Source organism: Hyaena hyaena, unplaced genomic scaffold, assembly GCF_003009895.1.
Source record: "Hyaena hyaena isolate Hyena2069 unplaced genomic scaffold, ASM300989v1 scaffold_560, whole genome shotgun sequence".
Taxonomy (NCBI): domain Eukaryota; kingdom Metazoa; phylum Chordata; class Mammalia; order Carnivora; family Hyaenidae; genus Hyaena; species Hyaena hyaena.
In genome coordinates, this window is record NW_024081192.1 from 207,588 (window position 1) to 274,834 (window position 67,247).

Consider the following 67,247-nt stretch of genomic DNA (forward strand, 5'->3'; position numbering starts at 1 on the left):
TTTTTTTTTTTTTTTTTACTTTTTATTTTTTTTTTAATGTTTTTTATTTATTTCTAGGAGAGAGAGAGAGAGACAGCGTGAGCAGGGGAGGGTCAGAGAGAGAGGGAGTCACAGACTGAAACAGGCTCCAGGCTCTGAGCTGGCAGTCAGCACAGAGCCCGACGCGGGGCTCGAACCCACGAACCGCGAGATCATGACCTAAGCGAAAGCCGGACGCTTAACCGACTAAGCCACCCAGGCGCCCCTGGGATTCATTCTTAAAGTCTCCCTTTTCCTCAAGTCCCACATCCACTCAGAATTTTTCAAATTGACATCAAACTATACCTTTAAAAAATCTATATTTATTTTGAGAGAAGGGGGGGCGGGGCAGAGAGAGCAGGAGAGAGAATCCCAAGCAGGCTCCATGCTCTCAGTGCTCTGAGCACCAAGACTGAAGTGGGGCTCAATCCCCCCAAACTGAGATCATGAGCCAAGCAGAAATCAAGAGTCCCGTGCTCAACTGACTGAGCCACCCAGGTGGCCCTCACACTATACCATACGTTTATTTATTTTTAAGTTTATTTATTTTGAGAGAGAAAACATGAGTGGGGCAGGGGCAGAGAGAAAGGGAGGGAGAGAATCCCAAGCAGGCTCCTCACTGTCGGTGCAGAGCCCAATGTGGGGCACGAACCCACGAACGTAGTTGTGAGATCGTGACCTGAGACAAACACGCTTAACCAACTGAATCACGGCGCCCCTCAAACTATACCTTTAGATGCCATTCCCTCCTTTCCATCCCAACAGCCACCGTTTTAGTTCGCCATCTCCTCTCTCGACTTTTGGAATATTGCAGTCACCCTCCAGAATGATGCTTGAGTGGTCCTTGTAAAAGCACATTTAATCCATCGAAACCACTTAATGAATCTCTTATTTCGTAAAAAGAAGTGCTTTTGAGAGCGAGGTTACTACTCCTAGAAATTGGGCAAAATCGGCAGGCGGCGACTTTGCAGCAACCGAGTCCCACCCACTCCTTCCCTGGGAGTGAAGCGGGCCAGCCCAGGTCGTTTCCCTATCGCCTCGGTGGCTGGTCCGGACCTGGCAGACTGCCCGCGGCCCGCACACAACGCGGCTTCCGAGCGCCCGCCCCCTGCGCCAGGTGAGCCCACCCACCGCGCGGACGTTGGGGCCGGGCTGGCGCCAGGGGGCGGAGCCATCCCCGCCCCGCCCTGCTGCGCGCCTGCGGGCCAGCCTCCGGTCACGTGACGGCGGCCCAGGTGAGCGCCGCTTCCGGGGTCGGGAGCCTGCTTCGCCGCCGGCTCGGGTTTTCCACTCTGTCGGGTGCACCGGAGAGGCCGACCATGGCGTCCTCCTCTGTCCCGCCGGCTACCGTACCGGCGGCGACAGCGGCCCCGGGCCCGGGTTTCGGCTTCGCCTCCAAAACCAAGAAGAAGCATTTCGTGCAGCAGAAGGTGAAGGTGTTCCGGGCGGCCGACCCGCTGGTGGGCGTGTTCCTGTGGGGCGTAGCCCACTCGGTGAGACCTGGCACTAGCCCCCCAGAAGCCCAGTCCAAACCTAGCTGCTCGTGCGCCTCCGGGCGTCCCTGTTTCGAGGCTCCCGCCTTCGGAGCCCCTCGCGCTGCCGCTCTTCCCCGCGTCTGTCCTGGTGCCTGCCCACCAAACCGCAGGTGTTCCCCGGCGTATCTTCTCGTTTTAGACGTTGTTGTTTGGTTGGTTGGTTGGTTTTTGAAATGTGGACTTTTGGTTCCCCCTCCGCATATATTCCACCACCCTTGTTCCGCCTTCTCCACCTGAAATCCAACTCGCTCCTTCCTTCCTGCCAGGTCCAGCCTCAGCCCCAGGCCACAGAGACTGACCCCGACCCGGCTTCAGCTGGAAGGACATTAGGGGGAGTGGCTCTTCAGGGTTGGTGGTAGAGAGGTCTCCGGGGAGAGTGTGTGTGTGTGGAAAGGGAGCAGGGAAGGTAGCTGGATGAGGAGGATCGTTCGTTTTCCTTTCCCGCTGCTGTCCTTGATTTTGGAACCTTGGCTCGCGGGGAAGTTCCAGGCTTTCCTGGACTTGCTAATCCTCCTTGTCCTTTCCTTTCCCTTCCAGTGGTACAGCATTTCAGAGAAGCTACCCACCCTCAGCCTCATTAGGACTGGCATGTATGGTATATGCTTTTGGTCTTAATTTCATCCCCATTCCTGGCTGGAGTGACGGCGTTTGGTGTAATTGGGGGGGGGGGGGGAATCTTTGACCAAAGCGATGGCTGAGGGGCTCTGGTGCTGGGGACACCATGATGGCGAACTTTAGAAACAGGTAGAGGGTATGACCTGGGAATGAGGAGGAGGCCAAACAGGCCAGTGAATCTCTTTTTCTTCACTCAGAAGGAAGCACAACTATTGCCCTTCTCCCTCAGATTTGGGGTGGGAGGGATGCCGTGACTTTGAATGTAACAGGCAGTATTTTATGAATCCATTTCCTTGAATTGTTACAGTTATGACAGGGTGTAGGGATGGAAGAGGGTGAAAAGAATACAATTTTTGTCCCCTCCTTAATTTGAAGTTTAAAATGTCATTGGGGGTCTGCCAGCCTCTTTTGCATTTGTGGTTCTGTGGACTGCTCCCAGCTCCTGGGTGGTAATGTCTCTAATTAGAGCGTATCCAGGCTGAGGCACTTGGGATGGGCAAAGCTGATGGAGGTAGGGCTGCCTCTCATATGTACCTTCCAGGTGACCCATCTATCCCTTGGGGAAGCTTAATAAGGAGGATTTTCCCTCAGTAAGGATAGAGGGAGTTACACATGAGACCTGCCTCAGCTTCCCTAGGTAAATGTTCTTTAGCTCCAACACCCCACCCTCCAGCCAACACACATTTACTTCCAAGTGTTTAGAATGGAGAATTCCTTGAACATATGTCTTAGTGATGATTCAGCCTGCTAAACAGCAGGTGGCGAGGAGGGGGCATGAAGCACTGTAGCTGAATTTTAGGCTGGGAATCTCAAGTGGATTTTTTTTTTCCCCTGGAGGAATATGTTCTGCCCTCCTTTTCTACTGAGAATGAGAGGAGCACAGTCTCACTGCAATCTGGGGGATTTAGGTTAGACTCCACTTCATAACCTGTGTTGAATGATCCAGTAAAGTTACACAAGGCATCCATTTATTCACTTACTAAACACTCCAGGACCCTTTGTGCCACCTATTATGCTAGCAAGGCACCCGAGAGATACAGACAATTACAGCTGGTCCTCCCCCTTGAAGAGCTCACGATCTAGGTGGGGAATTTACATAAACTAGCCAGTAAAGTGCACTATTAAAGGTGGGTGAGTGCTATTGTGGCAACACTGGGGAGAAAACACATCTCCTTGGGATTTCTTAGTACAGGAACTCCCTTTCCACCCAAAATTAGCAGATGGCTGATTCTGGGGGCCAGGGAGAGCATGTGTTGCTTGCATCTTTGGGTCATGGGTTGGCTTGACTTTAGGAACAGATACCTCATGAACTCATATCCTCTGCCTGCCTGCATTCCCTCTAGAATTAGCTGGTTTACCTTACACCCGGGCAGGTGGGGACCTACTAGAGAGACCTGGGTCAGGGTGGTCTGGAAGGACTGGTCCTGTTTGTAAGGAGATGCCTCCTGCAGGATGTGGACATTTCATTCTTGTTGCTGTTGACTTCCCGGAGTCCCAATGACACTCTTGCGTACTTTGAAAAATGCCTTTTTGTTTTGTTTTTAATGGAGCATGGAACTGTTTGTCTTGAGTCTGCTGAGGGTTTTTTTTTTTCTGTAGAACTTCTCACAGCTTTAAAAATAGTCCTGAGCTGCTTACAGGGTTTGCCTAATATAAGATGACTGCTGTGATCATGAAGTTCCACGGGGGTGGAGTGTGAGGGGCTGGGGGCGGCGGGGGGGGTTGCTTACTGCAGTCCTGCTGGGCAGCAGAAGAGGTCAGACGCATTCTCTCACCTCTGGCAAGTAGTTGCGTAACCAGTGTTCTTAAAGGAATGAGGTTTGAGTTGCCCTTTTCTGACTCTTGCCCAGATGCAGTGTAGAAGTAGCTCTCCACACCCCTACTCACTGGCTCCCTATTCTTGTTTTGGCTTATCAGATCAATGAGCTCAGCCAGGTGCCTCCCCCAGTGATGCTGCTGCCAGATGACTTTAAGGCCAGCTCCAAGATCAAGGTCAACAATCACCTTTTCCACAGGTACGTGGAGATCCCTTCTCTTCTCACGTCAACCTTCTTAGAAGAGAGTATTACATAATTTTAAGAGCTAAGATGCAAGGAGTTGAAGGTTGTAGATGTGGAAGGCAACTAACAGATTCTGTGTTCTAACCTCCTTCCCAATGCAGAAATTCAGTATAGTGCAAAGAAACCATTACAATAACTTCTAGTGTTCCCTACACCATTACATATTTGTATTAGTCTGTTTTTCATCTAGCCTGGTAGTACCATAGAGTAAATATACTTAGATGCCCTTACCATTAGCCTTCTGATAGAGACACCTTGAAAGAAATATGTGTGGGGTGCCTGGGTGGCTCAGTCAGTTAAGCGTCCGACTTTGGCTCAGGTCATTATCTCACGGTTCGTGGGTTCGAGCCCTGCGTCGGGCTCTGTGCTGACAGCTAGCTCAGAGCCTGGAGCCTGTTTCAGATTCTGTATCTCCTCCTCTCTCTGACCCTCCCCTACTCATGCTGCCTGTCTCTCTCTCTCTCTCAGAAATAAATAAAACATTAAAAAAAAGAAAGAAATATGTGAGTCTCCTAAGTGCACCTAGTATTAAAAGATGCCATTCAAAACCATGGCCCCTATTGCCGATTTTAGGATGTCTTGAACTTGCATGAGATTTGGGAAATGGTACTGTTTGGATGGGCGTTAGATCCTGATTCTGTTTAAGGTGCTTACCAGCCATGTATTTGAAGTAGGCCACTCAACCATCCTGAGCCACAGTCTCCTCTTCTATAAAATGGGAATCCTATACCTTTAAAGGACTTCCCAAGAGTTTTATGAGAATCAAAGAATATAATATGTGTGAAGGTGCTCTCATGTAGGTGTCAAGACCTACATGAATGTAATAATGTTAACTTTGTTTTCTTGCCTTGAAAACCATCATTTCAGGGAAAATCTGCCTAGTCATTTCAAGTTCAAGGAGTATTGCCCCCAGGTCTTCAGGAACCTCCGTGATCGATTTGGCATTGATGACCAAGACTACTTGGTGAGATTACTCGGGTTTTCGGGTGAGGGGAGTCATTTCTCCCTTACAAATGGGGAACTCCTTGGGCCAGTCATGTTTGGAGATATGAGAGCCTTGCAAAGTCTGGTTCTTTACCTGTTTGTGATCACAGTCATCTCAAAAATCTGGTGAAAGCCATCAACCCTGTCCCTGGGGGAAAACCCCACATTAAACATTTTGCCTTCACTTTCATTCAGTCCATAGTATGGTCATCAGATTAAGATTCTCCAGCTCAACCGTTTATGCAACGGTTTTATCCACTTTCAGGCACATTCATTTGACCATTATCCTATGACTTGCATCTCCATCCAAAGAGGAAAGCAGCTTCCGGCCTATTTGTGTCCTCAGGTATCCCTTACCCGAAGTCCTCCAAGTGAGAGTGAAGGCAGTGATGGTCGCTTCCTTATCTCCTATGATCGAACTCTGGTCATCAAAGAAGTATCCAGTGAGGACATTGCTGACATGCATAGCAACCTCTCCAACTACCACCAGGTCAGGCCTCTCTTCCTCCCCTCTCTATTCACAGCTCAACCACTAGAGCACATTGAGGAATGTCCTATCCCTTCTCCTCCCTGCAACCTATTTTGCTCCCCAAGAGGCACTTGACATCATGTGTTTCAGAAAAACCCACCTCCTTGTGTTCTTTTCTAAACAGGAGAAGTTAGACGTGTTCCTTCTCATTTGGTATTTACAAACTAAAAGCACTGTGGATTGATAGGTAAAGGGCACATGTATAGCAAAGTATAAACTATAGACTAAGCCAGAATTAGGTGAAGTGTTAACATCAAATATACTGTCAGGAATAAATGCGTTTTTGAGGAGAAAATCGGGATAAGCACACAATTGGGGATAAACTGGAGGAGAGAAGCCATGATCACAGCCAGTCCTAAGTGGGATTAGGGAGGCTCTTCTGTCTGATCAGATTAACTTGGAATGTGGAGTTTCTGGAATATTTTGGTGATAAAAACACTGAATATCTTTCTACTGAAGAAGTATCTTTCCAAAGTCAATGAGCAAGGAATAAATGAAAGACTCGAAAAATGTTTGGTTTATTCAACAAACGTTGAATGTCTGTTCTTACTAGGCCCTACATTAGGCAGTAGAGAAAGACATGAATGAGGAAGAGACCCTGGAGGATCTCCTGGTCTAGTGGCAGAAAGCAGGAAATGAGCATTAGCACACAGCAAGATGTGTGCAGGAGCAGAGGTTTGTAGAAAATGCTGTGGGAGTGCAGAGGAAGAGCATCCCAACTCAACCTGGGGAAAGAAGTGCATTGGGAGGTTCAAGGAGAGATTTTTAGAGGGTGTATCATAAGAGTTGAGTCTTTGAAGACTAGTATGGACCCACGGGACAAGGTAGAAGAAAGCATTTGAGGCAAAGGAAAACTCGTAAAGGCACAAAGCTATGAGACAGGTATGTTATTTAGAAATAGCCCTATGAGTGCATTTTCAAGAATGGGTTAGAGAAGGGACTACTTCGAGTGAAGACGCCAAATAGGAGGTAACGATACTAGTCTAGGTGAGGAATGACAAAGGCTGGAGGAGTCATGGCAGTGGACACACAGAGGAAGACCAGTGGGAGGCTCGTGGGAATTCAGGCAGAGGTGTCTCCAGATCTCTGGTTAGGGGTGATGGGGTGTCCATTCATTAACAGTTGGGTAGCAGAAAAAGAAACCAGTTTGGGGGAGAGAACAGCTCTGATGTAGACGTGTTAAATGTAGGGTTTCTATAGTTTATCCAGATATAGATCTCACGTAAGTAGTTGGGGAGTAGAGTTCAGGAAAGTAGAAATGTAGATTTGAGGGTTACAGGTGAGTAGATGGTAATTAAAGCCATAAATATGGACTAGGTTATTGACGGGAAATGTGTGGAGAAGAAATGAAAAGAAGACTGAGGATAGAACCTTGAGGAGCAAGTAGAGAGAAGAGCCCATAAAGGAGACTCTGAGTCACCGGATGCCCTGCTTTGTTCTGAATGTGATTTGAGGTGAGACAGGAGGAGACTTGGAAGAGTGGCGGAGTGGGACCTCAGGGTGAAGAGAGTTCTGGCAAGAGACTGGATCCAGTGTTGCCTAGTTGAAATACAACAATGTCTAGAATACCCATTGGATTTGGCAACTGAGGGATTTGAGGAAGGGAGGAATAGAGAGATTTCAGAGGAAAAATGAGGGTATGAATCTGATTCCACTGGCTTGAGGTGTGAACGAGAGGAAGTGGATTGATCATGGACTCCTTTTCTGAGAAGGTTGGCTCTGGAGAGAAGTAGGCAGCAATACTGAGAAATGGTTAGCCCTGAAAGAAGCCACCATGCAAACATTTTTACTACAGGAATCCAGCCCACCAGGAAACATTAATCTAGGCAAAATTACTTCATTGGTAAGCAGATGTAATTCCTAATCCTGGTTCCGTGACCACTTGTACTTAAAGAGGGTCTAAAAGAAGGATAATTCTTGCCTTCCGCATCTCAAAGAATGATGATGAAATGAGAGAAAGCACCGTCAGATTAAGAGACATTATACAGATGGAACACATCAGAGGAGAGGAAGAGCCAGAAATGGCGTGGATAACCGCAGGCCTCTGTAACAAGTCCCCACCACTTTTGACCTCGTAACCTCTCTACTTGAAGCTGTCTGCCCTACCCTGGAATGGTGGTATTTGAATTCCCATCCCCGGGCTTTTCATGCATTTACTACTAACCTTTCCCCATCCCTTCCTCCCTTCCACCCCAGTACATTGTGAAGTGCCACGGCAACACTCTGCTGCCCCAGTTCCTGGGGATGTACCGAGTCAGCGTGGACAACGAGGACAGCTACATGCTTGTGATGCGCAACATGTTCAGCCACCGTCTTCCTGTGCACAGGAAGTATGACCTCAAGGTAAGAAGAGGAGAGCTAGTGCCGAGGGAGAGGCCCCTGCTGGCCTGAGAATGGGGAAGGGCCCGGGAGGGCGCTTAGATGGTTCGTTTCAAAGGAAAGAAGATTGTGGGTTTGCGTACTCGTCTTAAGAGCTGGATCCTAACTATTCTTTTAGCCACTTCTGCTGACTTGATCTTTGGGTCTCTCCACAGGGCTCCCTAGTGTCCCGAGAAGCCAGCGATAAGGAAAAGGTGATATCAATATTAGGTGACAGGGTGAGGGATGAGGGAGGGCAGATAAAGGGATCTCTTTAGGATAGAGGTAGGGATCATCAGCTATTTATTCTTATCTCAAACCACCAAAAAGAGGAGGGATGTAAACCTGTGCTGATCCAGGGATTAAACGTTTGGCATGCGCAGTGGAAAAAACTGCTTTCTCACTGGCATGGGTTATTCCTGTGGAAGGTTTGGGGATGGATGAAGATGACAGACTTTCAGAGTAAAATGCTTACCCTCTACCCCCCAACTCCGGGTTCTTTGTATCAAGCAGCTATTTTTGCTTAAGAAGAAGAAAGCATGAGGGGGTCTTGACTGAAAGCCATGAGCAGAAGGTAATGGGATGTGATTTCGGGTACTGCTGCAGTGACTGAGAATGGAGAAGACTCTAGAGCTGAGAACAGCCTCCGGGGCAGCATTGCAGCGTGGAGTCAGAGAGGGGCTGTAAGATGTCCCTACCCTCGAAGCCATGGAGTTAGACCCAGAGCCCCAGGTAGAGCATGGTTCTCTGAGACCTTGCCGGGAGGAATATATTCCCAAGATGTCCCTTTACTTACTTTCAGGTTAAAGAATTGCCCACCCTTAAGGATATGGATTTTCTCAACAAGAACCAGAAAGTTTATATTGGCGAAGAGGAGAAGAAAGTATTTCTAGAGAAGCTAAAGAGAGACGTGGAGGTGATGACCGGGGTGCTTTGGGAAATAACTTCTTCCTTTAGCTCCCCATAGGGCGGCTGTCTCTCCCATTCACAGTCTGTCTTGAAGTCCAATGTGCTATCCATTGTGCCACAGAGCCAGGCTCTCCTATTCACAGTCTGAGGGAACTGCTCCCCTTCCTTTTATTCTTTGGGTTCTCTGCATGTAGGGGGTTGGGTTTGAGACATGGAAAAACTCCTAGAGGTGACCCCTGGATGGGGTGGCTAGAATCAGCTAAAAGGATGACCTCAGATACCAGGACATTCATGCACTAAAGGACAGTGGTATACCCCCTCAATTTTCATCCTTCCTTCCACCAAGAGGGCCTCAGAAACTCAGGAGTGGCGCTATAAGGGTGGTACCTGGGAGTGGGGAAGGAGATCTGAGGTATCTGATTTGTCAGTGGGGTATCAGTTCCTAGTGCAGCTGAAGATCATGGACTACAGCCTTCTGCTGGGCATCCACGACATCATTCGGGGCTCGGACCCAGAGGAGGAGGGGCCTGTGCGGGAGGAGGAGTCAGAGGGGGATGGGGACTGTGGCCTGACGGGCCCACCTGCTCTGGTGGGCTCCTATGGCACCTCCCCTGAGGGCATCGGAGGCTACATCCATTCTCATCGGCCCCTGGGCCCTGGAGAGTTTGAGTCCTTCATTGATGTCTACGCCATCCGGAGTGCAGAGGGTGAGAGAGGTCCTGGGAATACTAAGGGTGTGGGGAGGCCGGGGGGAGGGTTGGCCTTGGGGAACAGACACCAGGGTGGTGGGTGGAAAGGCTGCTTAGCTTTTCAGAACGGATCTGACTGGTTCTGGGGAGAGGGAATTGGGACAACACGTGCTCTTCATTGCCGGTTTCTTTCCCCAGGGGCCCCCCAGAAGGAGGTGTATTTCATGGGTCTCATTGACATCCTGACACAGTATGATGCCAAGAAGAAAGCAGCTCATGCAGCCAAAACCGTCAAGCATGGGGTGAGGGTTCCCCAAAGCCTTTCCTGTCTTGACTGTTTGGGAACAGGGAGCCTTTTGTGCCAGAGCAGCAGGGTGGCAAAAGGACGAAGGGCTGGGGATGGAAGTAGCGTGGCGTGGACCGGAGGGTGAGTGGTGGGGAAAGGTGGCGGGGTGGCCTGACACCGTGTTCCATATCTCCTGTCACAGGCTGGGGCAGAGATCTCCACTGTCCATCCTGAGCAGTATGCCAAGCGGTTCCTGGATTTTATTACCAACATCTTTGCCTAAGAGACTGCCGGACTCCATGCTGACTGCTGCTTTACGTTCAAGGTGGCAGGGTTCTGAGAGGCTTGGGGACTGCGGAATGCTGACCACTGTTTCTTCTCATCCTCCTCTGTTAAATTCCAGCTACAGGCTCCTTCGGTTCAGATAACTCTATCTTGTTGAGTGGGCTCTTCCTGGCCCTCAGAAATACATTGTCCTCTCTCCCCCTGTCTAGTTTTCTTCCTTCTCTCTCTCCCCTCCACCAAGTCTGCTTGCTTCATTAGAGTGTTACTGTTGACTCACTCCCAAGTGCCTTGATCTTTGTACCTGTCCTGCTGTTTCTATAACATAGGAAGAGATGGGGGAAGGGAGGGTTGCCATCTTCAGGACCTGACTGGACAGATGGGCCTGGCTCAAGCACTACTCTGGATGCACTTTGCTGCGTGGGATGAACTATGAGTGTCTGAATTTTGCTGATAACTTTATAGAACTCACTGTGGCATGCCTTCTTCCCAGGAGGCCCTGGGATGGAGGACTTTCAGGATACTACAGTTGTGGGTGCTGGCATGCACATACGCGATGGGATGTGGCCCATCTCTCTCTCTGTCTCTCTCTCTCTCTCTCTCACACACACACACACACACACACGCACACACACACTCGGGGTGGAGAGTGGCGAGCCGGCTGGCACCTCCCAGAGATGGGATCCAGGAGGGTTGGCAATTATGTGGGGAATTGGAGGTCTCCATCAAGAATTGACTGTTCTCCAATCTCTTCACTCACCCCACTTCCCACCCCCACCCCTGTACTTCTGGGCACAAGAGCCCAGAGATGATCAAAGTGTTCAAGTCTGAGTGAAGATGTTTGTTGCTGCTCTTCACCAGGACCTCCCAACCCTCCTGGGACTGGAACCCTTCAGTGGGGGTGTGGGCCATTCTGGAGGCTGGGATGATGGGCCAGGGTATAAGGTTCATTCCCAGTGCTAGATTTCCTTTCTTCATGCCTAGCCATCTCTGAGGTTTTATTCCTAGCAGAGGGGAATATCTGTACCTGGGTCAACCCTGGTCATTTCAAGAGGATGACGGTCTCAAGTGTGGGAACCTCCACTCTCACCAGCGCCTGGGGCCTGGAGAGTTTGAATCCCTGGAGGTGTGCGCCTAGCATACCTTCCTTCCCAACCCCTTCCCAAACCCTGTTTCCAGTTGTATTTGTTATTCTGTTCTTTTCTGTCTCGTCCCATACTGCTACTGTGTCTCCCAGAGGACAGATGGCCTTCTTTGTCATCTTCACTCTCCACCCCCAGAGAGGAGTCAGAGCCATAACTCAATCACCCAGCCTCCTCCAAAGAGTTGAAATGACATGTGATAGTCTCAGAATGGAGAGGACCCTGATGAGCCAGATCGTGTCCTCCCCTCCCCCTAATGCCTCTGGGGCTAAGGCAGTCGTTCTTGCTACCCTCCATCCCCCTTATGGCTTCTACACTTTTTTTTTTTTTTAATATAAAGATGGGCACCAGGGACTGGCCTGTGGGGATGCAAAGATATTTGCTCTGTATCAAGCTGGACTGATCTCACAAGAAGTCATGCAGTCATAAGAGAATTCCTCTCTCCTCCATCTTCTGCTCCAAAGGACAAGATGAGTCCACAAGGATTAGAGCCCTTGTAATATCTTCCCATCAGGGGCATGATGATCTTTCTCATTCCAACCGTCTACCTTTCCCCTGTCGAATGCAATAAAACTCCATGACACCAGCAGCCGTTGCTCTTTAGAAATTGGTTTTCTGACCATGTGGATGATGTATCATGAGCAGTATGGTCTTCATTTGTTGCTTCTGTTTTTCATCTTTTTTTGTTTTATTAATTAATAAAAAAGATATTGTGTATTTATTCCCATTGCTGTCATTATACAGGAAGTAAATTATTGAAGCCATATTCCTTCACAGACATGCCTCCCCTCCCCCGCTTTCCTGTAGAAACCTGTACTTAGGGTTGTGGAAACCAGATGAAGAATTCTGATCTTTAAGGTGTTGGACCCCTAACTAAGAATGTGGGTTTCTAGATAGATAGCTGTGAACTTAAAAGGTTGTGAGGGGTGTGCATGGGAATGGAAAACTTAACTCTCCAGCTTTGTGGGAGTTCAGCTATGGGGGGGACCAGGGAGAACAGATGATGTGACCGCCCCCACTTCCCGCAGGGTTCTGGGCTTGATCACACCCCCATTCCTGTAAAGGTGAGTGAACCTCTAAGAGCACACATGCAGGAGCTAAAAGAAGGAACTGGGTGTTCCCCCTGGCTTCCTGGGAAAGATGTCCTCTGTGTGGAGAGCAGGAAGAGGACAGCAGGGTCCTGGGAAAGAAGAAAGTGACCAACCCTCCAGCCCAGAGGGGGAGTGAAGAAAGGGGCGGATAAACAGAGGCTGTTGCCAGTCTGGGAGATCCAGTACTGTTTGGCTGAGGAGGTCTTTTGGCTGGTGGAAAAACCTGGCTTGATGTGGCCCCAGGGAAGTGAGTTGGACTGGGGGCGGAGATTGCTCTGATGTGGGAAGCAGAACAGAGCAGAACTGTTTTTTCTTTGAGAGTTTTTAACTCTATTTGAACCATAGACTTGACATCCCCCCTCCCCACCCACAAGGCATTTAAAAAAAATGTATTCACTTCCCATTCGGCACTGGCCTCAGTATCCCTGTCTGTGGAAACAAAAATCAGAGGCTCTTACCAACACCCATCCGGGAACAGGTTGTGGGGGGAGTCACGGAAGGTAACAATCTAGGAAAAGGCAAGCGATCAGGGAAGGAATTGCAATAGTTTAGTCCTGGGGTTTGTTTATTTTTTAGAACCAGTGCTTCTCTTTTTACTATGACTCTTCTTCCCATCCCAAAGTATTCCTCAAAGGCCCTTCTGGCAGAAGGATCACAGAAAATTTGCCCCCTTCCCCACCTACCTAACCGACACTCCTCGCCCACCCATCCACCACCAGCTTGCCGGAGCTGCCACGCAGCTGGCTGCAATAGCAAAGGGAGAGGGCCCCTCCCGGGAGGGGGAAGCGAGAAGGGTGGCGTCTCTAAGAGATTTAACCTCCTACCCTCGGTTCCACACGCCACCCCCTCCCTCCAAAGACTGGGACGGCGCCTCCATTTTTGTTTTGGGGCGGAAGGGCAGGGGCTCTTGCATGGAAGGGGGTCAAAGGAAACGGTGATTATCACCTGTACGGGGGAAGCGGGTGCTGTCCTCCCTCCTACCCTTTCTCTCGGTCTGCACCCCCTCTGCAAACTGCCCCCCCACCTTCTCGGGGTCTCCCCCCCCTTGTTGCTAGGGCCCAGACCGTCATCCCAGCAACAGCCTCAGTCATGTGACCGGCAATGGCGGCGCTGACGAGAGGTAGGTGAGCCCGGCGCCCCCCACACCCACCGCGCGCCCCCCGGACCCCGCTTGCACCCCCCGCGCGCCCTCCCTACCCCCCCGCGCCCCCTCCTCCGCCTCCTTACCCGCGCGCTGCGCCAGGGGCCCCCTCCACGCCTGGCCGATCCTCTTCCTATCACCCTCCAGCCTTGGCCTCCATTTGGGGGTTCTGGGGACCGCGATCGGGCCGACATGCACCCCCACCCACGGCTGGGGCTCTAGGGGCTCCGGGGAGAGGGGGACGTGGGGGTTGGTTCTGGGTCTTGCAGGAAGTCATGGGGGGAGGGGTGGAGCTGCCTCAGTTGATGCCCCCAGGGACCCTCGCCCCTCCCGGCTGCCCCTGTCTGGCTTCCTTCTGGAGGGAGGGACTGGCCCTGTGTCCGGCCTGGGTTGCCCCAGAGGAATCGGAGACCCAGCATAAGCTGTGGCCCCGCCTCCCTTTTCTGTGCCAGCAGGACTTGGAGCTAAGGACATCTAGGTCCTGGGTTCCTTCTGATGGAGAGGGGGCTGTTCCACCTTGGACAGATCGAAGGAGCTGAGATTCTAGGATTTTACTTTCACTTTCTGAATCTGGAGGTGCAAATGGCTTTTGAGGGGACTATGATGGAGGCACAAACAGAGCCGCTCCCCTTTGGATCAGTCAAGGAATTGAGGTCACACTAATGGCCCCTCTTTCTGTTTGAGCTACATTTGGAGGTGTTGTAGGTACACCTCTGTAGCCAAACGTGGTTAGGACTCCGGGGAAACACCAGGCTCCTCCCGCTGAGCCCCTGCTGCTCCCCACCCCTCCCTAAATGCAGCCTGGGTTGCTGACAGGCTTATGCTCTAGTGCTGGGTTTAAAAGGTGACAGTAAGAACTTTGTTATTCCAGGGGCTTTGCCACTTTGTTTGCATTCCAAACAGACTTCTCCTCAAAGAAGTCTCCCTAGCGATAGGGGCTGAAATCTTTGGGAATACGGGGCAGGGAAAGGAGTTGGGAAGCATAGGAAATCTTCTTATCCATGTGATCTGAAGGAGGTGGCAAGAAAGTCCCCCATCTGTGTGGGCTTTACCCTTCCTGACTTCTCTTATCTGTGCCCTAGGCTCTCTAGAGAGCCTCAGAGCTGGAGGAGAAAAGGGGAAAGTTAGCATTGCTGAAGTTCCATCTTTAACAACTTGGGGAGAGACTGGGGATGGAATTCTGCAGGGAAGAAGGAGAAGAAACGGAGGAGGAGTTTTTGTTTTGTTTCTGGGCCACTGGTGGAGTGACATTGTCATCGTAACCCTTTACTCTCCCCCTTCCCTCTAGACCTGGTCAGCTGAGTGTGGGAAAAGTTGGGATTTCTGCTGCTTTCATCGTCCATGGGCTTTCCAGGTATCTGCCTCCCTAGGGAACCTCGGCTTTCACCTGTAAATTGGTTTCCTCCATTCCATGTGCCAAGTAATCCCATTCCCAGTAACTTACACCCAAGTTCCCAGTCTTCTGTTACATGGCCTGCTGGGTTGGGGCATGTGGGAAGGGGGCAGGGGGTTTCTCACTCTCCCTCCTTCTCCTTTCCACCTACCAGGTCACACAACCTACAAGTAGGGAGCAGGGACAGAGAGAGAGAGCCTGCATGCCAATTCTAAGCTCTTCAGGATCAAAGTGAGCAAAAAGGAGGGTAAAAAAAGTCTCCCTCCCCCCTTTAAAGAACCCAGTTTTCACCCAGAGGGAGGAGGGCTAGATGGTTTCTGTGATCTTGGGAGGAGTGTAAAGAGAACCAAGACTGATGCTTGGCTCAGATGATGATAATAATAAAGTTACTGAAACTTTTTTGCTCTTCAGTGGGTGCTGGGGTTTGAAAGATAGGAGGAGACAGAAATGAACTTGGGGGAGGAATTGGGGGTGGCCTTTGAGACTGTAGAGGTAATATAGGGTTGGGAAGGAGCCTGAAGTAGGAGGCACTGACTTTGTCAAATGGGGACCCCCCACCCTGAGTCCCTCTCACCCTGGGGGCAGTGTCGTTCGTCCTGTCCAGAATGGCAGCCTGTGGAGGCACCTGCAAGAACAAGGTGACTGTCTCTAAACCTGTGTGGGACTTCCTGAGCAAGGAGACCCCAGCCCGGCTGGCCCGGCTTCGGGAGGAGCACCGTGTGTCCATCCTCATAGACGGCGAGACTTCCGACATCTATGTCCTCCAGCTTTCCCCGCAGGGCCCTCCCCCTGCGCCCCCCAATGGCCTCTACCTGGCCCGGAAGGCTCTCAAGGGGCTGCTGAAAGAGGCCGAGAAAGAGCTGAAGAAAGCTCAGAGGCAGGGCGAGCTCATGGGCTGCCTGGCTTTGGGGGGTGGCGGGGAACACCCTGAGCTGCACCGCCCAGGGCCTCCCCCTCCCCCTCTGCGAGCAGCCCCGCTCCTGCCCCCAGGGGCTCGGGGGCTTCCCCCCCCTCCTCCTCCCCTGCCCCCTCCTCTTCCTCCCCGCCTTCGGGAGGAGACAGAAGAGCAGGAGAGCACCTGCCCCATCTGTCTGGGGGAGATCCAGAACGCCAAGACATTGGAGAAGTGCCGGCACTCATTCTGTGAGGGCTGCATCACCCGAGCCCTGCAGGTGAAAAAGGCCTGTCCCATGTGTGGCCGCTTCTACGGGCAGCTGGTGGGCAACCAGCCCCAGAATGGGCGGATGCTGGTCTCTAAGGACGCCACACTGCTGCTGCCAAGCTATGAGAAGTACGGCACCATCGTCATCCAGTACGTCTTCCCGCCCGGTGTCCAGGGGGTAAGAAGACCTATGACCTGCCTTTGCCCTTTGGCTTTCCCCGAGCTCCTTTGGTGTTCCCCCAAATGCGTTCTCTGGCCTAGGAAAACTGGGTGAGGGGGAGTGTGTTCATTCAATGCGATGCAGCCTAGCTGTTCCCCAGTATGCCTTCCCGCTCGGTGCCCTGGAGCTAGGAGGTCCCTTTGAGGCCCAGCTTTTCCATTCCATGGCTCCAAGGCACACAGAAAATCAGGTATGGGAGAAATTAATTGAATACCATTTCCGTGATGAACTTGGATGTCAACAACTATTCTTGGCTGAGGTGAATTCTGTGGAGATGGTGGCTCCTGTGTGGGCAGGCACAGCAGGAAGGGATCTGACCCTCCTCACAGAGCAAGAGCGTTGCTTTGGCCCAGACTGACAAGACAGGAAAACCTTGATGACAGTGGAAGGTTAAAACCGGAGTGGTCAAGAGCCTTTAGTGTTTTCCTGCTTGACCAAGAGTGATTGCCAGTCCTGGTTTGAGGAGGGATGAGGAGGCTCTGAAGAAGAGTAATGGGAAGAGGGAACAGGGTAGGCAGGCAAAGAAGCACTGGGAGTGTCTTCAGATGGAGAAAGGAAGGCTGAAAGATAGATTGTTCTCAGTCTTCACATTTCTGCTGAGCTATCTGGTGAGTGAGGACCAGCTACTTTCCATCACTTTTTTTTTTTTTTAAATATTTTTATTTATTTCTAGGAGAGAGAGAGAGAGAGAGAGACAGCGTGAACAGGGGAGGGTCAGAGAGAGAGGGAGTCACAGACTGAAACAGGCTCCAGGCTCTGAGCTGGCAGTCAGCACAGAGCCCGACGCGGGGCTCGAACCCACGAACCGCGAGATCACGACCTAAGCGAAAGTCGGACGCTTAACCGACTAAGCCACTCAGGCGCCCCATACTTTCCATCACTTTTGAGAATCCATTCATTGCCGAATTGAGATTTGAGGGATTGAGGCGGCAGAAAGAACCTCTTTAACAGTAGGGATTTTGTCCAAAGACAGGCTCCTGCTGCCCAAACCTGTCAAGGAAGTTTCCTGCGCCTTGAAAGGCTGTCGGCCTGTGGCTGCCCCATCAGCATTCGCTGGGGCTGGCCCCAGACAGACAGCTGGCCAGGATGACCCTCTGTTGGCATCATGGGCCTTCAGCTGCCCAGCTGCTCACTGTCCACCCTGCTTCCCCTTCCTCCCAGGCTGAACACCCAAACCCAGGAGTTCGGTATCCTGGCACCACACGGGTGGCCTACCTCCCGGACTGCCCTGAGGGCAACAAGGTGCTGACCCTGTTCCGCAAGGCATTTGACCAGCGTCTCACCTTCACTATTGGCACGTCCATGACCACAGGGAGACCGAATGTCATCACCTGGAACGACATCCACCACAAGACCAGCTGCACAGGGGGACCCCAGCTGTGCGACCCTTCTTCGTTTTCCGTCTCTTGGCTCCTCCCTCCCCCCTCCATTTCCAGCGAGGGAACCACATAGACCCCCTCTCCCCTGGAGCCTCCTAACTGGAGAGGACCACCCCCAAACTATTCAACCATCTCTTCTGTCCCAGTTTCTCTGCATTAAACCTGATCTCCATTATGCCCAGCTTAACCTACGGAAATTAGCAGAATTGGGCTAAATTATCTCAGATTTGGATATCCTTAGGGGAGATGGGGAGGGGCTGGAATGGGGCACCCAGAATGCAGGTGAGCATGAGGCTAATATGAGTAGGCTGGAACAGCAAATCCTGACCTTCATTTCTCTTTGCTCCCAGGTTTGGGTACCCAGACCCCACGTACCTGACCCGGGTGCAAGAAGAGCTGAGAGCCAAGGGTATCACAGATGACTGAAGGACATCCCCTTTGCCAGGCCCTTGCCTTTCTCCATAGGACCCAGCGGAAGCCTCTCCTCTCTCCCTCTGCCCCCCTTGCCACACAAATAGGGGACCAGTCTGACTGGGGAAGAAGTTCAGAGAGGGAGGGGCAGTCCTTTCCCCTGTCCCCCACAGGCCAAGTGCTTCAGTGCAGTGCGAGCCACTCCCTTCTGGCAGAAGGCTCTGCTCCCCTCCTCCCTGTGTACATACTCCCAGTCTCCCTACCCCCTCCATTGCCCTTGGCTTTTTCTGGTATGTGCTGTGCTCCAGTGACTAAGCTGAGAAAGGACCTGGGGGGGGGGGGGGGGAGGGTCTCTTGAGCCCCCTGCCCCCCACAGACTTCCCCACTGCTGAACTTAGGTGTGGGGGAGGGGGAATGGGGCCGGTGTGAGCCCCCAAGGAGCCGGCCTTGTGTGTTCCTCAGAATCAGTCCCCTTTCTACCTTAACCTTGTCTTTTCTCTCCTGTGTCACCGTCTCTGTCAGTCTGTCTCCCGCTCTTCTCTGCCCCCTATAAGGAGCCTCCTTACCCTGTTCTGGAATCGCCGCCAGACTGTAGCTTTTAATTTAATAAAAATAAAGTAAAATATGCAACTCTCCATGCCACACCCGTTCAGTTTTGTGGACCCGGGTGGGGGTGGGGTGGGGAGCAGGGCCTGCTGAGAAGGGGAAGGGGGTGGTGGTCGGGCAATGCCTGAGTTTCTCCCCAGTCTCTCTGCCTCCGGAGCGCCTGGGGAAGAGGCAAGTGTTTAGTGGGCTCCTGCAGCTCTCACGTCCGAATTGGGATTAAGAGGGGTTTGTTTGTTGTTGAACTTTGGTCGTAGAGAAAGGAACAACCCTACCCCTTTGAGAAGTTTGGCTGGGGTGGGAGTAGGGGCGGAGCCGGGCAGGGGGTGGATTCGGCAGCAGCAACTCATCGGACGCACGCAGACCTAGAGACCCCAGCTTCCGCGCCCCCTCAGCCCTGAAACTTGGAGCAGGGTAGGGGTCCAGCATGAAGCCCCCGGACCGCCCCTCCCCTGGCCGCACTGACCGGATACTAGGGGTCATGGGGGGCATGCTGCGCGCATGCGCCCTACCCGGGCAGGCAGGGGTAAGAAAGGGGGACCACGGTGGGGTCGGGTATCCTTAGGCGACCTGAAGAGGGACTGCACCCCACAACTCAATTTACCGGCAAGCAGGAATTCTGCAGGGCAGTCGCAGGAATCTAAGAGTTCCAAAAGAGAGCCAGAGTCCTAGTCTGGGTGAACCGCTCCCTCCAACCCAGCCTAGGCGACCCTTTTACAACTATGTGGATTTGACAGGAGGAAGAAGGGAAAGCGGGAGGTCAAGGCTGGGCGTGGAGGGCGGCTTCCTTACTCCCAATCTGCCCACACAGCCCCTGAAGAGAAGCCCCCTAGGGCCAGGAGAGGCCGAGACACAGTCTGACGGTACCGAAGGGGATCAGAAAGGGGAGCGCGAACGCGAGGTTCCCGCCTGGGCTCCGCTGCCCGGTAAGAAGCTGGGGGAGGGGTGGGGCACAGTTTGCCGTCCTGCGCAAAGTGGCGAATTCAAATAATGCTGCGCTTATTAGCATAAAGGTTCTCATCTAATCTGCATGAGACCCATTTAATCGCCAAGACGTTCCACGCTTCTCGCCTCTGGTCCGCTGCGTGTCCCCCGCATCAGCCGGTCCCGAGCCCCCGCAGGCGGAGTGTCCCCGCGCCCCACCCCTGGCTCCTCGCCAGCCCAGGCTCCAGGACTTCGCCTTAATTGGTGATTAGCCTCGGCTGGAGTCCTGGGGCCTGGAGGAAAGAAGGGTCTGGCGAGAGGGCGGCACCTGGGCTGTGTTCCCCACAGAGCTCCCCATTCACACACCCCCGAAGTGTGTGTGGGGGGGGAGGCTTGTCTACCCCTGCGCGGCTAGGGACAGTCCCAGCACCCAGGACGCCTTCCCAGACCCAGGCCCATCCATCCACTCCCTTCTCCGCCGCAGAGGCTGAGGGGAGACCTGGGCAGACCCCGCCGCCCGGCTTAACCCCCACCCAGCGCACCGCAGTCGGGAACCCGAGAGGCAGGAGGGAGGGGAACCCGAGGCGGGGGAGCCGAGGCTGGAGAGGAGAGGCGGAGGCTGTGGGGACGTGGAGTGGGAACGTGGTGGTGCCTGGGGGAGGGGGATTGGGGCTGGAGCGCGGCAGAGGCTGGGGTTGGTGGGGGGAATGGGAGAGAGAGGGCGGAGCTGGGCCGCAAAGGCCCCTCCCCGCGGCGGCACCGCGGCCGGGCCTGTTGTTCGGCTCGCCGTTCGGCCCGGACCCGCGCAGCGCCAGTGACTCGGGGAGTTGGCCCCCCGCCTCCTCCCTGCCCGGGCCTAGAACCATCCCAAACCCGAGAGGCCGGAGACGGAGCTGGAGCGGCTGCCGCATCCCGGCCCAGCTTTCCCCACCATCCCTCCCCTCCCGGCTGGACATCTGGACCCTGGGCCACGCACCGACTGGGTTCCGGAAACACTCCCCGCCCAGCTCAGCGGCCCGGCCTAGCGCCGCCCGCTCTGCAGAGCCCCCAGCCCTCCTCCAGACCAGACTTCCGCCTACCCCTGGACTCCCCCTCCCTGTTCCCTCCCTCTCCCCCTCCCCCAGCCTGGAGCAGGGTAGGAGGGAGGGGGGGTGCGCGCCCTGCGCCGTCCCCGCCCCGCCCCCCGTGATTCCCCCTGCATGGCCGGCCCGGGTGGGGGGTGCGGGGGGGCCCGGGCGCCATGCGGGGGGGGCACAAGGGGGGTCGCTGTGCCTGTCCCCATGTGATCCGAAAAGTGCTGGCAAAATGCGGCTGCTGCTTCGCCCGGGGGGGACGTGGTGAGTTCGAGGTCGCAGGGGCCCAGTGTTGAGTGGGGGAGGGCGGGCTGAGGGTTCAGGGCTTCGGATTGCCCTGGCCCTAGGGATTTAGAGACTGGAAACCTGTACCTGTGTTTTCCAGGAAAGTGACTTAATAGATGATCTCCAAGATCCCGTCTGCCTCCAAATTTTTATCAGTTCAAGTTAAGGACATTGGGGAAGGGGCAGGAGACTCTTCTCTGTTTTGTAGTCAACTGGGTATGAGAAAAACCCATCCACAATCCCCTGGGGCCTAGAACTGCATATTCCTTAAATCCTGTTGCTGAGAATCTACTTCAGATCTGAAAAGGGACAGAGGGATGCAGGAATGAGGATGGGGGTCTAGCAGGGGCTTTATGACAAATAACAGCTCCTCTGTTCATGAGCCCAGGGCAGATAACCCTGAAGAGCTCTCCTCACTTGCCCCCTCTATTGGGTTTGTGCATGTGTTGGGGAGATGGGCTGCAGAAGTCTTTTCTTTTTATAGTGATTACTGCAACTGGTGGAGGAGGAGTCTGGGGGTGGCGGATGGGCTTTTGGCTCCCCCCCTCCACCTTCTCTGGGAATGGTCTGTGCCCATTGGAAGGGGGCAGATTGTAGGAGAGCAGATGGCCGCCCCTAGCCTCCAGTGTCTGCCCAGATGGCTGCCCCCCCCATGTTCAGGATATGGGGGAACCTCCACATTTAACTGAAGTTTCCAGGCCTTGGGAACCCAGGTGTTTACTGTCCTTCCTCTCAAGGGTGCCAAGGTGAAATTTGCTATCCCTGCCAACCCAAATGAGGATGACCAGAGAGTGGGCACTGGGGGAGGGGGGCTCAGCATTATGAAGAGGAGCCTCTGGGAGCTCCCCAGGGACCCTGTATCTGGAGCTAGAGTAATATCTATGGCCCCTTTTCTCCCCTCACTCCCCATTAGAATCCTATTCCATTGCTGGCAGTGAGGGGAGTATCTCAGCTTCTGCTGCTTCGGGTCTGGCTGCCCTCTCTGGCCCCAGCTCTGGCCTCAGCTCTGGCCCCTGTTCCCCGGGCCCCCCAGGGCCAGTCAGTGGCCTGAGAAGATGGTTGGATCATTCCAAACATTGCCTCAGTGTGGAAACTGAGGCAGACGGTGGTCAGGCTGGACCATATGAGGTGAGCAGGGAGCACCACAGAAGCATGTAGGACATCCATGAAGGAACCCGGGAGAGAGGGCTGGTTGGGGGCCACTGGTCACTGGGAAGACATAGCTACTGTCCATGACCTCCGACATTTGACTTCTGGCTCCCAGAACTGGATGCTGGAACCTGCTCTAGCCACGGGAGAGGAGCTGCCAGAACTAACCCTGCTGACCACATTGTTGGAGGGCCCTGGAGATGAGACACAGGTACGAAGAAATGGATCCGCACAGCTCCCCAAAAGGCATCCATTTGCTTACTCTGGATGTTCTTTCCTTCCAGCCACCTGAGGAGGAGACCCTATCCCAGGCCCCTGAGAGTGAGGAGGAACAGAAGAAGAAGGCTCTGGAAAGGAGTATGTAAGTGTCTCCACACTCTCCCTCCCTTTGGCTCCCCCCCACCCCACCCCACCCCGCCGCAGTTGTGCAACTTCCAGAGAATCATCCCTCACATTTTGTATTTGATACTTGGAATTTCCTCTGAGGTTGGCTGTGGTAATGAAGGGGCTTCTAGTCCAGTAGAGAGGAAGTGTCTAGATCAACATTGTGCACTCCTGTTCTCTTCCCAGGTATGTCTTGAGTGAACTGGTAGAGACAGAGAAAATGTATGTGGATGACTTGGGGCAGATTGTGGAGGTAGATCCCTTTTCTCTTCCCAGCTCTAGCCCAGCCCTTTCCCTCCGCCCAAGGCAAATTTTAGGAGATGCCTAGATGCTCCTCTGTCCCATCTTCCCAGTACCTCCTACATCCTGGACTTCTTGGGGGGAGGGGTTTTTCCCACCAGGGCTGGCCCCCCACGCTCATGCTCTCACCCGAACCTTCCTGCAGGGTTACATGGCCACCATGGCCGCTCAGGGGGTCCCAGAGAGTCTTCGAGGCCGTGACAGGATTGTATTTGGGAACATCCAGCAAATCTATGAGTGGCATCGAGAGTGAGTGGTGGATCCCGGAGAGTGAGGGGGAAGGGCATAGACGTTTGGTTGTGTCTGTATCCTACCCTTGGGCCCACTGTTGCCTGAGGAACGTTTGGAGTGGCTTAATGGCACAGCTAGGGTAGACAGCTCTAAGTTGAGTGGGGTGGGGGTATTTGACCAGCCTTTTCCCTGCCAACCCTTCCAGCTATTTCCTGCAGGAGCTGCAGCGGTGTTTGAAGGACCCTGATTGGCTGGCTCAGCTATTCATCAAACACGTGAGGCTTAAGAGGGTGGGGCCCTGGAGGGGAGGGGCTTGGGAGTGGGTCGAGGCTCTCTGTAGACTTGCTTTCTCCCCTCTCGCATCCTGCTCTCCTCAAACTTTACCCCTGTTAGGAGCGCAGGCTGCATATGTACGTGGTGTACTGTCAGAATAAGCCCAAGTCAGAGCACGTGGTGTCAGAGTTCGGGGACAGCTACTTTGAGGTCAGTGGCCGAGGCACCTTGGGGGATGGGGAACAGAATCATCAGGCTTTCCAGGCCACGTAACTGCCAAGTCCCTGTCCCCAGGAGCTCCGGCAGCAGCTAGGGCACCGCCTGCAGCTCAACGACCTCCTCATCAAACCAGTGCAGAGGATCATGAAATATCAGCTGCTGCTCAAGGTCAGGACCACCTGTTCCCTGGGGGTGCCTCTGTTTGGGACAGCCCTTCTCTCATTCATCTCTTCAGGGTTCCTAAGGCTCCCCCTCCCCCCCACTTCCTGGGCATCCCTAGCTGTGTCTTCAAGGGGAGGATGTGGAAGTTTCTGAGCATGTCTTCAAGACCTCCCTGAGCGTTTCATTTCTACACCTTAGGATTTTCTCAAATATTACAGTAGAGCTGGGATGGATACTGAAGAGCTGGAGGTGAGGGCTCCCAGATCTTCCAGGACACACTCTACACCTCTTACTTTTTTAGTCTCCTGGGTTCTTCCAGCTTCTTGGGTGGTTTGTGCTGTCTGGTTTTTAGGGGGAGGCTGGTTGAGAGTTGAAACATGGTCTGAAGAGGCCTCTTTCTTGACAATGACAATGATCCTCTCTTCACCTGTGGCCCAGCAAGCTGTGGAGGTCATGTGCTTTGTACCCAAGCGCTGCAATGACATGATGACCCTGGGGAGACTTCGGGGGTTTGAGGTATGGGGAAAGAACAGGAAACCGGAGGCCCAATGCTCTTCTGCCCCAGTCTGAGCACTTGAGGGGGGGGTTTCCTTATGGGGAACTGTCCTCCCCTGGGACTGACCCCATGCTTGGTTGGGAGCATCTGGGGAAGGAGGGAGGAACACAGAGGGTCCCTTTTCTCTTCTTGCTTTTTTCTTATAGCCACCGTCCTTTGGTTCTAGGGCAAACTGACTGCTCAGGGGAAGCTCCTGGGCCAGGACACGTTCTGGGTCACAGAGCCAGAGGCTGGCGGTCTGCTCTCCTCCCGGGGTCGAGAGAGACGTGTCTTCCTCTTTGAGCAAATCATCATCTTCAGCGAGGCCCTGGGAGGAGGAGTACGAGGTGGAGCGCAGGCTGGATACGTGTACAAGAGCAGCATCAAGGTGGGGAGGAGGCCACAAGGGAGGGGGTCTGCCTGGGACGGAGTTGTGGCCTCTGAGGGAATGTCTGGCTCTTGGATTTGTTGGGAGGGGCCGCAACCAGAGAGGGCCTAAAGAATTTGGCGGCCATCTCCTATTTGCCATCCAGGTGAGCTGCCTGGGACTGGAGGGGAACCTCCAAGGTGACCCTTGCCGCTTTGCACTGACCTCCAGAGGGCCAGAGGGTGGGGTCCAGCGCTATGTCCTACAGACCGCAGACCCTGCGGTCAGCCAGGCCTGGATCAAGCAAGTGGCTCAGATCCTGGAAAGCCAGCGGGACTTTCTCAATGGTGAAGCTCTCACCCTCCCTCCCTCCCCCACATGCTCCTTCAGCCCTTTGGCCTCCTGAATCCCTCCCTCACTGCCCAGTCTTCAATCCCTGCCCTCTGACCCCAGCTTCTCTTCATCACCCCAGCAATTTATACTGGCTGACAGTTCATGGAGGAGGGCAAAGTGGGAGGATGGTCTGGGCAGAGCCCTTCGGGAAAAGACCTGTCTCTCTTGTAACTGTCCTTCTGTTCCTCTCTTTGCCCCAGCACTGCAGTCACCCATTGAGTATCAGAGGCGGGAGAGTCAGACCAACAGCCTGGGGCGGCCAGGAGGGATTAGGGTGGGGAGTCCTGGGAGAATCCGGCCTGGAGACCGGGCCCAGGTCAGCACACATGCACCCATCAATGGCTCTCTCCCCTCCCTGCTGCTGTTGCCCAAAGGGGAGGTGGCCAGAGCCCCCCTGCCCCTGGACACACAGGTATGAAGAATGGAGCTCCCCTGTTATAGAATGGGGAGGGCCCCTCTTGTTCTGGGATCCCTAAATTCCCTCCCCCCACCCCCATGCTTCCTTACAACCACCACCTGCCTTTTGTCTGCCCCTTCCTACTGCCCCACTCTTACCCGGCCCTCCCCCTGTTCAGCCCTGGGAGAGGCTGATGGTCTCGGATCATCTAAGATATCTGGCAATAGGAGGTGGCTTGGCCAGGGGCATACACCAAAAAGACAGGAGCGAGGGTGGCTTCCTGAACCTTTTTTACCCTCTGACTTGAGTCTTTCCTCAGGCGCTCAGTGACACCCCCCAAGCTCCTCGTGACTCTCCTCCAGCTCTGCCAATCCCAAGCACCCCTCCCTGCCAAGCCAGACTTGCCAAGCTGGATGAAGATGAGCTGTAACTGGTGAAGGCCCCGGGTGGTGCTGACCCAGCCACCCTATTTCCTGAGGAACTTCAGGGCAAACCTTCTGGCACCACTTCGGAATTCCTTCTTGATGTGTCTGGAGAGGGGGGCAAGGCTGGGAGTGGTGTGGATGCGGACGAGGAGACCTAGACTCAAAAGGACTTCTTTCTGTTTAAGGAACACAGGTTCCTTCAGCTCCTGCCCCTTATGCATGCATCACGGGTGTCCACCCCCCCCCCCAAAAGAGGATGTGTGGGTGGACGGGAGGGCTGGGGCAGGGGCCAGATGAAAATGGTTGGTTTGGGTTTGGGTTTTGTTTCTTTTGGTTTTCTGAGAATAAAGGTTTTGTGATATCACTAAGGCCGCTCTCTCGGCAGAGGAAAGGGGACGCTGTAGGAGGGGTTGGTGGGGTGAAGTGAAATAGGACCACCAGCTGGCCTGCGGACAGTCTGGTGAGAGGACACACGGTGTGAGAGAAAAGATGTTGCTGTCTTTGTCCCTCACCTACAGCGGCAGCACCACACAGTCCAGTCCTGGAACTCGGGGCCATTGGAAAACCCTAGTTCCTTGATGTATATCCTGCCCTTTCCCCAGCCCGCTTCCTCCTCCATCTGGCCTCCATGCTAGACCCCATTGGAAAGCCCGGTGTGATCTGACTTCCCACCATTCCCCCAACACCCAAGATTCTAAAGCACTAAGTGCCCGAGTACCTTTCCTTCTGAGGCTTCCATGTTCTGCTGAGGGAGAATGGGAAGGTGGAGAGGATGCTGGGGGCTGTGGCCCTTTTCAGCGTTGGGTCTTCTCCTTTTCGCAGTCTGCAAGGTCATAAGGTATGTCCATGGTGAGCAGGAAGGGATTCTTCTCAAGCCACAGACCTGAGAATGTACAGCCCATGGGGGTCTTCACCCTTCCCTACTTCTGGGATAGCCCCTGGGACAGAGAAAGCCGAACATGCAGAGATCCATGTCCAGATGCCCTGTCCTGGGTCCTGGGGGCATCGGTGTATCCACTGTGTCCGTTTGTCCCCTGGGCTTGGTCACGTGTACTTGGGCTTCCTCAGCAGACAATAGGCTCCTGGGGTGGGAGGGTGAGGAGGAGCAGGAGCCTCCCTGTGGGCCTGAGGTCCCTCTGGCCGACAATGGGGGGAGGGACTTCTAAGGGGGGGGACAGGACGTGCAACCCAGATAAGACTTCTGGGGAACAATAGGAGGAATTGAAGAGGGGAGACCCACCCTCACTCTAACCCACCCCCAGGGCTTTGGGGTCAGGGACTGGGGACCAGAGGGTGATGGGGAGGGGTGCCAAGCATTCTTGTAAATGGAGGAGGGGATGGGGCAAATAGCAGGATTCTGGAGCTCAGAACCTTTGCATCTCTTGAGGGACCACAGGCGAGCATGAGGTGGGTGCATGCCCCTTTTGAACTTAATTTAATCTCAACTATGTTTTTGAGTACCTACTTTGTAAATAGCGCTTGAACATAATAAATGGCACTTCAAATTTTTTTGGCTTCTGAGAGGTGAAATCAAAATTTCCTATCAGTTCAGTATTTCCGGTGAGGCCCTGAGCTGGGACTTCAGGCCCAGCTCCCAGTGGAGGCACGGGTGGTGGTACGTTCGTCCCTGTGCAATACATGTAGCTGTGGCCTAGCTCAGCAGTTGGTGAAGCTTATAACAGAGCCCCTTACACTTTCTTGGGATAAGCTGTGCCCCTTAAGGATTTGGGTCTGGGGGAGAGGCATGTGTGTGTTGTGTGTGTGTGGGGGGCGGGAATGCTGAACCTTCTTGGGGGGAATGCAGAGGCTCTGGGAATGACGGGGTCACAGCAGCCCCGCCAGCTGTCTCCTCCTAAAGGGCCGAGAGTGAGGCAGAATCAAAGGCTTAGGAGTGGCAAAAAGTGGGTGTTGGGTGTTGAGGATGCGCTTGTCTTTTGGCCTCGGTCTCTGGTCCCAACACCTTTCCACACCCCCTCTCCGCCCCGCCCCGCCCCGCCCTGGCAGGCTCCAGAGCCAGCGATCCCGCCAGGGACGGCTGAGGAAACGCCTAACATAAAGACTCCCTCTCCCGAAGCCTTTGCTCTCTCCCGGCCGTTGAAGGTCCCCAAGAGAGGGCGCCCTCCGGGGCCGGATTGGACCCAGCTTCGTGGAGGCGGGACTCGGGGCTAGCGGGTGGAGGGGTATTTAAGACTAGGCGGGGTTGGAGGTGGCCAAGGGCAAAATGAGTGGGCTACCGGCCGCCAGGACTTGCCCGGGCCTGGGAGAGGCCTCCGACCTTAGGTTCCCTCTGGGCGCCAAGTTCAGGGAACCTCTCACCGAGGCTCGGTTCCAGCGACTCTTCGGGGACGCAGAGCAGGCACCGGAGCTACTCGCGGAGCCCCGCTCATCCCGACTGTGCGGACGGTGGAGGCGGTGGGCCAGCGCTTGCTCCGGACCGGGGGCGTGGCGCCTGCTGCAGGCGCGGCTGCCCCCGCTGCGCTGGCTGCCCCGCTACAGCTGGCGGGCCTGGCTGCTCGGGGATGCCGTGGCCGGGGTGACCGTGGGCATCGTGCACGTGCCCCAGGGTGAGCGGCCCTAACACTATCCTGTCAGGGGGCCCAGGCTCTGGAGGGCACGGAGCGGTGCAGGGGCTCGGCCCCTGGGAGCGAGGGCCCGGTTAGTGTGGCCGAGGGTTCGAAGACCTGAGACCAAGCTCTGGGTAAGGACTGCGGAGCTGCATCAGATCCCCTCCCCCCAGCCCCCTTTATTTGCGCAATTCTTCCAGAAGTCTTGGACACGTTCCGGGTCAGGGAACTGGAGAGAGGCACCACACCTGCCCCCTACTCCCCCGCGGACTGGGCCGACACGGATCTGTGACCCTGTCCGCCCCACGACCTCCCACGGAGGCCTGTTAACCCCTAGGTTCCCTCGTGTAGCACGATTTAGCGTCTCCATGCCAGCCTCTAAGAGTATGGGAAGAGGACGGAGTCCTGGACGCTAGTCACCTTCCCCGAATCCCATACACAGACCCCGGAGATCATCCCTTCCATTTCTCACACAGGCATGGCTTTTGCCCTCCTGACCTCCGTGCCTCCAGTGTTCGGACTCTACACTTCTTTCTTCCCCGTCCTCATTTACACCTTGCTGGGTACTGGGAGACACCTGTCCACGGGTGAGTGACCCAGTGACTCCTCTCCTCCGTGGGGGTGAGAATGGACGGGGGTTTGAGACATCGGTTCTCGTAAGCTCCTTAGTTCTTAGTCCCCTCCCCCCCCCTTCTTCCCCTCCGCCCCTGTGGCTACCCTGCCAGGAACCTCGGACTTGGGCAAAGCTTGCTGGGGGTGCTGAGTGGGTGCGGAGAGAAGGGAGTTTCCTCGGAACTTTTCTTCCCTCGTGAAATCTGGTTTCAATGAACACCTCCGGGGCTTGGAAGAGGGGAGAAGAGATGAGCGGTCACGCGAAGGAGCGCGCAGCCCGCGGGCGGTGATGCAGTTAGAGGGCAGGTTTTGCCCGCCGGTGCGCCCTTCTTTCCCCACTCACCGCCGGCTCCGCGCTGCCGCGCCGGCCCTCGGCCCCGCGGGCTTCACACGAGCGGCAGCCTTCCCGGAGAGCGGGGTCTGACTGCTGCATCCCAGCCCCGAGGGCGCGAAGCCTGGACAGCCGCCCCGCCCCAGGCGGCGCAGCTGGTGATCTCTGCGTTTGTCCCCCGGCCCTAGGGACTTTCGCGGTACTCAGCCTCATGACGGGCTCTGCGGTGGAACGGCTGGTGCCCGAACCCCTCGGGGGTAACCTGAGCGGAATCGAGAGGGAACAGTTGGACGCTCAGCGTGTTGGGGGGGCTGCGGCCTTGGCCTTCGGCAGCGGGGCGCTGATGGTGAGCGAAGACCCTGGGGGACCCATACTGGGGTCTCGGGGGAACTGGGCCAGGGGAGGGGGAGGGACAAGCGTCATGCGCGGGTCTAGGCGGGAAGGGTGCGCGGGGACGCTGGCGCGCTGCGCTCCGGCTAGTCCGCTCCTCCTGTAGTGACTGCGCATCTTCTCCCCTGCAGCTGGGCATGTTCGCGCTGCAGCTCGGCGTCCTGTCCACCTTTCTGTCGGAGCCGGTGGTCAAAGCGCTGACCAGCGGGGCCGCGCTGCACGTGCTCGTGTCCCAGCTGCCGAGCCTTTTGGGGTTGCCCCTCCCGCGCCAGATTGGCTGCTTCTCTCTCTTCAAGGTGGGGGTGGAGAACAGCCGAGAAGCGGCTTCTAGCGGTCCTGGGAAGAGGGAAACCGGGAAGGAAGGACGGCGAGTGGAGGGGTAGAGGGAGACGGGGGCGGAGGAAAGGAGATCAGAACCACGTGGCTGAATGAGGGGCGATGCGTACACTGAGGCCCCGACGGGAGCCGGGAGGCCTTGCCTTGACCGGGTGGGTCGGCTCCGAGGGCAGTCGACCCGGCCCCGGGCCCTCGATCACCGCCCCTGCCCGCAGACGCTGGCCGCCGTGCTGACCGCGCTGCCCCGGAGTAGCCCGGCCGAACTGACCATCTCGGCACTCAGCCTGGCGCTGCTCGTGCCGGTCAAAGAATTGAACGTGAGATTCCGAGACAAGCTCCCCACCCCGATCCCAGGGGAAATCGTCATGGTGAGGCTGGCTCCAGGGTCGCGCGCGGTCCCCTGAACTACACAGACCTTGCCGGTCGGGTAGAGCTGGCCGCTGTCGCCCCCTCGTGGAATGCAGCGAGCTTACGGAGAGAAGTCCTGTGCACACATGTTTTCCAGGCCTCTTCCCAGAACACTTTGACCCTTCAGAATCCCCCACCCACACGGGCCTACATCTTTGGCCGAGCCTCTTCTAGACCTCTTAGAATGCCTTCTTCCTGCCTACAGCGCTCCCTTGCGGTGTCGCTCGCCACAGCACCTCCACTCCTCTCCTAGCGCCCGGTCCTTCCCTGTAATTCACTGTTTCTCTCCCTTCCCACGCCCACCTACATTTCTCTCTCCCCCCAACTAAACGAGTGTTCCACATCTCCACCCATACGGCGTAGATCCCTAGATATATCCCAGCTGTCCTACTTAGGATGGCTGGATGTACTTCCTGATATCGACGATCCCTCATGGGAGCAGAGCCCTTCTCCCTTCCTCTGGTCCATCTCTTACAATAGCCTCAAGTATACCTCATTCCTTTCCCATCCCCACTCTCCTTCACTCTAAATCGGCTGCCAGGCACCCCTTCCAAACACACACCAAATCCCCTGGTTGCTGGATCCCTGCAAACACCTAATGCTGCCTTTTAATCCTCTCTCATGTGAAGCTTTTTTCTAGCCTCTTCCAGGAAGTGCATCTCCTGCCGTGCTTTAATTTGCTTTTTCCTAGGTGCTTCTGGCCTCTGTGCTCTGCTTCACCTCTTCCCTGGACACAAGATACAACGTCCAGATTGTGGGGCTGCTGCCTGGGGGGTAAGAGAGAATCAAGACACCAGCCTGCTATTCTCAGATTTCTCCCACCCAACACCTCCTCTTGGCCTGCGCCACCCTATTTTCTCTTTCTTCCCTATATCCTTCTTATACACAGCTCACCCTCGCCATGGATCCCTCTCTCTCTGCAGATTTCCCCAAGCCCATCTTCCCAACCTGGCTGAGCTGCCCAGGATCCTGGCTGACTCACTGCCCATCGCACTGGTTACTTTTGCTGTGTCCGCCTCCCTGGCCTCCATTTACGCAGACAAGTATAGCTACACTATTGACTCCAACCAGGTGTGACTCTGGTTGAGGACCCCAGTTGCATTCAGGAGACAACTCCCTAATCCCCTGTCTCCTGCACCCCCCCCCCGCCCCCTGCCCTTGCCTCTCCCTCCTCCTCATCGGACTGCACACCTCCAGGAGCTCTTGGCACACGGCATCTCCAACCTCATCTCCTCCCTCTTCTCCTGCTTTCCCAACTCTGCCACATTGGCCACCACCAGCCTACTAGTGGATGCCGGTGGGAACACACAGGTAAGAGCAAGCCCTTGGGTGGAGCATGGGGGTGGGGGTTAGGTTGGGGTGGTGGTGGAGAAACAGGTGGAAGACTGATAGACAGATACCTGGGGGCAGCTGTGTAGAGGAGAATGGGAATTTGTGAGGGAGAATGAATGAGGGCGTGGGGGCGTCTAGGTAGGAGAGATAGAAGATAGCAAGGCTCCACTAAGCCCTTGGTAGACTCTAAGCGCTGAAAAAGTTTACGGTGTCCCGTATGTAGTTCACAATAAGAACAATCCTGAACTGTAAAATAAATGTGAAAGACAAAATTCTGACTCCCCCTGCTCCATGAGGACGTTTTCTTTTAAAAAGAAATATCACATATGAAAGTCTCCCGCTAATACTTCTGCTGTCCTACTTTGCGGGTGCCCTACGAATGTGGCTCCCCTGATTTTAGGGTAATCCAACAGCGGCTTTTAAGATGGACACAGGCTACACAAATAGGGAGATTGAACTATGTCTAAGTAGAGACTGGTGAATGGTAGGCATTTAATTGGGAGACGGGAAAGACGGGTGGGAGAGGCAGAGTACCCAGAAGGGAGGTGAAGACTGAGGAATATCTTCATGGAAGGGGATTTGGAAGGAGGCAGACTTCCAAGGAAGACGAGGCAGAGTGAGGCAGGGAGACCGGCTCTCACACAGGGGTGAGTGAGGCTCCCTTCCTTCTCTGCGTCCATCCCTCCTTCTTTCTAGCTGGCTGGTCTCTTCTCCTGCATAGTCGTCCTGTCAGTACTGCTGTGGCTGGGGCCCTTCTTCTACTATCTGCCCAAGGTGAGGAACAGAGGAGGCATGGGAGTGGCTGGGAGGGGTGGCTATATTCGAGGACATCGGGGCAGTCAGCTTGCCTCCTCTGCCCCCAAGGCTGTCCTGGCCTGCATCAACATCTCCAGCATGCGCCAGATGTTCTTCCAGATGCAGGAACTTCCACAACTGTGGCGCATCAGCCGCATGGACTTTGTGAGAAGTGGTAGCATTACCTCCCGGATTGCCCCCTCCTACTTCCCAGCATCCCCAGCTTCTGCCCTGCATCTGAGCTAATTGTCCTGGTCCTAAATTCTACAGCTTTCCTCCCCTGCCCCCAACATGCATACCTCCTAATCCCATTACTCAGAGACAAAGTGGAGGGCAGGGTTTGAACGCCTTCAGACTGGGGAGATATCTGTAACTCCCCAGCTGTGCTGCAAGGTCTGGGGTGATCCCATTTGGTGTATATCCCTTGTTGGGTCAATCTTGCACCTTCTGTCATTCTTTCTACCTTCTCTTGGGCCATCCCTCCATCTCATTTGTCCTGGCAGTCACTGCCCCCTCCCCCCGCCCCCACGTCCTCTTTCCCTAGCAGCCATGGCCTGGCATTTCTTCAGGGCATTTCACTCCCACCCATGTCCTGCAGGCTGTATGGATGGTCACGTGGGTGGCTGTAGTGATCCTGAGTGTGGACCTGGGCCTGGCCGTAGGCGTGGTCTTCTCCATGATGACTGTGGTCTGCCGCACCCAGAGGTGGGAGTAGAGATGAGAGGAGTCAGGAAGAAGGGTGGGGAGAGAACAGATGCTTGGGGTGACTCTCCAGCCAGGTCAGGCTGGGAATCTGACCCCAGCTTCCCGCCCAGGGTGCAGTGCCTGGCACTTGGACTTGCTGAGGGGACGGAGCTCTACAGGCCACTCAGAGAGAGCCACAAGGTGGGTGGGCGACAGACAAAGAGGGAAGGGAAGATTAGACCCAGATGTTTTTCTGACCCTCTGACATCTTAGCTCCTCAAGGTCCCAGGACTCTGCATCCTGAGATACCCAACACCACTCTACTTTGGGACACGTGGGCAGTTCCGCCGCATCCTGGAGGGGCACCTGGGGCTTGGAGAAGGAGGCAAGGTGAGACGCTTGGTCAAAGGGGAGTGTGGCTTCTCTGGGAGTAGGAGGCAGGCAAGGCTTCTGGAGGGGATCACTGTGCTTAATGGGTGCAAGTTCATGCTTGTGTCTTGGAGGTGGTAACTGCCCTTCTCTACCCACAGGACACTCCAGAGCTAGACGGCCCACCTGATGCAGGTGAGATGGGATGACGAGGAAGGAGATTTGGGTGTGACCTGTGGAGGCATCTGGGTACTCCTGCCTTCTCCCATCCTAGTTGCTGAGCCTGTCAGAGTGGTGGTCCTAGACTGCAGTGGTATTACCTTTGCGGATGCTGCTGGGGCCAGAGAGGTGGTACAGGTGAGGGACGGGGTAGGTTGAGGAGAAAGTCTTTATCCCATGCATACCCTCTGAGATGGGATTTAACCCCCCGCCCCACCTCCGCAGCTAGCCAGGCGATGCCGAGATGCCGGGATCCACCTTCTCCTGGCTCAGTGTAATGGTGAGAGGTGTGGAGGGCCTGGAGGCGGGGGAATGGCTGGACGCTTGGGGGAGGGAAAAAGACACAGTGTGGACTTAAGATCTAAGAGGCTGACCAGCCTTTCTACACAGCCTCAGTGCTGGGGACACTGACCCAGGCAGGACTCTTGGACAGAGTGACCCCAGAGCAGCTGTTTGTGAGCGTCCAGGATGCAGCTGCTCATGCCCTGGAGAGACTGGTGAGGGGGCAGTAGCAAGAGGAGTGAGATCCAGGAGGTGCGGGGTAGAGCAAGTGGCATGTGAGTCAGTGGCTGAAGATCTGGGCAGAGGGTTTGGGGAAGGGGGCAGAGAAGGAAGCTGGGGGAGGAATGTGGGGTGGGGGAATGAAATGATTAGTCCATTTAAGGCTAAGCCAAGGAGACTGGGCCCAGCTCCACATGAACTGAGGAGCCAGAGTTTCAAAGTGGGGTGGTGTGCCCCTCAGTGGGCTGCCAAGTGCTGAGGGATGGAGGAGGGCACCTAATCTATTCCTGACATGTCCCCTCTCCTTTCCAGGAGCCTCCTGGCCCAAAGACGTGCACAGTGTGGGTCTGACCTGGTCATTTGGAATGTGGAGGGCCCCAACAATATGTGTGTGAAGAATCCCCTCACTTCATGCAACTAATAAAGCCAAGAGCCTCTGGGGTTCATGAAGTGGGTCTGGGTGTCTGCACACCGACCCTTGGTGCCCCTTCTCCATGCCCACAGCATCGCAGAGACACAACTAAAAATGGCTTTCACTTGTGTGTTCACCGGCCCCCACACCCCCTCTGGAGTCACTGGTTCTCTCCTTGGGGGTGGGGCTGGAACCAGTGCATAGAGTCCTGGATCCAGAGATGGGGGGCACAGCCCTGGGAATACACATTGGGGGCTTCCCCACCCCCTCAGTCCCAAGGAAATGAGAGTATTTCCATTTTAGGTTCTTAGAGTCCCCATGGGCTTTTTGGCACTTAGAAAGTGACCCCCCCACTTCCTGCCCCATGAGAAGAGGGTTGCAGGGAGGACTTGGCACTGGCCGTGGGATGAGTTATGGCTCCATCACATCCCTGGGCACTCACAGAAAGGAGGAGTGTCACCAGGACAAGCCCCTATTTGGGATCAGATTTTGAAGGGGATCAGGGACAGTCAGTGGAGTAGTCACTGGGCACTGGGGTTTGCTAGAAATTCCTGGGGTTTGTTAGAAATTCCTGGCAGGGACAAGGAGGCAGGCCCAGCCTGACAGTTTGAAGGCCCCAAGGGACCATCATTCCGCAGTCATGCACTGCAGCCGGTGTTTGAAGAAGAGTAGGCGATGTTTGGCCACCTGACTTTCGTCCAGTGATCCTGGGTAACGGTACCGGGCATAAGTCTCTGCCCCCACATCCCTTGACGTCCAAGGCAGCTTCAACTTAGATGCATGATCCACAACGACGTCTGAGCAGGAGCCCACCCGCAGGGAACCAAGCCCATCTAGGAAGAATTCTGGGAGTGGAGGGAAGGGGGGTACATGATGAAGCATCTGAAGGCTGCAGAAGGCCAACCCATATGGGAGAACGGAGAGTTGGGGTATGGGAGCTGCACATGCAAAGCCTCTTTTTCTGAGGGCCTTGGGCTACTAATTAATTCATTTGGGTCCTAGTTTTACTCTTATGTAAAATGAAGTCAGCATCCTTACTTTGTGCTTTGAGAACATACCCCCATCCTCCCCAACACAGGCCCAAATGTTCAATAAATGCTAATAGGCTGCTCCAGGAGTGTGGTCTGAGCCAGGCAAAGCGGCTGGGACTGGATTAAAGGTGGCACTGACACTGGTGGGGAAGTTAAAGGCTGATCCAGTAGCTGTGCTGGGCTTGGATGTTCATAGGGTGTGCGGGCCAGGAGGCAGGGAGCCCTGTCTCTTGCCAGGGCGCAAGTCTTGGTAAATTTTAGCACAACTCTCCAGGGGCCCCGGGTGCCAGCCGAAGGCTCCACTGGGGTGGGCGTAGGAGTAGCCGCTGCCTTTGGAGTCTCGCCCAGCGCCCCGCGGGGTCTCTGCGGGGCCGGGCCGGGCCGGGAGGGGGCGCCACTCACCCAGATGCGCCACGCGGCTGAGCCGCGGGTCGAAGCCGACCTCGCGCACCTTGTCGGTGCGCGCCAGGAAGAAGTTGACCACGCCGTCGGTGACCACGCAGCCTGGAAAGCCGACGAGCTCGTGGTGGAAGCCGCGCCTTTGCCGCAGGCAGTTCCCGCGGCCTGGCGCGCCGGGTTCCACGCTCAGCAGCTGCCGGTAGGTAGTGGCGAAGCCGGAGATCTCGCGCACCGCGCCCCCGACCTGCGGGGAGTGGGAGGCCGGCTCCAGGCGGGACCCAGACTGCCGCGAGCTGCCCCTCCCTCGGGCGGGTCCCCGGCCGCGTCCTCTTCCGCTCCACCCCTGCAGGACCCAGATCGTCCCCCAGGCTCGTCCTCTGTCCGTCCCGGGGCCGGCCGCTCTAGGCCGGGTCTCCCCCGCGGCTGCCGCAGCCTGCTGGAGTCCCCCCTTCTCCCACCCCGCATTCCGCGGTCGCTTACCAGGTCCAGCGGCGTCCGCTCCAGCACGTCCACAAGCCTCTCCAGCCGCGTCCTCGCCGTGAAGACAAAGTCGTCGTCCACCCACAGGACGTACTTGGTGGTTACTTGGGATACAGCCAGGTTCCGGCCTGCGAACCAGCCCTGGAGGCAGGGTATATACAGTTAGCGAGGCTGTAGAGATAGGACATAACCCCCCTGCCACCTTTCCTTCTCTCTCCCGACACCTCTCTAAACTTTCTTGTACCTACGAATGGCTCAGAGCTAGGCCAAAAAATGCAGTTTCCCACTGCCAGGAGTAATGAGTCCGTGTTCTGGGGGAGGGTCTTAGAACGCATTTAATTTATACGTGCATTCATTCATTCATTGATCCATCCATCCATCCATCCATCCATCCACCCATCCATCATTTATTGAGCGCTCCCTAGGTGCTAAGCACATTTTAAGGATGCAGCGCAAATAAGATAGGAACGATTCCTCCTCCCACGGAGCTTATTCAGTTCCAGGCAACGCCGTGTTTAACAGCCACCCCAGTAATTCTGAGGCACACGTAGTCCTGGAATCAATACTCCTGTGACTTCAGACAGAGGGCGCGCCTCTCTCTCTCTCTCTCTCTCTCTCTCTCTCTCTCTCTCTCTCTCTCTCGGCGCCCTCTGGCGCGCGGTTCAGCCTCGCTGGCTGCGCACCTTGCCAAAAGGCATGAGATAGTGCTCGATGTGGGGGCCACTAATGCTCTCTGGCTTGTCGCTGTCGTCCGCGATGACCACGGTCACCGTTGGGTAGAAGCGGCGGATGCTGGCGATGAGCGCCCGGAGCCGATTGTAACGAAGGAAAGTCTTCGTGGCGATCGTGACCAGGGCGCTGATGTTGTACTGGGCTGGGAGTGAGGGGCAAGGGTTAGGTGCAGAGAAGGAGAGTGGGAGTGAGGAGCAGGAAAACATCTCCCAAGGTCCCCCTCTCCCAGCTTCTCCCCACCAGGCCTGGATTTAGGTCCTTGAACGCACCAGCCTCACCTCCCTGGGGTAGAGACCCAGGTGGGTACAGCCGAGGGTTGGGTGGGTGTCTTATGCGGATGGTAAAGGCGGCCTCATGTCCCTCCGTGGAGAACCGGACTGGGAAGAAAGGACACCAGATGTGGTCCCTAAGGCTGGGACAACATTGCCTTTTCAGTAAATCACTATTTAAGTGCCTACTCTGCGTACCACTTTTCCGGGCCCTGGTTGACAAGAATGCAAGGTTTCTACATCCATGGTGCTAACACTCTAATGGGTGGGAGACAGAAAACAAAAGATTTGATTTTTTTTTTTTAATTTCTGAGAGAGAGAGAGAGAGACAGCGTGAGCAGGGGAGGGTCAGAGAGAGAGGGAGATACAGAATCTGAAACAGGCTCCAGGCTCTGAGCTAGCTGTCAGCACAAAGCCCCACGCGGGAATCAAACCCACAAACCATGAGATCATGACCTGAGCTGAAGTTGGACACTTAACCGACTGCCATTCAGGTGCCTCAAGATTTGATTAAAAAAAAAAAAAGATTTAATTAAAAGCTAACCTTTAGGGGCGCCTGGGTGGCTTAGTCGGTTAAGCGTCCGACTTTCGCTTAGGTCATGATCTCGCGGTTCGTGGGTTCGAGCCCCGCATCGGGCTCTGTGCTGACTGCCAGCTCAGAGCCTGGAGCCGGTTTCAGAGTCTGTCACTCCCTCTCTCTCTGACCCTCCCCTGCTCACGCTGTCTCTCTCTCTCGCCTAGAAATAAATAAAACATTTTAAAAAAATTAAAAAAAAATAAAAGCTAACCTTTATTGAGCATTTAATATGTGGCAGGTACTTTTTAAGTTACCTTAAATATATGAACTCAATCTTGACAAGCCCTATAAGTAGATTCCTGCTACAGAAAAAGGCATAGAGAAATTAAGTAAGTTGTCTACATTTACACAACTCTTAAGCAACAAAACTGAGATAGGAACCTAGTCACTTCGGTTCTAGGCTAAGTAAATAAAATTCAGATACTGGCAAGCATTGAATGGAAAATAAAGCAAGTAATTGGATAGTGAAGAGGAGACATCTGAGCTGAGATTCAAATGACAAGAAGGAGCCAGCCATGCAAAAATCTGGGGGAAGAGCATTCTAGGCAGAGGGAACAGCAAGTGCAAAGGCCCCAAAGTGGGAGCAGATTTGGTGTAGCCAGTCTTGGAGAGAAGCAGGAGGGCCCTGTTGTGCTCTTTTGCTAGAGGAGAAACAGGAGCTCTGGGGGATGAAGCCCCTTGCCCTCCAGTAAGTGGTGGTTTGGGAATAGAGTTTGAGCCTTCTGGCTCCTGGGGCAAGTCACTTCCTGGGGCCCCCATGGTTGGCCTGAAGGGGGACACACCCAAGGCTCGGGTTTCCCTTTGGCCTCCTCTGGCCCCAGATGAACAAAGGCCCCTTCTCTCCCTCCATGGCCCTGCTGGCCTAGCTGAAATGCCCATTGTGTGACTGGGCAGCTCTGGCCATTGCCTGAGTATCTCCCACACCCTCTGCCATTTGCCCGATTCAGCCTTTCTGGGCTCTCTGTCCACCCAGCTCACCCCTGCCTCCACCCAGACCTCACACCTGTGTCTGCTGTGTTTGCCTGGTAACTTCGGCTGCTATAAGTGACCAGTTGTAGCTGCCGGTTGAGTTGGTCCAGCCCTGGGCTGGCGAGGGTCAGATCAGGCTGCCCCTCTCCAGTGAGAGTCACTCCTGTCACTTCCCCTGCCACGTCCCAGGTGCCCAAGGAGGCAGTCAGGTTCACCTGGGAGAGGGAGTTGGAGAGGACAAGGTTAGGCCTCAGACCTGCCTCTTGACTCTCTGGTTCCTCCATCCCTCCGTTGGCAGCCCTGTCTCCCTCCAGCATCCCCCCCCCCAAGTTTATTTATTTATTTTGAGAGAGAGAGAGGGAGAGAGAATCTCAAGCAGGCTCCATGTTGTCAGTGCAGAGCTCCACACAGGGCTCTCAATCCCAGGAACTGTGAGATCATGGCCTGAGCTGATACCAAGAGTCAGTCGCTTGGGGCGCCTGGGTGACTCAGTAGGTTAAGTGTCCAACTTTGGCGCGGCTCATGATCTCACAGTCCATAGTTCTCACCCCGCGTCAGGCTCTGTGCTGACAGCCTAGAGCCTGGAGCCTGTTTCGGATTCTGTGTCTTCCTCTCTCTCTGCCCCTCCCCTGCTCTCGCTCTGTCTCCTTCTCTTTCAAAAATTAATCAACATAAAAAAAAAAAAAAGAGTCGGTTGCTTAACCTACTAAGTCTCCTGGGCGCCCTTCCATCCTTAATGCCCACCTGGCCTCCCCAGCCTCTCACCTGGTAAAGGTCCTGACCAGAAGCTGCCTGCAGGCTCAGCCCTGGGAGGAAGGAGAGGGAATCAGAATCCCAGACAGCTTTGAATTCTTCCTCATTTTCTCTTCTCTCTTTCACCCCACACAGCACAGACCTTCTCACTCATCCTTCTGTGTTGAGGCCACAGCAGGGCACATTTGGGGACGCAGCCTAGAGTAACTGAGTTTTCACTCCTTTCCGTCAAAGCAATAGCTCTTTATGGCTCGACCCACCTATCCACCTAATCTTTGGTCAGTCGGCAAAGAATAGATTCTTTCTTCCAAACCTCTCCGGTTACAGTCAGCTGCAGTTCCGGACAGCCCTAGAGTTCCTTCTGTCCAAACCTCCTGCCTCAGGAACCCCCTTCTGCCCTCAAATCCTGCCTTCATCAGAAGCTCCCTGCCCCCTATTCCAATCTTCCTTAGCTCTTCCTCACCCAGCCTTGAACTCTGCCACCCCCACAGTGGCTTAGGCCATCCCCCAGGCCCCCCACACCTGGCACCAAGATGCTCCGGAGGGGCTGGACTTCCACACCCTGCAGGGGGTACTGAAGAGGGGAGTTGGCAGGGGCTATGAGCAGCTGGTCCGCAGCCGACTGGCTCCTGGCAGTGGAGGACAGAGAAGGAATCAAGGGCAGAAGGGTTCTCCTTCCTGTCACACCCTCCCTCCAGGCCTCCCACGGCCCACCCTCCTCAGAGACCTGCCCTCTTTTCCAGCCGGTACCTTGAAAGGAAGGCCTGGAACTCCTGCTCCCTGGAGGCAGAGGCAGCCCTCAGCTCCTCGGGGTCAAAGGCCTTGGTGAGGTCAGTTGCCCGGACCTGCCTTTGGAAGGGGAAACGAAGGCTCCCTCCACTGGCCTCACAACTGCAGTTCCCAAACAGCAGCCTGGAGGGGAGATGAGGGGTCATCCGAGCCCAGCTCCGTACACCCCGCAAAATATTAACACAGCACCCCACACCTTGCCCTTCAACCCTGCCCACCCAAGGTCTGTCCCCTTAAACACTGCTCTTCACATAGCCCCCAGGAGTGGAGACCACCCCCGGTGTGATGACCCATCCCCTAAATCTGGATTTTACAGAGGCATAGAGGAGGGCTAGTTGCTAGGATTTCAGAGCCTTCCTCCCACCATTCAGGACCCCACCTGGACTTTTTTTTCCCACGTGGACATCAGAAAGCCTTTCAGGCTCTCCTCTGCCTGCACACCCCCCACCCCCACCCCCATCACCATGACACGGTTCAGGGAGGAGAGATTTTTTTTTTCCCTCGACCTAAGATTCAGAAGCAGCCCCCCCCCCCCCCACCTCTCCCCTCCCTCAACCAGTCAGGAGAGCCGAGGCTTCAGAGCTCAACAGTGCAGGAAACGAAAGCTCCCCCCGCCCCCTCCCTCCCCCGCCGGTGAGTGCCGCCGCCGCTCCTGGCACTCACCCCACCACTTGCTCCTTTATCCTGACCGGGATGTGTGCATAGCGGGGCTCGGGCGCAAGGTCTGGCAGCTCTGGTCTGGAGGGGCCCTGCAGGGGCGCCCACAGCGCAAGAGGTGCCCGGAGGCCCGGAGCGTCCCGGGTGCTCACGTACAGGAGCCCCAGCGAGGCGCAGGCGAGCAGCAGCACGAGCACGCAGAGGGCCCGGCGGCCCAGCCGCATCCTGGAGGGCGGGAGGGGCGGGAGGGGCGGGAGGGTGAGAAAGGTGCGGAGGGGAGGCGCGGGCTGGGTCCCTCGAGCCTCGTGGTTCCGGAGGCTCGGGTCAGCTCCCCGGAACGCTCTCCACATCGCGGCGCGCTAGGATTTGCACAGCGAATCGCTCCCCCGGCCCTCCTCCCTTCACTCTCGGGGCCTCGGTGTCTCGGCCTCCTTTCTTCTCGCCCTCTCCCGCATCTCGGTTTCCTCTCACGCCCGAGGCCCGGCATCTTGATGCAGGAGAGCTTTGCATGCGGCGGTTTCCTCGCGGCCGCGTGCAAGGAGGAGTGCACTGCTTTCTCAGAGCAGCGGATGTCCCCAAGCCCGCCGCCCCCTGGCCCGCGCATCCCCCACCCCTCGGTCGGAGCATCACCTGGCACCCAGTGGGCTGCACCGGGCGGCTCTACACCTTGCTTGTCATGAAAAATGCAGAATCACGCCCGCGCTGCTGGATGCCCCCGGCGGAGGTGACCGCGCCAGTGGCCTCGGGAAGCTTGTGCGGGGGACCGTGGGGGACCGGCGAGCGCGCCGCCTCCCGCCTCCAGCTCGGGCCCCTCATCCCGCCCGAGCACTGACCTGTCTAAAGCTCTGAGGCCGCCACAAGATTTCGGTCCGGGCTGCGCCAGGCTCTCAGCCCCGGCCTGGGGGTCTTCATGGGGCTGGAGGCGGCCTGATCGCGGAACCGGGCGTGAGCCTGGGTCGGGGGGATCCTCCTGCTTCTCGGGCTCGCCCAACCCCTCCCGCCTTCGGACGCTCGGGGCTTTGTAGACCGCGCTGTGGGGTGGGTGGTTCTGGGCGTTTCCTGTGGGGGTGGAGAGCAGAGTTGAGAAAGCGCTGCACCCCAGCTCCGGAAACAAAGCCGGGGGTTCCCGGCACCCTGTCCCCCTTGGCGGGCGGGGAAGGGCTCAGGCCGCCGCCGGGTTGTTCAGATCGCCGCGCCGAGCGGTTCGGCTCCCGGGCTCATTGCGGCGGAGGCTCTGGCTACGCGCGGAGAAAGCGAGCGCCCGGGCGCCTTCTCGTGGGCGCAGAGGACATTGCGGGAGCGCAGCGAGAAGGTCCTTCTCCCGACCCTCCCAGCCCTTTGCTGGCAAACCTGGCATCTCAACAGCCTGCCCCAGCCCCGTTCTATTCCCTATGCCCACGGAGCGTCTCTCTCTCAGCGAGACTGTAGAAAAGAAAGGGCTTCCGGAGGAGATGGAGCGGGGCGCCCTCCAGCCCCATTTCAAAGGAAGGTTTGGGTAGTTAGGATGAGATAAAAGAAACCAGACTAGACCCCGGACAATAAAGATTTTAGCTGGCTACCAAAGACAGGTTCACATTCTCCGTCTCATCCTCCCTTCCCGTTTCTCAAACCCTCTAACCCTCAAGAAGTAATTCAGAGCCTTCCCCCCTGACTGCTCTTTGTGGCAGACTTACGGAAGGAAGTGGCTAGGCTGTCTGTAATTTTTTTAATTAAAAAAATTTTTTTTTGAGAGAGAAAGATCTCGAGTGAGGGAGGGGCAGAGAGAGAGGGAGACACAGAATCCGAGGCAGGCTCCAAGCTCTGAGCTGTCAGCCACAGAACCCCACGTGGAGCTGGAACTCACCAACCTCCAGATCATTACCTGAGCCAAGTCAGATGCTGGGACTCACCAGTCTGGAGATCATGACCTGAGGGGAAGTCAGATGCTTACACCAGGCACCCCAAGGTTGACTGGAATTCTGCATGCAAGCATTAGAACCATAGACTCTCTTCTCTACTTCCGGATTCATGACTCAACCGATGGTTCCATGGTTCTAATAAAAGATGTATCAAGACCAAGTAGGGAAAAAAAGATACAATAAATGTAGAACATAATGAAAACATTGGTGGGAGGGGAGGATAGATTATTGAATGAATTGTATTCAAAGAAATGACTAACCAGATGGGGGGAGAGTGGGATTCTCACCCTCTTTATACCAAAATAAATTCCAGATCGATCACATTTTTTAATATTAAAAATGAAATTAGAAAAGTAGTAAAGGAAATGGTGGAGTTTTTGTGCTTTGTTTTTTATCATCTTAGAGTTCAGGGAGAGATCACTAAGCAAGATATAAAGGGAATAGTAATAAACTTGCATACATAAAAACCCTGAGTGAAGGAATGCCTATAAACAAACTTAAGAGATAAATGACAAACTGAAAAAAATCTTTCCAACCTGTGAGACAGATAAAGGTCTATTTTCCTCAAGAGCTCTAAAGCATCGATAAGAAAAAAGGATCAATTACTCTGAAATGGACAAAAATTATGATCAGGTAATTGACAGAAAAAGTGATAATGGCTTTTAAATATATGAAAGTATACTGGACCTTATTCATAATAAATGAAATGCAAATTAGAACAACAGTGAAAATTTCAAAACAAAATTCTTGCAATATTATTGACTGTATTCCCTATGTTGTACTTTTTACCCCCATGAGTTATTTCTTTTATAACTGGAAGTGTATACCTCTTAGTCCTTTTCACCTATTTCACCTATCCCCCTCCATGAGATGTTTTTGATTACGAAGTTAGTGAAGGTCAAGGAGTTTGCTAACTCACTGTATGGTCAATTACGTGGAGAAGCAGCTCTGTCATACATTGTGGTGAGTGTGAATTGATACAACTTAGGAGAGCAATTGGCAAATCTATTAACATTTAAAACGTTAATCATTTAAATTTTAAATGTTAATAATTTAAAAGTTTAAAGATATGGCTCAGTCAGACGATGAGACACTGGGTGAAGCTATATCTACTGATATTGAATGATAGCCAAAGTTGCTAAGCAAAAGAAAGATTCAGAACAGCAATTATAATTGGCTCCCATGTGTGGGTTTTAGCTTCTGGGCTTGACCAAAGTCTGGATATTGCGGTGCTGCCATAACAGAAACCTGAACATGTGGGCATGGCTTTGGGACCTGATCTTGGTAAAAGCAGGAGGGAATTTGAGGAGCATTAGTGAAGACCAAAGGGTATTAAAGAGCTTGTTTGAAGCCAAATGGCCTTGAAGAGTGTTGCAATTGTAGGGAAGTAGGGAAAGAAGGAAACTGAAGGAAAGGAGGTCTTGTTAGGTTTGGCAACCCTGTCACCTATGGGGGGGTGGAAGATAGAAACTTTACCAAATGAATTGAGGCTCTCACTGAGAAGATTTCTAAGCAGAGTGTTGAAGGGGTCATCTTCTTGCTGCTTATAGTAAAAACAAACAGAAAGAGGTAAGCTAAAGGAAGGCACATTGGGGCACCTGGGTGGCTCAGTCGGTTGAGTGTCTGACTTTGGCTCAGGTCATGATCTCATGGCTCTTGAGTTCGAGCCCCACATCAGGCTCCGTGCTGACAGCTCAGAGCCTGGATCCTGCTTTGGATTCTGTGTCTTCCTCTCTCTCTGTCCCTCCTCTTGCTCACACTCTGTCTGTCTTTCTCTCAAAAATAAATAAACATTAAAAAAAAAAAAAAGGAAGGCATATTAAACAAAAAGGAGCTGGGGTTGCTGGGTTGGAAGATTCCTAGCCTGTCCAAGGACCAATGATACCAAAATTTTAAAAACTCTCAAAAAAACAAGACCCAAAAGTAATGCAGATACAAACCCATTGTTAAGAAAGACCTAAGGCAGTGCCTCAGGAAATGGTTCAGCCTAACAAATGGACTTCTAAGAAAGCCTTGTCTGTCAGCAGTCTATGCAGAAGCCCAAGGTGGATAAGGGCTTATATCAGTAATATTTGTGGATATGGCTTTTGTTAATCTTCAGTAAGATTCAGAGGAGACCCACAAAGATTTTAAGAGACCTGTTTGCAGAACTTTAATAGGGATATGCGAATTTTCTTATCATTCTGATAGAATACATGTTTGCTGTTTCAAGGCCCCAAATTTGTGATAATATATTAAATAACAATAGATAATGAATGCTGAAGAGTATATAACACTAAGAACAAATGGTCTACAACTATATGCAATAACTCATAATGCTGAAAGAAAAAGCCCAACACAGATTACATTCTGTATAATATAATTTATTAACATAGAATACAGGCAAAATTAATATATGATATTTGTAGTAAGGATCATAATTGTCTCTGAAAGCAGGGCTGAGGGTGGGGAATACTATCTAGAAGGGGCTAAAGGGAATTGTGTCCTGGTAGTAAAGGTAGGTTTCTACATCTGAGTACTGATTATACAAGTGTGTGTGTGTGTGTGTGTGTGTGTGTGTGTGTGTGTGTGTGTTTAATTTTAGAGACAGAGAGCATGAACGAGGGGAGAGGGGCAGAGAGAGAGAATTTTAAGCAGGTTCCACACGCAGTGCAGAGCCTGACACAGGGCTTGATCCAATACCCTGGGATCATGACCTGACCTGAAATAAAGAGTTGGACACTCAACCAACTGAGCCGCCCAGGCCCTCCTATAAAGTATATTTAGTTTGTGAAAATATACTGAGTTGCATACTTATAATCTGTATACTTTTCTGTATGTATATTCTGTTATACATCAATACAAGTATTAAAAATATGTGAGAACAACAATTGTAATCTGCTTTTGGAAATATTCAGAAAGGATTTTTTTTTAATGTTTTATTTATTTCTAGGAGAGAGAGAGAGAGAGAGAGAGAGCGTGAGCAGGGGAGGATCAGAGAGAGAGGGAGTCACAGACCGAAACAGGCTCCAGGCTCTGAGCTGGCAATCAGCACAGAGCCTGACGCGGGGCTCGAACCCACGAACCGCGAGATCATGACCTAAGCGAAAGTCGGACGCTTAACCGACTAAGCCACCCAGGCGCCCCCAGAAAGGATTTTCTTTAAGGAGTACACAAAGTTGCAGTTGGGTGGTTTTTCTGATAGTCGCCTTGGGTTACTTAGGTAGCTGCAGCCATCTGGCAGCTCAGCTCGGGCTGGGCGATTACAGGTGGCTGTCACTCACATGACAGAGAGCTGGTACTGGCTCTTGGTCGAACCTTCTCTTCATGTGTTCTTTCATCCTCAGATAAGCTATCCTGGGGCATGGTAGGTAAGAGTGGAAGCTGCAAGGTCTGCTTGCTTATAGTCCAAATGGCATTCTCTCTTCTCTCTCTCTCTCTCTCTGATATAGATATATAAATTATTATCTATATTAGATATAGATATATAAATATTATATATATTTAGTTATTCATTTGTCAAAGCCAGTCATCTTGCTATCTCAGATTCAGTAGGGGCCTAATCATCTTGCTATCTCAGATTCAGTAGGGGCCTAAACTTCACCTCTTAAAGAATTTAATGACCTGCCACTATCACCACTACCACTATCTATCACTATCTACCACTATCACCAACAATCTAATTTTCAAGTCCAGAATCTGTTGCTTAATTATATACTTCCAGAAAGGAGGGTGTCTTAATAACTGTGTCAATATTACAAGGAGTAATGCTCGGAAATGGCAGAGCTTTAAACGTACCTGGAAGTAAACACACCTCAGTAACAATCAACAGAAGACCCATATCTTCTAACACCTTTTTCCACTAAAAGGAACAAGCCTCCCTGCATGCCAGCTTCTATCTCAAGGTTGGGACAGGAATATTTACATATGAACCTACAGTGTCAGAAAGCATTGAAGCACTAAAAAAAAATTGGAGCATGTTAAAAGGACACACACACTAGCCAGCTTGAAGGGGCTTCCACTGAATGAATCTGGGAAAATTTGACAACAATTTAGGATAGTAATAAATGATAAACCATTCAAAAAATAGAAATCCATGATCCACACTGATAGTAAATACATACATACATGTAGAAAGAGGGAAAAAGTCAACAGGTAAAAGGAACAGAGGGATGGAGTGGAAAGTAATAATTTTGCAAGTATAGTAAAAATTGGTTTGTGCAAGAATCATCAAGGAGTGCTGATTCTAAGTGGGGGGGAGGGAAGTTTACCAATAGCAATGAGGGGCAGAAGAACACCATGTTCCTGCAGATACATTAGCCTGAGAAAGATATAACATCACTTCTGCAGCTTTCTGGCTGCGATACAGAACTTGATCCTAAATATGAGCAAACAAAAAAATGCCAAGTGAGAAATATTTTATATGTATGAGGGAAACTGGCCAGTATTTTTTAATGTCAATGTTATGAGAAATAAAGAATAGCTGGGGTGCCTGTCTCAGTCAGTTAAGCCTCTGACTTTAGTTCAGGTCATAATCTTGCGGTGCAAGAGTTTGAGCCCCCCACTCCCACCCCGTCGGGCTCTGTGCTGACATCTCAGAGCCTGGGAGCCTGCTTCAGATTCTATCTCCGTCTCTCTCTGCCTCTCCCCCACTCACACTCTGTCTCTCTCTCTCTCTCTCTCAAAAATAAATACCCCTCTCCCCCCAAAAAAAGAACAGCCGAGGAACTGTTCCAGGTAAAAAGGAGACTAAAGCAACAACCAAATGCAATATGTAATCCCAGATTGGATCTTGTCCTTGAGGGGAAAAACATGTTATAACAGGTATTTGGGGGACAACTGATAAGATTGGATGATGGGTGGCAGCTTAAAGTTTGATCTTTATTAAAAGATAAATGGGGGGCATCTGGGTGGCTCAGTGGGTTAAGCGTCCAACTTTGGCTCAGGTCATGATCTCATGGCTCGTGGGTTCCAGCCCCACATCAGCTCCAGTTGTCTCCATGATGTCCTTTACAGCTTTTAAAATAATTCCAATCAGGTTGAAATCCAACATGGTGGAGAAGTAAGGGGACCCAATGTTCCCTTGTCCCTCATACATGGCAGTGTTGAGGCCAAAGCACTTTGAATGCCAGAGTCCAGCTGCAGAGTGACAAAGACGTCTCCAGGGACCCATGGAGACAACCTGGAGGGCCATAGGTGTATGATTGCAAACTGGGAGAGACAAAATGGGCCACGTAGGCATGGATGGGAGGGATCCCCTTCTGTGGAGAGACAAAGGGGAGAGAAAGAGAGGCTGGGGAAGCATAGGACTGTATCTGGACAAAAGAAAAACCATAGACTGTGACGGAGAAAGATCCAATCTCTTTAACTGTGAGACTTTCTTTAGACTGGAGCCAGCTGCCCAGTTCGTGCACCTGGGGAGGAGAGCCAGCCCCGGGCTTGGTAACTAGTTCAGAGGCGCAGTCCACCTTGGGAGAAAGTAATCACCTCCCTGGAGTGCTGTAGGAAGAAGGTATGTAACCATTCAAAGGACAAAGACTGTCTGCGCCCCCCGGCCAGAGACCATGTATGGTGGGGTGGAGTGGCACTTTCCTCCAACCGAGGTACACGGAACAGGACCCTAGCATCAGCAATCAGACAACAAAATGAAATAAAAGCCATCAAAATTGACAAAGAAGTCAAACTTTCCCTTTACCCAGACGATGTGATACTCTACTTGGAAAACCCAAAAGACTCCACCAAAAGGCTGCTAGAACGGATACATGAATTCAGCAAAGTCACAGGGTACAAAATCAATGTATAGAAATTGGTTGCATTCCTATATACCAATAATGAAGCAATAGAAAAAGAAATCAAGAAATTGATCTCATTTATAATTGCACCAAGAACAATAAAATACCTAAGAATAAACCTAACCAAAGATACAAAAGATCTGTATGCTGAAAACTATAGGAAACTTATGAAGGAAATTGAAGAAGACACAAAGAAGTGGAAAAAAAATTCCATACTCATGGATTGGAAGAATAAATATTGTTAAAATGTCAATACTACCCAAAGCAATCTACACATTCAATGAAATCCCAATCAAAATTGCACCAGCATTCTTCTCAAAGCTAGAACAAATAATCCTAAGATTTGTATGGAACCACAAAGACCCCAAATAGCCAAAGTAATATTGAACATCACAATCTAAGACTTTAGCCCTTACTACAAAGCTGTAATCATCAAGACAATACGGTATTGGCACAAAAACAGATACATAGACCAATGGAATAGAATAGAGAACCCAGAATTGGACCCACAAATATATAGCCAACTAATCTTTGACAAAGCAAGGAAGAGTATCCAGTGGAAAAAAGACAGTCTCTTTAGCAAATGGTTCTAGGAGAACTGGACAGCAACATGCAGAAGAATGAGACTGGACCACTTTATTACACCACACACAAAAATAAACTCAAAACGGTGTAAGACCTAAGCGTGAGATGGGAAACCATCAAAACCCAAGAGGAGAAAGCAGGCAACAACTTCTTTGACCTCAGCCACAGCAATTTCTTGCCTGACACATCTCCAAAGACAAGTGAATTAAAAGCAAAAATGAACTATTGGTACCTCATCAAGATAAAAAGCTTCTCAACTGCAAAGGAAACAACCAACAAAACTAAAAGACAACTGATGGAATAGGAAAAGATATTTGCAAATGACGTATCGGATAAAGGGTTAGTATCCAAAATCTATAAAGAACCTGCCAAACTCAACACCCAAAAATCAAATAATCCAATGAAGAAATGGACAGAAGACATGAATAGACAATTTTCCAAAGAAGACATCCAGATGGCTAACAGACACATGAAAAGATGCTCAACATCACTCATCATCAGAGAAATACAAATCAAAACCACACTGAGACACCATCTCACACTGGTCAGAGTGTCTAAAATCAACAACTCAGGAAACAACAGACGCTGGCAAGGATGTGGAGAAAAGGGAACCCTCTTGCACTGTTGGTGGGAATGCAAACTGGTGCAGCCACTCTGGAAAACAGTGTGGAGGTTCCTCAAAAAATTAAAAATAGGACTATCCTATGATCCAGCAATAGCACTACTAGGAATTTATCCAAAGGATACAGGAGTGCTGATGCATAGGGGCACATGTACCCCAATGTTCATAGCAGCGCTTTCAACAATAGCCAAATTATGGAAAGAGCTTAAATGTCCATCAACTGATGAATGGATAAAGAAAATGTGGTTTATATATACAATGGAATACTACTTGGCAATGAGAAAGAATGAAATCATGCCATTTGCAGCAACATGGATGAACTAGAAGGTATTATGCTGAGTGAAATAAGTCAGTCAGAAAAAGACAGATATCATATGTTTTCACTCATATGTGGATCTCGAGAAACTTAACAGAAGACCATGGGGGAAGGGAAGGGAAAAAATAGTTACAAACAGAGAAGGAGGGAGGCAAACCATAAGAAATTCTTAAATACAGAGAGCTATCTGATGGTTGATGGGGGCGTGGGGAAGAGGGGAAGATGGATGATGGGTATTGAGAAGGGCACTTGTTGGGATGAGCAGTGGCTGTTGTTATGTAAGTGATGAACCACAGGAATCTACTCCAAAAACCAAGAGCACGCTTTACACACGGTATGTTAGCCAGTTTGACAATAAATAATATTTTAAAAAATAAATAAAACATAAGAAGGAATTTGGACTTAATCTAATAAGTTTGATCCTAACAAAAAAGAGTAACAGAGTTTAAGTTTATTCTACTCCATAAATATACGTGCAACATACCCATAAGGGAGCATGGTTAGTCTTTTAGATCTGCATGTCTCTTTCTATGACTTGGCTGAATTTTCCCTATCTCCATTCTAATCAGTAATGCTGTTTCCAATCTCACATGTGAATTGTGCCTTCTGGCATAAAATCAGTTACTGACTCACAGTCTTGTGCTATTACACAGCCTCAGTACAGATAGCTTGTGATCCATTTACGAACTGTCAACATAAGTAAAGATCTTCAGATTATTTATATCTGCTTTTTTCCCCAGTAAACTTATACTTAGAGAATTGCTATGTCTAATCCCTCTCCAACTTGATTTTATGTCTGTTAGCCTAATTGGTTGCCAAACTGAATATACAACTCTCATATTGATGCAAGAAGAGTGGAAATGTGTTGTTCCAATGAGGAACGTGACTTGGTTTAGATGTTGATAGGCCCATCAGCAAGTATGATAACATAAATCCTTGAAAATCCAGTCAATAAATTCTGGAACTGTAATATTTTATCATAAAAAGACTTTGGATTATTATTTTAGCATTTTCTTCTTTTCAGCAAGTGACCAAGTCTGAACCCTCATTGGAACTTCTAGAATTGCTGAGATTGTGTCTAATTTAGATACCCAAATCTTTTAGATCAGAGTTTAAATAAAATTTGTAATTGAACAAAAAATAAAATAAAATAATTCCAATCAAGAAGTGCTTACTACATTTATTTTTCATGTCCCTTTAGTTTCCTTATCTTTGAGGATATTAAATATATTTATTTAAACATTTTTGTGGGGGTTTCTCCATGACTTCCATTTACTCTAGAGTGAATTCTATTGTTTAATGAGTTTGTTGCCTATCTGTCATAGTGTTGATTTTTGTGATGAGCTTTGAAGTTTTGGTTTGCTAGTTTGTCTTTTTTGAGACTTTCTTTCTCATGTATGTACTTTGGTTAGGGTTCATTGTAGATGAGACACTATTCTAGGGGGTTCTTGCTGGGTGTAATGTGGTATACACTATGGCTTTGGGGGTTGGTTTTTATATGGGTAATAGTGCCTTCCATAGGCTTTTGGAAATGTAGGGGCATTTTGGAAGTCACAATGACTGGCAAAGCTGCTGGCAATTGGTGTCAGCTCAGATAAATGTCCTACTGTGAATAGAACAAGCCTATGTACAAAGACTCGCCCTTCCCTAGATGCCAGTAGAAACTTCGCTGAAAATGCTGCTTTAGGCAGAACTTTTAGGAACACCTCCCAGCCTTCAGAATCACACAACTCTTGGGTATCAGCAAAACTGAGGTCACAACCGTAACAAACTTCCGAAAACAGGAAGACTAACAGCCAAACCCCTTGGCCTCTACTACAATTCATATCCCACAAAATGAACACTCACCATTTGGGGTCATCCCTCCTCTCCCAATTTAAGGCCTATCAGTTCAGGTTTCCTAGGCATGCATTTGGCCGATAAAGGAACACTAGTTGCAAGAAATTCAGAGAAATGTAGTGTTTAACACTGCAGCTTCTGCTGCAGGACCAGAGGGTAGTTAAGGGTGGTAATGGGTGCCAAATATGCCAGTCCATGTTAGAATTGTAGGTTTCCCTCTCTCCTTGCTGCATGTGCCCATAGTGAGTGGTTTTGTGACTGTCTCCCCGCTCCAGAACCAGACTTTACATTGAACACACAGAGATCTGATTTATGGGTGATGTTGCCGATCCTGTCCCCAGCCCGCTGCAGATGTGGTCTAATTCAAATGACAGTCTGGAGAGCTGGGTAGCCTAGTCTCTTTGCAGTCACTCCAGACAAGCGGCTCGTAGAGATAGGGCCCAGGCAGCACACTTCATACAACTACCTGCCATACAGCAGAATATCCAGTGAATCCTCCAAAGAGCTAGTGTCTGGGCTGCTCTTTCTGTCTCCTGGGGGTTTAGCCCCCAGCCCTCATATTTCCATTTCCAGTTCAAAGAGATGCTTATTTTGGTTTTGGCTTTGGTTTTTTATCATGGATTCTCTTTTTAATATATATTTGGAATATATTATCTATCATTTTATCTGGAAGGAAGGGAAAATATTCCCTTGAATTCGCTCAGTCCTATCATGGGAAGTGACCCTATAAAATTTGTCTACTTATAAACTTCCTCCTTCTTTTCCATAAGTGACTGTTGTCTCCTTTGTTTGCTGGACTAGCTTATGGTTTTTGCCATAGCTTGTTTGTCTCAAATTGCAATTCTCTGCTATTCCTGAGTAAACCCATTTTCACTGGTAAAATAACTGTTTTTTTTTTTATTTTTAAGGTCCACATCACTTGGTGATCAGAAGTGGGATCCAGAAAAGATCGCCAACAGTTCCAAGACTGGTAAGGAAGCAGGCGCCCGTTCCCACAAAGATCATTGAGCTCTCAGCTTTCTCGCCCAACCTGGAGTTTGAGGGAGAGTCTCCTGTGGGTCTCAAGCTTTGCTCTTTCTGTGTCTTGATCTCTCCAAGCTTTAGTCAGGGTCTGTTTTAAAAGGCTTTGTCTTTTCTAAGAGTATCCTTTTGGCACCAGACTGTTCTTTTGGAACAGTACTATTAAGCAATTTTTCTTTTTGCTCTACAGAAAACCCTCTAAGAGATTAGATATTCCACTCACCGAAATATTTTGAGGGTCCCTTTTGGGACCCTGGCCGGTTTTATGTTTAAAAACTGGTATTTTGGGGCACTGGCTGTCTGTCAGTAGAGCATGTGATTCCTGATTTGGGGTCATGAGTTCTAACTCCATGTTAGGCGTAGAGATTACTTAACAATACAAACCCAAACAAAACGACTGGTGTTCCCTCATGTACATTTCTAACTAAATGGACCAATTTAACTAAAAGTAATTTAGGAACACCAATATGGCCATTATGGGGAAATTTCTATCTCCCTAAACTCTAAAATTGTAGAAAATGAACAGGATGCCTGTTTTGACTGATATTTTGAAGCTTCCAAAAGTTATCAGGAATCTAAAATTGCCTCTCTGTAAAATACAATTTCTAGATTAACTAAGGCAAGCAAACATAAAGAAAGACAAAAGGCTTCTGAGGTCTTTGTTTCTCCTTCCTCCTTTTCTTATCTCTCAACACACAGCAGCCACCAGGTGCTCAGGCCACACCTCTAGGTGCTGGGCACCCACCTTCCCTCCTGCACCACCTTCTCATCTAGATGCTCGGTTTTCCCATTTTATTTTATTTATTTATTTATTTTTATTTTTTTTTAATGTTTTATTTATTTTTAGGAGAGAGAGAGAGACAGCGTGAGCAGGGGAGGGTCAGAGAGAGAGGGAGTCACAGGCTGAAACAGGCTCCAGGCTCTGAGCTGGCAGTCAGCACAGAGCCCGACGCGGGGCCCGAACCCACGAACCGCGAGATCATGACCTAAGCGAAAGTCGGACGCTTAACCGACTAAGCCACCCAGGCGCCCCTCGGTTTTCCCGTTTTAATTATGTCACCAAACTTCTCCTTTCCCCTGAACCTCCACCTTTCTGTACCTCTGAACTTATCAGAAACTATCCCTTGGGGTTTTTTTAGAGAGGAAGAGAAAGAGAGAGCATGCACAAGCACAAATGGGGGAGGAGCAGAGGGAGAAAGAGAGAGAATCTCAAGCAGGCTCCATGCTCAGCGTGGAGCCCAACTCGGGGCTCAATTTCATGAGCATGAGATTGTGACCTGAGCTGAAATTGAGAATCAGATGCTTAATTGACTGAGACACTCAGGCGCCCAAAATCTGTCCCTATTTTTTTTTTTATGTTTATTTATTTATCGAAAAAGAGAGAGAGAAAGAGGAGAGAACTCAAGTGGTGGAGGGGGAGAGAGAGAGGGAGAGAATCCCAAGCAGGCTCCTCACTGTCAGTGCAGAGCCCTATGCATGGCTCAATCTCACAAACTTTGAGATCATGACTTGAGCTGAAATCAAGAGTCTGATGCTCAACCGACTGAGTCACTCAGGTGCCCTGCATCTGTCCCTTTAAAGTTTAGTCTTGTGAGGCTCCAAATAACCCCCACATTTCTTATGTACCCTGGACTAAAGCTGAATTATGAGCCACAGTTAAGGAGTTTCCTAAAGTGACTAAGGACCCCCTCCCCCGTAGGTTTGCTGAAGAAAACAACATAGTTATTCAAACTTAACAACCCGGTTTCTCAGATTTCTATCAGTTACTCCACGCACTTGTTGGTGAGGGCCAGGCCAGACACTGGATGAAACTTGCCCAATGGGAACATCCAGAGCAGGATTTAGAAAAACAAGACTCCAGAGGCTTTTTTTTTTTTTTTTTACAAAGATAGTGGAGAAGTAGAGGGACCAGGATTTTCCTTGTCCCTCAAACACAGCTGTATTGAGGTCAGATCACTTGGAACGCCCAGGAAATTGATCTGCAGAGTGGCAGAAGGATCTCCGCAGTTGGAAGGAGACAGCTAGGCAGGACTAGGTGCGTGTATGTGAATTGGGGGAGATAAAATAGCATAAACACAGAAGGGAGGGAACCCTTTCTGTGCAGAGACAACAAGGAGAGAAAGAGAGAGCGGTTGTGAAAGTGTGACATTGGGTTATCACAAGAGGAAAACCTCTCTGGACCACAGACTGGGAAAGGAGAAGTACAGAGTACCAGTTTCTATTTTGCAAACAGCATTTGGAGCTGATATTCAGAGGTTTCAGAAAGTGCACAATTTTCTGGGGGTGGAGCGTGAGGCATGCTCCTGGGGAGCAGGGAGCTGGCCTTGGAGTGCATAGCACGGTGTTGCAATCTCCAGGGTGCACTGGGAGAGGACAGTCCACTTCCTGGAGTACTGTGGGAAGAGAGAATATTGCCTCCCCAAGGACAAAAGACCCAGCAGGTGCCACCCAAAGGCCTTTCATCAGCAAGGTGAAGAGGCTCCCCTCCAGAATGGGGGAGAGGAGCCACACCATGCTGGGTCCTTAAGACATCTGGTTTTGAATCCCAGCTGAGCCCAAGAAGGCACAGAACTGTGGAGCAGGGCAAGCTGAACACCCTCGCTACTCTGTGAGAGCTGCCTGAACAGCATGGGTTGCAGTACCCAGTCTGGGGAGGAAGGATTGGGGTGATGCCATCCCCCTCCACCGAACATTAACAGGGTGGGACTTCAGAGAATGGCACTGTGGCCCCCAGTGGAGGTGGGACCTGATTACACACCTCAGTCCCTGGCAACTGCTTATTGACTGGAGTGAGACTGACTGACCCCAGGCAGCCGACCTCTTCTCCAGACCAGCACCGCCACCAGCCCCAGGCACCCACAGACAAAATTTTTTTTCTTTTCTTTTTCTCTCTTTTTCTTTCCTTCCTCTTCTTCCTTTTGTCTTTTTCTTTTGGAATCAGGCTCATAGTTTCTGATTTGGTTTTTTGTCATTTCTTATGATATATGTATATATAATATATATGTATACATTATATTGATCAGGCTTTTTATTCTATTCTTGTACCCTCTTTTCTTCTGCTTTTTTTCTTCTTCTGTTTGTTTTTCCTCTTCCCTTGGAATCAGGCTTATAGTTTTTTAATTCTCTGGATTTCTTTTCTCCCTTTTCCTTTTTCTCTTTTTTATGGGATCAGCAATGCCTCCTTTTTCCCCCCAGGGTTACTTCAACAAACAAATCAATGTTCTTATTTATTTTTTGAGAGAGAGAGAGAGAGAGTATGAGCAGGGGAGGGGCAGAGAGAGAGGCAGACACAGAATCTGAAGCGGGCTCCAGGCTCTGAGCTGTCAGCACAAAGCCCGACACCAGGCTCTCACTCAGAAACTGGGGGGTCATGACCTGAGCTGAAGTTGGATGCTTAGCCAACTGAGCCACCCAGGAGTCCCTCAACAAACAAATCAAAGCTCACTTAGCTAAAGGTCCAAACACTCCACAACTGCAAGCAAGGAAGAGCTCTGCGGAGGACTGACCAGTAGGAAAGAGCAACCAAAACCAATAGCAGAGTGCACATAACACACACCATAAACACTTCCTGGAGTGCCAGGCCCTGGACAGTGTATGGCCCCTTTCTAATTCAGCATTATTCTCAGGTGCAGGACATATAACATATAACACATAACATATAACATAGTTTAAAATACAAACAAGGGGCTCCTGGGTGGCTTAGTCGGTTAAGCATCCGACTTTCACTTAGGTCATGATCTCGCGGTTCGTGGGTTCAGGCCCCGCGTCGGGCTCTGTGCTGACTGCCAGCTCAGAGCCTGGAGGCTGTTTCGGTCTGTGACTCCCTCTCTCTCTGACCCTCCCCTGCTCACGCTGTCTCTCTCTCTCTCTCCTAGAAATAAATAAAAAACATTAAAAAATAAAATAAAATACAAACAAGACAGAAATTTAGCCCAAATGACAAGATGGAGGAATTCTCCCCTAAAGAAAGGTCAGGAAGAAATCACAGCCAGAGAATTGTTTAAAACAGATATAAACAATATATCTGAACAAGAATTTAGAACAATAGTCATAAGACTAATAGCTGTGAAAAAAGCATAGAAGACACCAGAGAAACCCTTGCTGCAGAGATCAAAGACCTAAGAACTAGTCAGGACGAATTTTAAAATACTATAACTGAGATGCAAGGTAAACTAGATATTGTGACAGCAAGGATTGAAGAAGGTGAATAGATGAAATAGAAGCTAAAATTATGGAAAATAGTGAAGCTGGAAAAAAAGAAGGAAAGGAAATTACTAGATCGTGAGGGGAGAATTAGAGAACTAAGTGATTCCATGAAATGAAAGAATATCCATATCATAGGAGTTCCAGAAGAAGAGTAAGAAAAAGGAACAGAAGTTTTATTTGAACAAAAATTATAGCTGAGAACTTCTCTATTCTGGGGAAGGAAACAGATGCCAAGTCCAAGAGGCACAGAGAACTAACTCCCTTCAAAGTCAAAAAAACAGGTCAACACCATGACATATTATAGTGAAACTTGCAAAATACAAAAATAAAAAGAGAATTCTGAAAGCAGCTAGGGACAAATGGGCCATAATCTACAAGAGTGGACACATAAGTGTAGTAGCAGACCTATCCACTGAAACCCAGAAGGCCAGAAGGGAGTGGCGGGAAATATTCAATGTGCTAAATAGGAAAAATATGCATCCAAATCCTTTATCCAGCAAGGCTGTCATTCAGAATAGAAGGAGTGATAAAAATTTTCATAAAAATTTTCATAGACAAACAAAAACTAAAGGAGTTCATGACTACTAAAACAGTCCTGCAAGAAATTCTAAGGAGGACTTTCTGAGTGCAAAGCATCAAAGACTTCAAGGATCAGAGAATATCATCAGAAATACAAAATCTTTAGTATACGATGGCACTAAATTCATATCTTTCAATAATCACTCTGAATGTAAATTGACTAAATGCCCCAATGAAAAGACAGAGCATATCAATATGGATAACAAAACAAGATCTATCTATATGCTGCCTACAGAAGTCTCATTTTAGACCTGGGGACACCTGCAGATTGAAAGTGAAGGGATGGAGAACCATCTATCATGCTAATAGATGTCAAAAGAAAGCTGGAGTAGCCATACTTATGCCAGACAAACTAGATTTCAAAACAAAAACTGTAGCAAGAGACAAAGAAGGGCATTATATCATATTCAAGGGGTCTGTCCATCAAGGAGAGCTAATAGTTGTAAATCTTTACGCCCCTGATGTGGTGCACCCAAATATATAAAACAATCACAAACATAAGCAAACTTGTTGATAATAATACCATTATTGTAGGAGACTTTGATACTCCACTTACATCAATGGACAGATCATCTAAGCAGAAAATCAACAAGGAAACAACATCTCTGAATGACACACTGGACCAGATAGATATATTCAGAGCTTTTCATCCTAAAGTAACAGAATACATATTCTTCTCGAGTGCACATGGAACATTCTCCAGAATAGATCACATATTGGGCCCTCACAAATAGATCACAAATCAGCTCTCAACAAGTACAAAAAGACCGAGAGCATACCAGGCATATTTTCAGATCACAATGCTATGAAACTTGAAATCAACCATAAGAAAAAATTTGGAAAACCCTCAAATACATGGTGGCTAAGAACATCCTAATAAAGAATGAATGGGTTAACAAAGAAATTAAAGAAGAAATTAAAAAATACATGGAAACAAATGAAAACATGACAGTCCAAACTCCTTAGGACGCAGCAAAGGCACTCCTAAGAGGAAAATACATTACAATTCAGGCCTATCTCAAGAAGCAGGAAAGTCCCAAATACACAATCTAATCTTACACCTAAGGAAGCTAGAAAAGGAGCAGCAAATAATGCCCAAAGCCAGCAGAAGAAGGGAAATAATAAAGATTAAAGCATTAAAAATGATGTAGAATAAAAAAAAAAAAACCCAGTAAGATCAATGAAACTAAGAGCTGGTTTTTTGAAAGAATAAACAAAATTGATCACTCCCTTAGCCAGAATTCTCAGGGAGAAAGGTGAGAGGACCCAAATAGATAAAATCATGAATAAAAGAGGAGGGATAACAACCAACACCACAGAAATACAAACAATTATAAGAGAATACTTTGAAAAATTATATGCCAACAAATTGGAAAATCTAGAAGTGGACAAATTCCTAGATACTTACACATGACCAAAACTTAAACAGGAATAAATAGAAAATCTGAACAGGCCCATAACCAGAAAAGAAATTGAATTGGTTATCAAAAATTTCCCAACAAATAAGAATCCTGGGCCAGATGGTTTTCCCTGGGAATTCTTTTTTTTCCCATTTTTTTACTTATTTATTTATTTATTTATTTATTTTTATAATAGTTTATTGTCAGGTTGGTTTCCATATAACCCCCAGTGCTCATCTCCACAAGTGCCCTCCTCCATGCCCATCATCCCCCTTCACCTCCCCACCATACCCATCAGTCCTCAGTTTGTTCTCAACATTCAAGAGTCTCTCATGGTTTGCCTTCCTCCCTCTCTTCCCCTATTTTCCCCCTTCTTCTCCCCCACGGTCCTCTGTTAAGTTCCTCCTAATCCTATACGTGCAAACATATGGTAGCTGTCCTTCTCTGCCTGACTTATTTCGCTCAGCATAACACCCTCAAGTTCTATCCACGTTGCTACACATGGCCAGATTTCATTCTTTCTCATTGCCATGTAGTATTCCATGGTATAGATAAACCCACATCTTCTTGATCCATTCGTCTGTTGATAGACACTTAGGCTCTTTCCATGTTTGACTATTGTTGAGAGTGCTGCTATGAACATTGGGGTACATGTGCCCCTATACATCAGCACTCCTGTATCCCTTGGGTAAATTCCTAGCAGTGCTATTGCTGGGTCCTAAGGGAGTTCTATTGTTAATTCTTTGAGGAATCTCCATACTGTTTTCCAGAGGGGCTGCACCAGTTTACATTCCCACCAACAGTGTAGGAAGGTGCCCGATTCTCCACATCCTCGCCAACATCTAGAGTCCTCTGATTTGCTCGTTTTAGCCACTCTGACCAGCGTGAGGTGGTATCTCAGTGTGGTTTTGATTTGTATTTCCCTGATAAGGTTTCCCTGGGAATTCTACCAGACATTTAAAGAAGAGTATATTCCGGGGCGCCCGGGTGGCGTAGTCGGTTAAGCGTCCGACTTTCGCTCGGGTCATGATCTTGCGGTTCGTGGGTTCGAGCCCCGCGTCGGGCTCTGTGCTGACTGCCAGCTCAGAGCCTGGAGCCAGTTTCAGTCTGTGACTCCCTCTCTCTCTGACCCTCCCCTGCTCACGCTGTCTCTCTCTCTCTCCTAGAAATAAATAAAACACTTAAAAAAAATTAAAAAAAAAAAGAAGAGTATATTCCTATTCTCCTCAAACTGTTCAAAAAATACAGATGGAAAGAAAGCTTCCAAACTCATTCTATGAAGCCAGCATTACCCTGATTCCAAAACCAGACAAAGACCCCACTAAAAAGGATAATTACAGACCAATATTCCTTATGAACCTAGATGCAAAAATTCTCAACAAATTACTAGCAAATTGAATTCAATGGTACATTAAAAGAATTATTCACCATGGTCAAGTGGGATTTATTCCTGGGCTACGGGGCTAGTTCAATATTCACAAACCAATCAACATGATACACCACATTAATAAAAGAAAGGATAAGAACCATATGATCTTTTCAATAGATGCAGAAAAAGCATTTGAGAAAATACAGTATCCATTCTTGATTTAACAAAAAACCCTCAAGGAAGTAGGGATAGAAGGGAAATACCTCAAAATCGTAAAGGCCATATATGGTATATGGCCATAAAGGTCATATATGAAAGACACCCATCATCCTCAATGGGGAAAAACTGAGAGCTTTCCCCCTAAGGTCAGGAACACTACAGGGGTGTCCATTCTCACCACTGTTGTTCAACATAGTGTTGGAATTCCTAGCCTCAACAATCAGACAACAAAATGCAATAAAAGGCATCAAAATTGACAAGGAAGAAGTCAAGTTTTCACTCTTCACAGATGACATGATACTTGACATGGAAAACCTGAAAGACTCCACCAAAAAACTGCTAGGGCTGATACATGAATTCAACAAAGTTGCAGGATATAATATCAATGTACAGAAATCTGTTGCATTTCTCTACACCCATACTGAAGCAGAAGAAAGGAACATCAGGGAATTGATCCCTTTTATAATTGCACCAAAACCCATAAAACACTTAGGAATAAACCTAGCCAAAAAGGTAAAAGATCTATATGCTGAAAACTATAGAAAGCTTATGAAAGAAATTGAAGAAGACACAAAGAAATGGAAAAACATTTCATGCTCATGGATTGGAAGAACAAATATTGTTAAAATGTCAATACTACCCAAAGCAATCTGCACATTCAGTGCAATCCCTATCAAAATAACACCAGCAATCCTAAAATTTGTATGGAACCAGAAAAGACCCCAAGTAGCCAAAGTAATGTTGAAAAAGAAAACCAAAGCTGGAGGCATCAGAATTCTGGACTTTAAGCTGTATTACAAAGCTATAATCATCAGGACAGTATGGTATTGGCACAAAAACAGATAGATCAATGGAACAGAATAGAGAACCCAGAAATGGACCCACAAACGTATGGCCAACTAATCTTTGACAAAGCAGGAAAGAGCAGCCAATGGAAAAAAGACAGTCTCTTCAGCAAATGGTGCTAGGAAAACTGGACAGTGACATGCAGAAGAATGAAACTGGACAACTTTTTTACACCATACACAAAAATAAATTTTAAAATGGATGAAAGAACTAAATGTGAGACAAGAAACCATTAAAATCCTACAGGAGAAAACACGCAGCAACCTCTCTGACTTAGGCTGCAGCAACTTTTTATTTGACATGTCTCCAGAGGCAAGGGAAATAAAAGCAAAAATGAACTATTGGGACCTCATCAAGATAAAAAACTCTGCACAGCGAAGGAAACAACCAACAAAACTAAGAAGCAACCAACAGAAGATATTTGCAAATGATTTATTGGATAAAGGGTTAGTATCCCAAATCTATAAGAACTTATCAAACTCAACACCCCCAAAAAACAAATAATCCAGTCAAGAAATGGGCAGAAGACATGAATAGATACTTTTCCAAAGAAGACATCCAGATGGCTAACAGACACATGAAAAGATTCTCAACATCACTCACCATCAGAAAGTACAAATCAAAACCACAATGAGATACCACCTCACACCTGTCAGAATGGCTGCAATGAACAACTCAGGAAATAGCAGATGTTGGTGAGGATGTGGAGAAAGAGGATCTCTTCTGCACTGCTGGTGGGAATGCAAACTGCTGCAGCCACTCTGGAAAACATTTTGGAGGTTCCTCAAAAAACTAAAAATAGAACTACCTTGCCACCCAGCAATTGCACTACTAGGTATTTATCCAAAGGATACAGGAATGCTGATTCAAAGGGACACATGCACCCCAACGTTTATAGCAGCAATATCAACAATAGCCAAACTATGAAAACAGCCCAAATGTCCATTGACTGATGAATGGATAAAGACGTGGTATGTATATATAATGGAATACTACTCAGTGTTGAAAAAGAATGAAATCTTGTCATTTGTAACAACATGGATGGAACTGGCGTGTATTATGCTAAGCAAAATAAGTCAGTCAGAGAAAGACAGATATATGAGTGAAATCACATGCGGAATTTGAGAAACACAACAGATGAACATAAGGGAAGTGAAGGAAATATAAGATAAAAACCGAGAGGGAGGCAAATCATAAAGAGACTCTTAAATACAGAGAACAAACTGAGGGTTGCTGTAAGGGAGGTGGGTGGGCGGTGGGTTAAATGGGGGATGGGTATTAAGGAGGGCACTTGTTCGGATGAACGCTGGGTGTTGTATGTAAGAGATGAATTGCTGGGTTCTACTCCTGAAGCCAAGACTACACTGTATGTTAACTAACCTGAATTTAAATTAAAAAAGAAAAGAAAAGAAAAACAAGCCTCTTACTTTGGGCAAAATGCTAGAACACTTGCTGAAAATGTCCACTGAGCAACTGGAAAGCAAACGGCCTTAGAAAAAAAAGCCGTTTATTGGAACAAAGTTCAAGCTTTCACACAAAAATCTGATAAGCCTCTTTATGACTATTATAATCAACTTCAGATTGTTTTCAACAAAAATCCTGGTCTTCCTTTAGATGTTGAATCCGCTCTGGTAACCTTTGACTCCATGTTTATTAGTGGGCTGAGCCAAGAGCTTTCTCTTTAAGTTAAAAGAATCAGGATGGAATAGGAAACTATGTCCACTCCAGATTTAGCTAATTTGGCAAACCAGGTCGCTCATATCCTAGATGAGACACCTAAAAGAAGCACTGCTTAAAATTCTTCATTTTCAGTTCTGGCAAACGGAGTTCCCTAAACAAAATGAAAACCTCCTGGTCTCTGCTATTATTGCAAAGAGCCAGAGCACTGGGGAAAAGATTGTTAAAAACTCAAGCTCTCCAGGCCCCTTTAGCTCTCTAGCCAGCTTTTCCAATGTCCTCCTAATTCTTAATGTTGGGGGTCTGAGGAACTACTAGGGCTCAATCCTCCTTTTAATGGGTGTGGAGGAACCACTCTCCAGGCTGGGAATGAATCTCTCTCTGTCCTTACTGACATTGGAGCTGTACTCTCAGTGCTCAACCCCATTGCTGAGCAGCCCCTGCTTTGGAGTACTAAAACGGTTCAAACAGTGGGGGTGTCTAATAAACCTCAGCAGGTTCCTGGCTCTGAACCTTTTCCCTTTTCTTTAGGGATCTCCTTTTGGGAGACAGCCACCCTCTTCTCCTTAGTTCATCCGTCTTTACTTATTTATTGAGCCAAGATTTCTTAGAAAAATATCATGCTAGGATAGTTTTCTATAAAATTTGAGAGTTGCAGTCAAAATTGCCAATTAGGTGAATTAAGTGACCCTTTGACATCTTTTATCTGCTCTGTCAACACTGTAGAGTAGTCTGGGGACACTGATCATTTGTCCCTCTTGTCTCAGCTACCGAGCTCTTTATGGGCAAAATCCAGTACACATCCCATCAGGATTCAGAAAGATCCCTCAAAACCTCTCCCCAAAATAAATCAATAGCCTATAAATTAAGAAACTCTTCGAAAGAGCAGGGCCTCTTTATCTGCTACTCTAGTCCCTTCAATACCCCCATTTTACCTGTGAGAAAACCCAAGGGCTGATGATAGAGGTTGATCCAGGACCTCTGAGCAATAAATAACATTGTTATCCCTTGGCACTCTGCTGTTCCTGACCCCCCCCCAGCCCCCCCCCCCATACATTCTCACTGGAAGTAAACTTTTTCTTGAAATTGCTCTATGGCATGTAATTTTTAGTGTTCCAGTGGCAAGAAAAGCCAGTATGTCTTTGCTTTCACCTGGAAAGAACAGCAATACCCCTGGGCGGTAATGCCCCAGGGCTACACAGAGTGCTTGCTTTTCACAACCCTTAAAGGCTGATTTGTGTGAGTCAAAGTTTTCTGCAGGCTCTATTTTGTTACACTATGTACATTATTTGCTTCTCTGGTGCCCTCCTGCAACCTCTTCACAGGAGACAACATCCACCTGTTAAAACTTTTGGCCTTGGGGTACCTGGGTGGCTGGCTTAGTTGGTAAATCAACCGACTCTGGATTTCAGCCCAGGTCATGATCTTGCGGTTTGTGAGATGGAGCCCATGTCTTGCTGATAGCGCGGAGCCTACTTGGGATTCTCTCCTTCCCTCTCTCTCTGCCCCTCCCCGACTCATGCGCACTCTATTTTTCAAAATAAATAAAAATAAACTTAAAAAACCACCCTCTCTCCTTAAAAGGACATAAAGTCTCCAAAGAAAAGTTGCAGTTCCTTAAGCTCAGGTTTGATACTTAGGGCATCTGATCTTGAAACAAAAACTATATTTGGATCTAGGTGGGTCTCATGACATTCTGAACTTCCCTAAACCTAAAACTGAGCACTCATTATGAAGTTTCCTTGGACTGGCTACTGTTGAAATTGGATCCCAAATTTCTCTCTTATGGCTCGACCTCTGTACGTCTTTCTAGAAAAAGACAAACTTGACATTATTTGGAAAGTCTGCAATGACATAGATTTGGGGACTTTCATAAAAGCCTAGCAAAGTCCCCTGCCCTCAGACTCCCTAATTATTAATTTCTCTTTTTCTTCCTTGTATGTGAAAGGGAAGGGGGTACCCATGGAGTACTCACCCCCAAGCACGGGACCATCAGAACCCCATAGGGTATTATAGTCAACAACTAGGCCCTGTGGTTCAGGGACATCCCACTTGCCTCAGAGCCATTCCTGCTACTGTCCTTTCAGTAAAGGCCACTGAAGAAATAATATCGCAGGGTCCCTTTTAACCATCCTTGTACCTCATGCCTTAGAGGCCCTCCTGAACTTTCCTTCCACTTAGCACTTCTCAGTCATCTCACCTTCTATGACGTCCTCCTGCCAACAGCTCCTCATAGAACTCTTTCTTGGTGCAATAACCTTAACCCTGCTGTTCTCCCCTCCTTCACTGATGATGCCTACAGATCACCTTTTGACTCCCTGTGACAATTTACTCCAGCAGATTTTTCATGGTTTACCAATGGTTCTTGTTTAAAGGATGAAAATAGTAAATATCATGCTGGATATGCTATTGCAACTCTTTTTGAAGTCACTGAGGTAGCACCTTTATCTTCGGCTACTTTGGCTCAGTAGGCTGAGTTATATGCCCTGACTTGGGTTTGTACCTTACCCAAGGGTAGAATTGCAAACATAACCATAGTCAGCATGCTTTTAGGGTAGCCATGACTTCAGAATGTTACAGAAACAGTAAGGCTTTCTTACCTCCAATGGGGATAAAATTAAGAATGACTCCTATGTCCAAAATTTATTAGGTGCCATTTTGGCTGCTCTACCTATTAGTAAGTTTCCGGGGCATTCCAGACTCAAATCCCTGAAGGCCAAAGGAAACCCCCTTGCTGATATTTCTACCAAAAATGCTGTTTCAAGGAAGCCAATGGCTAAACTTCTGTCATGGTCCAAAGGGATGTTCTCCCAAATGGTAATTTGGAAAAATTGACCAGAGATGCCCAACAATTGACCCCAGAATAGGAAAAACAATATTGAGAACTAATAATTGTTAGTTCAATAAAAAGAGAAAACTCTGGTTTGGATCAAATAACAGTTTGGCCCCACCAGAATTCTAAAACTTCCATTACTTACCACTGCACATATATTAAACCATTGTTTGCTGACAAAATGATAGAATTCATGACCAATATTGGTGGAGAAATATTAATAAGACCATAAAATATGTCTATTTCATTTGTCCCACCTGTCCAAAATATAATCTAGGGAAACTTGGTTACTCTGCTTCCAGATACTTTGAACCACCCAATGGGCCATTTGAGGTTTTGCAAGTGGATTTCATACAGCTTCCCCCATCTCATGGATATACCTGTATTTTAGTCATAGTTTTTGTGTTTTCTCACTGGACCAAAGTTTTCCCTTTTAGGCAGGACATTCCTCCTTTTGTAGCTGAAATTCTGTTAGAAAAGATGATCTCTAATTGGGGAAACCCTTACAAATTTCATAATGGTTGGGGAATCCAT

General features: G+C 50.2%; 5 protein-coding genes and 1 long non-coding RNA gene across 12 annotated transcripts; 4 read left to right on the forward strand and 2 right to left on the reverse strand.

Moving 5' to 3' along the window:
- The first annotated feature begins 1,248 nt into the window (after positions 1–1,248).
- PIP4K2C (phosphatidylinositol-5-phosphate 4-kinase type 2 gamma) lies at positions 1,249–12,128 on the forward strand. Of its 2 annotated transcripts, none has more exons than XM_039256172.1 (10): positions 1,249–1,511; positions 4,086–4,183; positions 5,096–5,192; positions 5,478–5,702; positions 7,938–8,084; positions 8,276–8,314; positions 8,902–9,015; positions 9,448–9,715; positions 9,896–9,999; positions 10,186–12,128. In XM_039256172.1, the coding sequence occupies exons 1-10, from the start codon at positions 1,338–1,340 to the stop codon at positions 10,264–10,266; spliced, it is 1,347 nt and encodes a 448-aa protein (XP_039112103.1). In that variant the 5' UTR covers positions 1,249–1,337; the 3' UTR covers positions 10,267–12,128. The 2 variants fall into 2 exon arrangements, with proteins under 2 accessions (XP_039112103.1, XP_039112104.1); XM_039256173.1 differs by having other exon boundaries at positions 5,559–5,702.
- Positions 12,129–13,238: 1,110 nt separating this feature from the next.
- DTX3 (deltex E3 ubiquitin ligase 3) lies at positions 13,239–18,839 on the forward strand. Of its 2 annotated transcripts, none has more exons than XM_039256195.1 (6): positions 13,239–13,618; positions 14,928–14,993; positions 15,187–15,263; positions 15,637–16,372; positions 17,576–17,793; positions 18,144–18,839. In XM_039256195.1, the coding sequence occupies exons 3-6, from the start codon at positions 15,235–15,237 to the stop codon at positions 18,217–18,219; spliced, it is 1,059 nt and encodes a 352-aa protein (XP_039112126.1). In that variant the 5' UTR covers positions 13,239–13,618; positions 14,928–14,993; positions 15,187–15,234; the 3' UTR covers positions 18,220–18,839. The 2 variants fall into 2 exon arrangements, with proteins under 2 accessions (XP_039112126.1, XP_039112127.1); XM_039256196.1 differs by having other exon boundaries at positions 13,240–13,618; positions 15,618–16,372.
- Positions 18,840–19,234: 395 nt separating this feature from the next.
- ARHGEF25 (Rho guanine nucleotide exchange factor 25) lies at positions 19,235–27,433 on the forward strand. 4 transcript variants are annotated; one of them, XM_039256140.1, is made up of 16 exons: positions 19,235–19,333; positions 19,619–19,733; positions 22,003–22,217; positions 22,354–22,449; positions 22,523–22,599; positions 22,809–22,875; positions 23,068–23,171; positions 23,359–23,428; positions 23,547–23,636; positions 23,721–23,813; positions 24,006–24,056; positions 24,246–24,323; positions 24,530–24,730; positions 24,876–25,056; positions 25,303–25,514; positions 25,819–27,433. In XM_039256140.1, exons 1-16 carry the CDS (start codon positions 19,235–19,237, stop codon positions 25,927–25,929), a joined length of 1,860 nt encoding a protein of 619 aa, XP_039112071.1. In that variant the 3' UTR covers positions 25,930–27,433. The 4 variants fall into 4 exon arrangements, with proteins under 4 accessions (XP_039112071.1, XP_039112069.1, XP_039112068.1 ...); XM_039256138.1 differs by lacking the exons at positions 19,235–19,333; positions 19,619–19,733 and adding an exon at positions 20,972–21,068; XM_039256137.1 differs by lacking the exons at positions 19,235–19,333; positions 19,619–19,733 and adding an exon at positions 21,176–21,305.
- LOC120247995 lies at positions 22,696–24,215 on the reverse strand. The gene is made up of 3 exons (XR_005532462.1): positions 24,101–24,215; positions 23,052–23,153; positions 22,696–22,824 (listed from the first exon to the last, which is right to left on the reverse strand). It is a non-coding gene; the product is annotated as an uncharacterized LOC120247995 (long non-coding RNA).
- Positions 27,434–28,145: 712 nt separating the features above from the next.
- LOC120248005 (solute carrier family 26 member 10-like) lies at positions 28,146–34,861 on the forward strand. The gene is made up of 16 exons (XM_039256162.1): positions 28,146–28,488; positions 28,965–29,075; positions 29,620–29,777; positions 29,953–30,117; positions 30,373–30,525; positions 31,257–31,339; positions 31,489–31,636; positions 31,763–31,876; positions 32,594–32,671; positions 32,762–32,857; positions 33,650–33,766; positions 33,907–33,940; positions 34,020–34,102; positions 34,190–34,244; positions 34,355–34,461; positions 34,778–34,861. The coding sequence occupies exons 1-16, from the start codon at positions 28,146–28,148 to the stop codon at positions 34,814–34,816; spliced, it is 1,884 nt and encodes a 627-aa protein (XP_039112093.1). The 3' UTR covers positions 34,817–34,861.
- On the reverse strand, positions 34,009–42,686 carry B4GALNT1 (beta-1,4-N-acetyl-galactosaminyltransferase 1). 2 transcript variants are annotated; one of them, XM_039256161.1, is made up of 11 exons: positions 42,367–42,686; positions 41,540–41,758; positions 40,838–40,999; positions 40,610–40,716; positions 40,100–40,140; positions 39,369–39,549; positions 37,789–37,896; positions 37,471–37,661; positions 36,788–36,928; positions 36,311–36,551; positions 34,009–35,722 (listed from the first exon to the last, which is right to left on the reverse strand). In XM_039256161.1, exons 2-11 carry the CDS (start codon positions 41,755–41,757, stop codon positions 35,505–35,507), a joined length of 1,608 nt encoding a protein of 535 aa, XP_039112092.1. In that variant the 5' UTR covers position 41,758; positions 42,367–42,686; the 3' UTR covers positions 34,009–35,504. The 2 variants fall into 2 exon arrangements, with proteins under 2 accessions (XP_039112092.1, XP_039112091.1); XM_039256160.1 differs by having other exon boundaries at positions 37,798–37,896; positions 42,367–42,443.
- Positions 42,687–67,247: the final 24,561 nt, after the last annotated feature.

Bases quoted from the DNA above. Each gene is read 5' to 3' on its own strand.
- DTX3 (XM_039256195.1), top strand. From the start codon at position 15,235: ATGCCAATTCTAAGCTCTTCAGGATCAAA. The intron at 16,373-17,575 runs GTAAGAAGACCT...CCTTCCTCCCAG, and splicing joins TCCCGCCCGGTGTCCAGGGG to GCTGAACACCCAAACCCAGG. The intron at 17,794-18,143 runs GTGCGACCCTTC...CTTTGCTCCCAG, and splicing joins TGCACAGGGGGACCCCAGCT to GTTTGGGTACCCAGACCCCA.
- LOC120248005 (XM_039256162.1), top strand. From the start codon at position 28,146: ATGAGTGGGCTACCGGCCGCCAGGACTTGCCCGGGCCTGGGAGAGGCC. The intron at 31,877-32,593 runs GTAAGAGCAAGC...CCTTCTTTCTAG, and splicing joins ATGCCGGTGGGAACACACAG to CTGGCTGGTCTCTTCTCCTG. The intron at 32,858-33,649 runs GTGAGAAGTGGT...CTGACATCTTAG, and splicing joins GCATCAGCCGCATGGACTTT to CTCCTCAAGGTCCCAGGACT.
- PIP4K2C (XM_039256172.1), top strand. From the start codon at position 1,338: ATGGCGTCCTCCTCTGTCCCGCCGGCTACCGTACCGGCGGCGACAGCG. The intron at 9,016-9,447 runs GTGATGACCGGG...GTGGGGTATCAG, and splicing joins AGCTAAAGAGAGACGTGGAG to TTCCTAGTGCAGCTGAAGAT. The intron at 10,000-10,185 runs GTGAGGGTTCCC...CTCCTGTCACAG, and splicing joins CCAAAACCGTCAAGCATGGG to GCTGGGGCAGAGATCTCCAC.
- B4GALNT1 (XM_039256161.1), bottom strand. From the start codon at position 41,757: ATGCGGCTGGGCCGCCGGGCCCTCTGCGTGCTCGTGCTGCTGCTCGCC. The intron at 39,550-40,099 runs GTGAGAGGCTGG...TCCCTCTCCCAG, and splicing joins CTGGTCAGGACCTTTACCAG to GTGAACCTGACTGCCTCCTT. The intron at 36,929-37,470 runs GTGCGCAGCCAG...CCCTGCCTCCAG, and splicing joins ATCTCATGCCTTTTGGCAAG to GGCTGGTTCGCAGGCCGGAA.
- ARHGEF25 (XM_039256140.1), top strand. From the start codon at position 19,235: ATGAAGCCCCCGGACCGCCCCTCCCCTGGCCGCACTGACCGGATACTA. The intron at 19,334-19,618 runs GTAAGAAAGGGG...CTGCCCACACAG, and splicing joins CCCTACCCGGGCAGGCAGGG to CCCCTGAAGAGAAGCCCCCT. The intron at 19,734-22,002 runs GTAAGAAGCTGG...ACTCCCCATTAG, and splicing joins CGCCTGGGCTCCGCTGCCCG to AATCCTATTCCATTGCTGGC.